At 39.2% G+C, this 72,089-nt stretch overlaps 1 protein-coding gene across 1 annotated transcript; it reads left to right on the top strand.

Annotated features, from left to right (window-relative positions):
- Positions 1-19,937: 19,937 nt before the first annotated feature.
- On the top strand, positions 19,938-57,261 carry LOC143027388 (integrator complex subunit 9-like). Its single transcript, XM_076188671.1, has 3 exons — positions 19,938-19,997; positions 22,329-22,484; positions 57,092-57,261. Exons 1-3 carry the CDS (start codon positions 19,938-19,940, stop codon positions 57,206-57,208), a joined length of 333 nt encoding a protein of 110 aa, XP_076044786.1. The 3' UTR covers positions 57,209-57,261.
- Positions 57,262-72,089: the final 14,828 nt, after the last annotated feature.

The raw sequence follows: 72,089 nt of genomic DNA, 5'->3' as shown, positions 1-72,089 counted from the left end.
CAACAACACTCAACAAGCTAATCCCTCTGAAACTACTACACTCACACTTGTCCCCTTTTCCCCTTTTCCCTTGTAGAGTGGGACTATTCAGGTACTCCTCCAGTCCTCCGGCACTCTACCCTCCCTTAAACAATCATTGAATAACCTCACCAGGCAGTCCATCATCTCTGTACTTTTTTTTTTTTTTTTTTTTTTTTTTTTTTTTTTTTTTTTTTTAGACTTTCTGGGTGCCTTACCTGCTCTCATCATCTTAACAACTGCTTTCACTTAATCCTTCCTTATTTTTCCTTCATTTTTCTCACTTATCAGTCATTTTCTAAGCACTTCCCACTGCAACTGTCTTTCCCTCCCTAACCTCCTTCACATTTACCAACTCCCTAAAATACTCTGCTCACCTTCCTCTCACTGCCTTCTCTTCCATTATCATGTCACCATCTGCACCTTTTACCTTTTCTTCTCTACTTGATTCACCTCCTCTTCCTCTTTTAATTTCTTTCCAAAACATTTTTTATTACTTTCAAAATTTTCTGTCATAATCTTACCCCTTTTCACACCTGATCTCCTTTTTGCCTCCTTTTCCTTGTGCTTTACTTCTCTTTACTTTGTACCTCTCATATGACTCCCTCATCCTATTTTGTAACCAAGCTGTGTAAGCTCGCCTCTTCTCTTCTATAACCTTCTTCATTTCCTCATCCCGCCACTCACTACCCTTCCTTCTATTTCCTCCCATCCTTCTTGTACCGAACTCCATCTTTTCACACTTTGTGACTCCCTCCTTGAACCATCCCCATTCCTCCTCCAGTCCTAGTTCTACTCTATCCTTCACTCCCTCCCACTCTTCTCTCAGCTTCTTCTTTTACTCCTTTTCATTCTCATTCAAAGAGTTCACTATAAGCACCTCCCTATCCTCCACTCTGAACTTACCTTCCACCAAAAAATGATCTGATATTCCCCCCACTCTCTCCCCTTAGAACATGTACATCCTTAACTCTTCCTATTATACTCCTATCTACCATTACATAGTCCATTAACACTCTATCTACCACTCTTCCATCCACCACCCTCTACCATGTGTACTTATGCTTGACTTTCTTCTGAAACACTGTATGTGCTATCATCAACTCTCTAGACACATCACCATCAACTCTCCAGTACGATTCTTTCCTGGAACTCCACATTTCTCAACCACTACGTCAGTTGGTTCATTTTCTACCCTAGTATTAAGGTCTCCCTATACTACTACATTGACGGTCCTCCCTAATCCCTCTATGCACTAATTTAAATCTATTCAAAAAGCCTCCCTTTCCTCTACACTCTTCTAACTACCGGGCCCATTTGCACTTACAAAAACCCACATCTCCTTTCCCAGTTACACCTTAATCCACATTAACCCTGAAGAAACCTCCTTCCACTCCACTACCTGTTTACCTATCTCTTCACTTACCAGTATAGCCACCCCTTCTCTCCCTCGCCCTCTCTTCACTCCTGAGAACCTCCTAACTGCACTCCCGAACTCACACTCGCCCTCCCCTCTCGACTTAGTTTCACTCAAATCCCACACATCCATCTTTCTTCTCACAAACATACTACTTTTCTCTTCCCTAGATAATTGGGTGTGAATGTGGCAGGAAAGGGAGAGGTGGAGGTGGAGGTAGAATGTAGATTGAGAGAAGTGAGAGGTTTTGTGGATATACAGGATAGGAAGAAAGCTTCTAGGAGCTGTCAAGAGTTTTTACGAGAGTAGTAGAGCATGTGTCAGGATTAGAAATGGAGAGAGTGAGTGGTTCGAGGTAAAGGTGGGACTTCGTCAGGGATGTGTTATGTCACCCTGGCTGTTCAACTTATACATGGATGGGATGGTGCGAGAGGTAAATGCAAGGGTGGTGGGTCAGGGATTGGAGATGGTTAAAGAAAATGGAGAAAAGTGGGAGGTGAGCCAGGTGTTGTTTGTGGACAACACTGCACTTGTAGCATGATCAAAGGAAAAAAGAGATTGGGTAAGAGACACAATAGACAAAAAAAAAAAAATGTATTGTAATCTATGGTAACAAAGAGAAACATGGACTAATAAGGTTCCAAAGGAAAAAAAGAGGAGAAGAATATTGTGATAGAAATACTAAAAGAAATACAGGAGAAGGAGCAAGGACTTGAAAAGGCAATAGAAGAAATCTACAGGATGGGCAAATATTCTGAAGAGAAGAATAGACCTCTCAAAGTAAAACTTAATTTGCAGAGGATAGCAGAAGAAATATTAACAAATGTAGGAAGACTAGCAAAAAGTAATAACTACAAAAAATTATGGATAAAAACGGAACTGAGTGATGAGGGGGAAAAAAAACACTTAAAGAGGAAGCTAAGGAAAAGAACGAGAAAACAGAAAACAAAAGGAAGGAGTTTTTTCAGAGAGTGATGGACTTGAGACTGAGGACATGGTACATAAGGGAAAAGGAAATGCCGGAGCAAGAAGAAAAGGAAAAAATATAATATATACCAACATAGATGGGTTGATATCAGGAATAGATAAATTGAATGACTATCTGGAACAAGAAAAACCAGATATAATGGGGATTGTGGAGACAAAATTGAAAGGATCATTACCACCAAATAATATAGGCCAAGTATTATATAATTGTTGGTTCAGAAATAGAGAAACAAAGCAGGGTGGAGGAGTGATGTTGCTAACCAAGAAAGGCCTAAATGCGACAAAAACCACAGAAGGAGAGAACAATGTGGAGTCGATTATGATAAGAGTTGAGGATAGGGATATGAAAAATAGAAAGTATGCAGTGATTTATGTCCCATCTAAAACTCATGCATGGAATGAAAGTGAACACTCCAAACTGCTGGAAGACACAAGAAAAACACTAAATGAAATACTAAAGAAAGAAGGAAATCTGGTAATTATGGGTGATTTTAACTAGAAAGAAATATGTTTGGAAGAAATGACTGTGAAAGGTGGAGAAAATCACTGGGGAACATATTACTGGAAATGACCATTGATTACACATTGATGCAATGGGGGAAGGAAAATACCAGACATAGAAATAACAATGAACCCTCAAGATTGGATTTGATATTCACATCAGAACCCGAAATTATGGATAAAATCGAATACAAGACACCAATTGGAAAAAGTGGTCACACACTACTAGAACTAGAATGAAATGAAGAAACAAATATAGAAATTAATGAAAACACAGAAAAGGAAGACTAATGTATAACAAAACAGATTTTGAGAAACTTAGAAAATTCTTTCAAGAAGCAAATTGGGAAAAATTTAATAATGAAGAAAAAAGGTGGAAGAGAAATGGACAATTTGGAAGGAAATCTTTAATCAAGGAGTGGATAAGTATGTACCTAGACAAAAACAGGAAAGGGTATATATAAAATCCTGGTATAATAAAAAGTGCAGTGAAGCAAAATACAGAAGAGATAAAACCTGGAAGAAATAAAAAAAACAACAACTGAGAAATGGAAAATATAACCAAACTAAGAAATACATACATACATATGCCAAAGCCTTTTTCTCCCTTGCACAGGGGGGTTAACCAAAAAGAAAAAGGCATAGAAACTACTCCCACCCATTCCATTCGCTATATATTCCACTCCCCTCCACCCTTCTCCCTCCTTATCTTGGCACCTCCTGGATGACGGGTCATCCCTGCATCCTGTCCACTGCCCTGGGTCAGAAGCAGTATCGCAAGACACAGCACATCCACAGCAAGGCCGCTTAATAAATTCGGTGACCCCCCTCTCCATCCCCTCATGCAGAAAAGGAGAAGACGGGGAGAAATCCCTTCGGGCTGCATCAATTTCTCTCTCTCTCATACATACTTCCTCACCCCCCATCCCCCACCCATTCCCCCTCATACATCACAGCATCATCCATACAAAACCCTTCTCCATTCACCCCTATCATCTGTCCTCTCTCATCCTTCCTCAATAGGAAGTATGTTTGTAATGCCCCTTTCACCCCATCCATCCATTTCATCCTAGGGCGCCCCCTCATATTCACTCCTTGCACCTCTGCCTTCCACACCTCTTTTACTAATCTTTCTTCACTCATTCTTTCCATGTGCCCAAATCATCCTAATACTCTTTCATCAATCCTATCTTCCATCTCCCTTTCTTCCCCTGTTCTCCTTATCACCTCATTTCTCACTTTATCCAGCCTTTTAACCCCTATCATACTTCTCAGACATTTAATCTCAAACACATTTATATAAAATGTTGATTCAACAAAAGATGTAGTGAGGCTAAAGCGAGGAAAGACAAAGCCTGGAAACAATGGAAAAGGACAGAAAAACATCTAAATGGCAAACATATATAAAACTTAGAAACGAATATGTAAACATATGTAGGAAAGAAAAAAGAGAATATGAAAGGGATATCATAGACAAATGTAAGGATCAACCGGAACTCTTTTACAGGGATATAAATAACAAACTAAAGGATAAGCATGGTATAATAACACTGCATGAAGGAGATAAAGAATACATAAATGACACAGAGATGGCAGAAGTTATGATCAGACATTTCATGTCTGTTTTTACAGTTGAGAGCTCACAACCCTGGGAGGATGGACAACTAGAAAGATCACCCATGATGAAGGAAATAGAAATAACACAAGGGGAAATAAGAGACCAAATAAAAAGCCTAGATGTCAGAAAGTGGCACGGACCAGATAGAATTGCAAATTGGATACTGAAAGAGTGTATAGATGAACTGACAGATAAACTACACAAGATAATAGACTTCTCACTAAAAGAGGGAAAGGTGCTGCAATATTGAAAAGATCCAAACATAGTACCAGTACATAAAGGAGGAGATAGGGAAGATCCTACAACCTTTAGATTGTTGTCCCTCACAAGCACAGTAGCAAAAATATGCAAAAAGATTATCAGGAGCAGATGGACCAAACACTTGGAAGAAAACAAAATAATAAACCCCAAACAATTTGGTTTTAGAAGTGGAAGATCGTGCACCACAAATCTAATCTGCTTTTACTCGAGACTAATTGAGATAATACAAGAAAGAGATGGATGGGCAGACTGCGCCTTCTTGGATTTGCAAAAAGCATTTGACAAGGTACCACACAAAAAATTAATAAGTAAAATTGAAAAAATAGGAGGAATTCAAGGCAAACTGTTGGAATGGGTGAAGGATTTCTTAACTGGGAGAAAAATGAGAGTGGTACTTAGAGACAAAAATTCAAAATGGGAAGATGTAAAAAGTGGGGTCCCACAAGGCTCTATTTTGGCTCCTTTAATGTTTGCCATATACATAAATGATATGGATGAAGGAGTAAATTGTTACATGAACTTTTTTGCTGACGATGCCAAATTACTCAAGAGAGTGAAAACAGAAGAAGATTGCAGATCACTACAAGATGACCTGGATAAAGTATGGAATGGAGCCGAAAATATGAAATGAACTTCAACATTACAAAATGTAGCTTAACCCCTTCCATACGGTGCCGCACACGTAGGCGTCATGGACTTAGATCTCGGTGGCAGCAGCCAATGCCAGCCGTACGACGTGTCGTAATGATACTCGCATCATAAAATATAGTCACCGCTTATATCGATCGTTCTCTCTTCACCCGTGAATTTTGATAACCATAGAAAATGCGATTACAAAGGAATTAGAAAGAATGTCATTATGGAGGGGCGACTACAATAAATATAATCAAGACGCCGATATGGCAGCCTCGCGAATACACTCGCTCCCCATGACACCTACGTGTGCGGCACCGTATGGAAGGGGTTAATGGAATTTGGAAGAGGCAAAAGTAGAGTTTTGGGAAAATATACAATTGGAAACAAAGTAGTCAAAAAAGTAAATTCAGAGAGGGACCTAGGAGTACTCATCTCAAGTGACTTGACACCTGACAAACAAGTAAATAAGTTATTTGGAGAGACCTACAACTTATTAAGATCAATGAAAGTGGCCTTCGACTACATGGATGAGGATATGGTTAAGAAAATAATTATTAAATTGATAAGACTGAAATTAGAATATGTTATATCAATGTGGGCACCTAACACAAAGAAAAATATAAGAAAATGAGAAAAAATCCAAAGAGCAACAAAAATGGCACCCACACTATCAAATTTGACATATGAACAAAAATTGGAAAAATTACAGTTGTCAACATTGGAGCAGAGAAAGGAAAGAGGCAATTTGTTGACCATTGTCAGATTTATGAAAGAGATGGAAGTTCTCGATAGAGATGACCTATTAAAATGGGACAAGAGGACACGTAAAGAAACTAAAGAAAGACAGTTACAGAAGAGACCTAAAAAAGAATAGTTTCCCACACACACAGTGATCAATGTCTGGAACAAATTGAACAGTGAAACAGTGAATGCCAGAACTATACACTATTTCAAGAATAAACTAGACGTGGAGAGATACAAAAAAGGGTCACAATGAGGATAGCTCCCATCCTGTAAAATACAACTAGGTAAATACATTCAAACTCCATCTCTCTCCCTCTCGGCCAATCACCCCTTCATATAACCTCCTGTTAGCATCCATTCCCAAATGTCTATTTCTCATTACACTTTTTGATTCACCAAGTCATTTACTTCTCTCAATCTACATTCTACCAAACTACATATACAAAGGCCTCTTCCCCCTTATAAGGGAGGTAGCCAAAAAGGGAAAGGCATAAAAATATTCCCACCCATTTCATCCCTGAATACACTCCACACCCCTCCCACCCTCCCTCTTATCTGAGCACCTCCTGGATGACGGGTCATCCCTGCACCTTGCCCACTGCCCTGGGTCAGAAGCAGTGTCGCAAGACACAGCACATCCACAGCAAGGCCGCTTCATTAAATTGGCGACCCCCTCTCTCCGTCCCCCCTTGCAAAAAAGGAGAGGACGGGGAGAAATCCCTTTGGGCTGTGTCAAATTTTGCTCACACATACTACCTCACCCCCCACCCCCCACCCATTCCACCTCATGCAATCACAACATCATCCATATACAACCATTCTCCATTCACTCCTGTCTTCTGTCCTCTCCCATCCTTCCTCAACAGACATTCCCCTCTTCCCCAAAGCCCCCTTCACCCCATCCATCCACCTCATCCTAGGACATCCCCTTATGTTCACTCCCTCCACATCTGCCTTCCATACCTCTTTTACTAGTCTTTCTTCACTCATTCTTTCCATGTGTCCAAACCATCCTAATATTCTTTCATCAACCCTATCTCCCAGCTCCTTTTCCACCCCTGTTCTCCTCCTCACCTCCTCATTTCTCACTCTATCTAGCCTAGTAACCCCCACCATACTTCTCAGACACCTCATCTCAAACACATTCAAACTCCTTCTCTCTTCTTCTCTTATGTTCCATGTTTCTGCCCCATACAGTGCTGTTGGCACAATCACTCCTTCATACAGTCTCCTCTTCGCATCCATTCCCAAATGTCTATTTCTCATTACACTCTTTAATCCACCAAGGCATGTACTCGCTTCTCTCAATCTACATTCTACCTCCACCTTCACTCCATTTCCTGCCACATTTTCACCCAAGTATCTAAAACTATCCACTTCCTCCAGTCGCTCTCCCTTAATGCTTACTTCCAGTCGACTGCCACTTTCACCCCTTGTACATCTCATCACCTTACTTTTACCCACATTTATCTTTAGCTTTTATCTATCACATACTCTCCCAAACTCTGCCACCAACTTCCTCAATCCCTCCTCCGATCCTGCCCCAAGTGCAGTGTCGTCCGCAAACAACAGCTGGCTCACTTCCCACTTTTCTCCATTTTCTTTAACCATCTCCAATCCCTTTCCCACTACCCTTGCATTTACCTCTCGCACCACCCCATCCATGTATAAGTTGAACAGCCAGGGCGACATAACGCATCCTTGACGCAGTCCCACCTTTACCTCGAACCACTCACTCTCTCCATTTCCAAGCCTGACACAAGCTCTACTACTCTCATAAAAACTCTTGACAGCTCCTAGAAGCTTTCCTCCTATCCCATATATCTGCATAACCTCCCACAGTGCCTTTCTGTCTACCCTATCATAAGCCTTTTCTAGATCCATAAAAGCCCAGAAAACATCCTTCCCCTTTCCTATAGCTTTCTCACATATCTGTCTTACCACAAAGATCTGATCTACACAACCTCTACCTGTCCTAAATCCACACTGTTCCTCACCAATCACTCCTTCTGTTCCTCTCCTAATCCTCTCAATCAAGATCCTCCCATAAACCTTCCCAACTACACTTAACAAGCTAATCCCTCTGAAACTACTACATTAACACTTGTCCCCTTTTCCCTTGTAAAGAGGAACTATACAGGCACTCCTTCAGTCCTCCATCACTCTACCCTCTCTCCAGCAAACATTAAATAACCTCACCAACCAGTTCACCACCACTGTACCTCCCTTTTTCAGACATTCTGCATGGCATCCATCCAGACCAGATGCCTTACCTGCTTTCATCATCTTAACAACTGCCTTCACTTCATCCTTCCTTATTTCTCCTCCATTCTCCTCACTCATCACTCTCATTTTCTTCGCATTTCCCACTGCAGCTATCTTTCCTTCCCTATCCTCCTTCTCATTTAGCAACTCCCTAAAATATTCTGCCCATCTTCCCCTTACTGCCTTCTCTTCCATTATCATCTCTCCATCTGCACCTTTTACCTTTTCTTCTCTACTTGATTCGCCTCCTCTTCCTCTCTTAATTTCTTTCCAAAACATCTTTTTATTACTTTCAAAATTTTCTGTCATACTCTTACCCCATTTCACATCTGCTCTCCTCTTTGCAACCTTTACCAAACTAAGAAATGAATATGTAAAAATACATAGAGAAGAAAAAAGAAATTATGAAAAGGACACAATAGACAAATGTAAAGACCAACCCAAATTATTTTATAGATATATAAACAGCAAGATAAAAAATAAACAGGAAATACTTAAATTACATTAAGGTAACAGAGAATACACATAATATATAGAAATAGCAGATTGTTGTGACCAGTAAAAAAAATTCCAGTTCTAGAAATTAGGTATAGTTCTGACAAAATGGAGAAAGATAAAGAAGAAAGAATAACAAATGAACCAAATAATAGAGGACTTGACATAAGGATAGAAAGCCCTAGAGGTGTCATCCTCAAACACTATTGTATAATAGATACTCTTAGAAAAAAACCAAGGTAGGAAAATAACGTCTTTTCAGGATTTCAAAGAAACCCAGATGAAGTTGCTAAAAGTTTAGATATAGACAGAGAAATTAGATATAGTAATGCACTAAGAAATTGTGAGGTAAATGGAAGAAATCATAGATTTGAAAGTGGATTACCAAGCTGTACATAGGGAATTGATTACATTGCGAAAGAGTAATGAGCAAATGATTAAAGAATTCAGTGACCTAAAGAATGAAATTGAAATTCATAAGAGAGAAAATGAGAGAATGAAAAATGAGGATAAAAATAAAAATGATGAACTGAAAAAGGTCAAAGAGCAGTTGCAAGTAGTGACCGGAAAAGTGGCAGAGGCAATCAAAGAAACAGACCTCATTGAAATAAAAAAAATTATGGAAACAAGATCAGGAAAATCAAGAAATATCTTTTAGAGAAATATTACAAAAGCAGATGGAGGAAAATACAAAAGAAACAGTTATGAAAATAATTAAAGAAAAGGAAAATTGGGTGAGAGATACAGTTGACAAAGGCAAGTGCATTGTGGTCCATGGTATCCAGGAAAAGCATGATATGTATAGATACCAGAGAGAAAAGGAGAAGGAATTAGCTAAAGAAATTCTGAAAGAAATACAGGATGAAGGTCAGAATCTTGATAAAGAAATCAATGAAATCCACAGGATAGGCAAATATTCAAAAGAAAAACATCATAGACCTCTGAAAATAAAACTAAGAACACAAATGATAGCAGAGGAGGTATTATTGAAAGCGGTCAAACTGGCAAACAGCGAGAAATTCAAACATATAAGGATACAAAAGGAAATGAGTGATGAGGAAAAAGAGAAAGACAAAGCACTCAGAATTGAAGCCAATGATCGTAATGACAAGAGAACAGAGATGGGAAAAAAATGAGTTTTTTGGAGAGTGCTGGACTTGAGACTGAAAAAATGGTACATCAAAAAAATGGAAACTTAAACCAAAAAAGAGAAGAAATATATAAATAAAAGTAACATACACAAATATTGATGATATGATCTCTGGAATCAACAAACTAAATGACTATCTAGAAACAGAAAAACTTGATATCATGGGCATAGTAGAGACAAAATTGAAAGGACAGCTATCAACAAGCATAGTGGGACATGGTCTCTACAACCACTGGGTGAAAAATAGAACAGACAAACAAGGAGGAGGTGTCATGATATTGACCAAAAAGGGTCTAAATGTGACAGATTATTAAAGGCCAAGGCAATGTAGAAGCAATTATGATTAAAATTGCAAACAAAAAGATGAAAAGCAGAAAATTTGTAGTACTGTATGTATCACCAAAAACCCATGCGTGGTTGGACAGTGAACATTCTAAATTATTGGTAGAAAAAGACATAATTTGGGAAGAAATGATAGTTAAAGGGGGAGATGAACTTTGGAGCAATATTCTACTGAATATGACCATTGAATACACCCTAACGCAATGGGTTAAGGAAAATACTAGATATAGAAACAACGAGGAACCATTGAAACTAGACTTAATGTTAACTTCTGAACCAGATATTATGAATAAAATGGTGTATAAAACACCAATTGGAAAGAGTGACCATACACTAAGAGAGTTTGAATTAAAAGAACAGAACAATGTAGATAGGAATGATAAACATAGAGAAGGAAGATTTATGTACAACAAAACTTATTTTGTAACTAAATAAAATTTTCCAAAACACAAATTAAGATAAATTCTCTAAAGAGGAAACAAAGATGGAAGACAAATGGAACATATTCAAAGAAAAGTACAAAGAAGGAACTAATAAATATGTACCAAAAAAGAAACAAAAAGAGATTTATATAAAATGTTGGTTTAACAAAAGGGTGAGGCTAGAGCCAGGAGAGACAAAGCCTGAAAAAAATGGAAAAAATATAGAAAAACATCCAAATGGCAAACGTATATAAAAATTAGGAACGGATGTGTGAATATATGCAGAAAAGAAAAAAGAGAATATGAAAGGGATATCATAGACAAATTTAAGGATCAACCTAAACTCTTTTACAGATATATAAATGACAAACTAAAGGATAAGCACGAAATAGTGAAACTGCGTGAAGGAGATAAAGAATACATAGATGACATAGAGATGGCAGAAGTTAGGATCAGACATTTCAGGTCTGTTTTTACAATTGAGAGCTCACAATCTTGGGGAGATGGACAACAAGAAAGATCACCCATGATGAAAGAAATAAAGTAGAATTGAAAAAAAAAGGAGGAATTCAAGGGAAACTGTTGGAATGGGTGAAGGATTTCTTAACTGGGAGAAAAATGAGAGTGGTACTTAGAGACAAAAATTCGAAATGGGAAGATGTAAAAAGTGGCATCCCACAAGGCTCTGTTTTGGCTCCTTTAACCTCTTCGCTCTAGGGCACATCGCACGCCTGGCAGCATTAGCTGCCAGGCGTGCGATGTCAATATATAAAGGGGAAATAAGGAAGACCCAACAAATTATAGACCGATGTCCCTAACGAGTACAATAGTTGAAATTTGTGAGAGAATCATCAAAGATAGATTAGCAAAATATCTTGAGGAGAATAATATACTGAACCTGAGGCAATTTGGATTCAGACAGGGAAGATCATTAGCTCTGAAGATGTTTGCTATATATGTAAATGACATGGACGAAGGTATTGAAAGTTACATGAACTGCTCTGTGGATGACGCAAAGTTATTAAAGAGGATAAACTCTGAAATAGACTGTAACTCATTACAGAGTGATCTGAACAAAATCTCAGAGTGGAGCAAGAGATGGTAGAATTTAACATCAAGAAGTGCAGTAGGCCTATAATTGAATTTGGAAAAAACAAGAAGAGGATATCAGGACAGTATAAAATGGATGGAAAAGAAGTAAAGAAAGTAAATTCTGAAAGGGACCTAGGAGTTATCATCACCAAAGGCGTGTCACCAGATAAACATATAAATAAAATAGTTGGAGAAACATACAATTTGTTGAGATCAATAAAGGTGGCCTATAGATACCTGGATAAGGAAATGATTGAGAAAATATTACAAACACTGATAAGGCCAAAACTGGAATATGCAGCACTGATATGGTCACCCAGTACAAAAAAAGAATATACATACATATACAAAGGCTTTTTTCCCCCTTACAAGGGAGGTAGCCTAAAAGGGAAAGGCATAGAAACATTCCCACCCATTTCATCCCTGAATACACTCCACACCCCTCCCACCCTCCCTCTTATCTGAGCACCTCCTAGATGATGGGTCATCCCTGCACCTTGCCCACTGTCCTGGGTCAGAAGCAGTGTCGCAAGACACAGCACATCCACAGCAAGGCCGCTTCATTAAATCGGCGACCCCCCTCTCCGTCCCCCTTTGCAAAAAAAGGAGAGGACGGGGAGAAATCCCTTCGGGCTGCATCAAATTTTGCTCTCACATACTACCTCACCCCCCCACCCATTCCACCTCATGCAATCACAACATCATCCATATACAACCATTCTCCATTCACTCCTGTCTTCTGTCCTCTCCCGTCCTTTCTCAACAGACATTCCCCTCTTCCCCAAAGCCCCCTTCACCCCATCCATCCACCTCATCCTAGGACATCCCCTCACATTCACTCCCTCCACATCTGCCTTCCATACCTCTTTTACTAGTCTTTCTTCACTCATTCTTTCCATGTGTCCAAACCATCCTAATATTTTTTCATCAACCCTATCTCCCAGCTCCTTTTCCACCCCTGTTCTCCTCCTCACCTCCTCATTTCTCACTCTATCTAGCCTAGTAACCCCCACCATACTTCTCAGACACCTCATCTCAAACACATTCAAACTCCTTCTCTCTTCTTCTCTTATGTTCCATGTTTCTGCCCCATACAGTGCTGTTGGCACAATCACTCCTTCATACAGTCTCCTCTTCGCATCCATTCCCAAATGTCTATTTCTCATTACACTCTTTAATCCACCAAGGCATTTACTCGCTTCTCTCAATCTACATTCTACCTCCACCTTCACTCCATTTCCTGCCACATTTGCACCCAAGTATCTAAAACTATCCACTTCCTCCAGTCGCTCTCCCTTAATGCTCACTTCCAGTCTACTGCCACTTTCATCCCTTGTACATCTCATCACCTTACTTTTACCCACATTTATCTTTAGCTTTCTTCTATCACATACTCTCCCAAACTCTGCCACCAACTTCCTCAATCCCTCCTCCGATCCTGCCCCAAGCGCAGTGTCATCCGCAAACAACAGCTGGCTCACCTCCCACTTTTCTCCATTTTCTTTAACCATCTCCAATCCCTTTCCCACTACCCTTGCATTTACCTCTCGCACCACCCCATCCATGTATAAGGAGTATGGAAAGAAGCTGAAGGAGGAGTGGGAGGGAGTAAAGGATAGAGTAGAGCTAGGTGTGGAGGATGAATGGGGATGGTTCAAGGAGGGAGTCATAAAGTGTGCAAGGATGGTTTGTGGAACAAGAAGGACAGGGGGAAATAGAAGAAAGGGTAGTGAATGGTGGAATGAGGAAACAAAGAAGGTTGTAGAAGAGAAGAAGCGAGCTTTTACAGATTGGTTACAAAATAGGACGAGGGAGTCATATGAGACGTACAAAGAAAAGAAAAGAGAAGTAAAGCAAAAGGTAAAGGTTGCAAAGAGGAGAGCAGATGCGAAATGGGGTAAGAGTATGACAGAAAATTTTGAAAGTAATAATAAGATGTTTTGGAAAGAAATTAAGAGAGGAAGAGGAGGCGAATCAAGTAGAGAAGAAAAGGTAAAAGGTGCAGATGGAGAGATGATAATGGAAGAAAAGGCAGTAAGGGGAAGATGGGCAGAATATTTTAGGGAGTTGCTAAATGTGAAGGAGGATAGGGAAGGAAAGATAGCTGCAGTGGGAAATGCGAAGAAAATGAGAGTGATGAGTGAGGAGAATGGAGGAGAAATAAGGAAGGATGAGGTGAAGGCAGTTGTTAAGATGATGAAAGCAGGTAAGGCACCTGGTCTGGATGGATGCCATGCAGAATGTCTGAAAAAGGGAGGTACAGTGATGGTGGACTGGTTGGTAAGGTTATTTATTTAATGTTTGCTGGAGAGAGGGTAAAGTGCCAGAGGACTGGAGGAGTGCCTGTATAGTTCCTCTTTACAAGGGAAAAGGGGACAAGTGTGAATGTAGTAGTTTCAGAGGGATTAGCTTGTTAAGTGTAGTTGGGAAGGTTTATGGGAGGATCTTGATTGAGAGGATTAGGAGAGGAACAGAAGGAGTGATTGGTGAGGAACAGTGTGGATTTAGGACAGGTAGAGGTTGTGTAGATCAGATCTTTGTGGTAAGACAGATATGTGAGAAAGCTATAGGAAAGGGGAAGGATGTTTTTTGGGCTTTTATGGATCTGGAAAAGGCTTATGATAGGGTAGACAGAAAGGCACTGTGGGAGGTTATGCAGATATACGGGATAGGAGGAAAGCTTCTAGGAGCTGTCAAGAGTTTTTATGAGAGTAGTAGAGCTTGTGTCAGGATTGGAAATGGAGAGAGTGAGTGGTTCGAGGTAAAGGTGGGACTGTGTCAAGGATGCGTTATGTCGCCCTGGCTGTTCAAAAAAGAATATAAGAAAATTAGAAAGAATACAAAGAGCAACGACAAAGATGGCCCCAACACTTTCAAACATGACATATGAACAAGACTGGCCAAACTGGAATTGCCAACCCTGAAACAAAGAGAACAAGGGGACCTACTAACCATCTACAGAATTATGAAAGGAAAAGAATGCCTTGATGGATTACAAAGGCGGAGCATGCCGACAGGAGACCTTTTGATCCATATCTAGGTCGGATGCAAAAAAAAAAAAAAAAAAAAAAAAAAAAATCATAATAATAAATTAAAACTATAATAATGTAAAAAGAACAAATAAAATACATAAATAAATGCATAGGTATAGTTGAATAACAAACAAAAAGGTAAATAGTAAATGGTTATAAATTGACATATAACTAATAATAAATGAAAATCAGACAGACAAATTATAACAAAACAAAAACAAATAATATAACATAAATTATAATCATTACAGCATCTTACTTAGGTATTTATCTAAATGATTCTTAAAGCTTCAAACTGAACTACATTGCACTACCTGTGCAGGAAGTTTATTCCATTCATTAACTACACGGTTGGCAAAGTTGTTTCTACCTACTTCCAAATTGAATCTATTTCCGGACAGTTTGAGACCATTGTTTCTTGTCTGATTCTCATTCAATGTGAAAATTTGGTCACTTTTGATGTTGTCAATTCCCTTTAAAATCTTAAAGATCTGTATCAAGTCACCTCTGAGTCTACGCTTTTTTAGGGAAAACAGATTCATGTGCTTAAGTCGATTTTCGTATGATTTATTTTTGATATTTGGAATCAGTTTTGTGGCTCGCCGTTGTACTTTTTCCAGTCTGTCAATGTCTTTAATGAGATTCGGTGACCATACAGAAACAGCATATTCCAAATGTGGACGAACTAACGATTTATATAGCTTGTTAATGAGTGATGGACTTTTGAAATCAAAAGATCGTGCAATCAATCCCAGAATCTTATTTGCTTTCTCAGAGGCTGAAATACACTGCTTGGATGATTTGAGGTCGTTACTGATAATTAGGCCGAGATCTTTTTCACTATCCACTTTTGTTAACGAATTTCCAAATAACTTGTAATCGTACTTACTGTTATTTTTACCTATGTGCATTACCTTGCATTTACTTGTGTTAAATTTCATTAGCCACTTTTCAGACCATTGCTGTAATTGATCTAAATCTTCTTGAATATCTAATTGGTTTGAGTGATCATTTGCCACTCCGCACAGTTTTGTATCATCAGTAAATTTGGAAACAGTAGATTTTAGTCCATTGTCTATATCATTTATATATACTATGAATAGAAGTGGCCCAAGAACGGAACCCTGAGGAACTCCACTTGCAACATTTTTCCATCCAGAAGTTTTTCCATTTAAAACAACTCTCTGTTTTCGACCTTTCAACCAATTACTAGTCCAACCTAATAGGCTACCACTTATTCCATGCAAAGCTAATTTAGTAAGTAGTCTTTCGTGTGGGACGGTATCAAAAGCTTTTGCAAAGTCTAGATATATAAAATCTATATTGTTTCTTTTGTCATAATTCGAGATAACTGTGTTGTAGAATTCGAGTAAGTCACGCAAGAACATGGAGAGGACTTATTAAAGTGGGACAGAGGAAAAACAAGAGGACATCCAATAAAACTCAAAAAGGATAACTACAGAAGAGACCTGAAAAAGAACAGCTTCCCACACAGGGTGATAGATATACAGTCAACTCCCTGTTAATACGAGGGTTACATTCCTGGAGATGTCCTATTAATGGAAATCATGTTAATGGAACATAATTTCTCCATAAGAAATAATGGTAATAAGGATTACAAAGGCAGAGCATGCCGACAGGAGACCTTTTGATCCATATCTAGGTCGGATGCAAAAAAAAAAAAAAAAAAATCATATTAATAATAAAATGATAAATAACAATTATAATAATGTAAATAACAAATAAAATACATAAATAAATGCATAGGTATAGTTGAAATGATAAACAAACAGGTAAATAGTAAATAATAAATTGACATATAACTAATGATAAATGAAAATCAGACAGACAAATGATAACAAAACAAAAATAATATAAGATAAATTATAATCATTACAGCATCTTACTTAGGTGTTTATCTAAATGATTCTTAAAGCTTCGAACTGAAGTACATTGGACTAAAAAAAAAATATTAATAATAAAATAATAAATAAAAATTATAATAATGTAAATAACAAATAAAATACATAAATAAATGCATAGGTATAGTTGAAATAATAAACAAACAGGTAAATAGTAAATAATAAATTGACATATAACTAATGATAAATGAAAATCAGACAGACAAATGATAACAAAACAAAAATAATATAAGATAAATTATAATCATTACAGCATCTTACTTAGGTGTTTATCTAAATGATTCTTAAAGCTTCGAACTGAACTACATTGGACTATCTGTGCAGGAAGTTTATTCCATTCATTAACTACATGTTTGGGAAAAGTTGTTTCTACCTACTTCCAAATTGAATCTATTTCCGGACAGTTTGAGACCATTGTTTCTTGTCTGATTCTCATTCAATGTGAAAATTTGGTCACTTTTGATGTTGTCAATTCCCTTTAGAATAGTAGGGGTTATGTTCTTGGACAACGGGAAAGTCCATTTATTTTGGGTTTTATTACTAAAAATCCTAAACAAACACACTATTAATAAATTTGAAGGTTACAGAAACAATAAAAGCACACATTCTTACTATATTGGTATTTATTGAGTGGTAAAATAATTTTTTTTATGCATATAAACATTATGATGCATCACTACCATCACTGTTGCTTGCCGTGCTCCTGTCCCCAACCTCACTCCCCTCTCCTTCCTCACCCTGCTCTGCCTCCTCACTCTGCTCTCCTTCCTCACCTCACCCTGCCTCCTCTTCCTTGGCTGTCTTTATTGGAAAGAAATGGTGGAGTTTCATCTGTGTCATCTTTTTCTTCTTTTGATCTAACATCACTTTGTAACAGTTCAGCTCCGACATAACTTTTCTGGCCACTGTTGCACTTCTGTTAATATTCGGATCTTTGGCTTCCAAGATATCCAGTCCTTCTTGTATAAAGGAGAGTGCTTTTTGGAGATCACTTTTGATCAAGACTCTCAGGCTCTGGGGCAGAGATGCAGCTGCCTCCAACTCTGCATTCTGTATCGTCTCCATCTCTAACAGTTCTTCATTAGTCAGCTCTAATGTGCAATTCTAGCAGTTCATTAATGTCCCTCTGCTCAAGCTGGTCAAACCCGGCTTCCCTGGCCTTGTCAAGACTTTCCTTGTTAGCTTTAGAGACATTTTCTTGGATGTCAAAGCCGACAAAATCGTACACCAACTGAGGACACAGATGTTTCCAAACCCTGTTTAGGCATTTCCTTGGCACTTTCTCCCAAGATTCTTTAATGAAGCGGAGAGCATCTTTGATGGTAAACGCTTCCAATATTCCTTCACAGTCATCTTGTCTTTTTGTGTCCTCTCAACCATGTCAGTCAGGGTCAAACATAGATAATACGACTTGAAGGTTTTAATAATTCCTTGGTCACATGGCTGCAGAATGGAAGTGGTGTTTGGCGACAAGAAAGCGAGCTGGATGTTGTTGGAGAGATTTTCTATTGACGGGGGATGGCTGGGAGCATTATCCAAAATCAGGAGAATCTTGAATGGAATCTCTTCCTTCTTGCAGTAAAGTTCTAACTCTCTCTCCAATTTCCCAAAGTAGTCCTTGAATGCTCCCCGTCATCCATCCTTTTTTGTTGGAATACCAATAGCAGGGTAGGAAGGTCTTGACATAGCCCTGTGAAGACACAAGAACAAGCAAAATTAGTTTAGTGTGCCGTAAATTGTGAGTTGGTGACAATATCTTTTTTGTTTTGGTGCACAAAAATTAGCGTTTACAATCTCGGTAAAATTTTTCAAAGCTTTCATGATAAATAATCAACATCCATACATACACACCTTCAATGCTCATGGATTTTCCGAGTGGTAGACAAGGGCAGGTTTCAGCTTGCAGTCTCCCTCTGCATTGGCACCGAACAAGAGTGTAAGACGATCCTTGGAGGCCTTAAATCCAGGTACAGTCGTCTCCTCAACCAAGATATAGGTCCGGTTAGGCAGTTTTTCCAATATAGACGTGTCTCATCCATATTAAAAATCTGCTTGGATGTGTAGCCACCTTCCACGATGATGGTCTTGAGAGCCAGATACGTTTTGGCTGCTTCCACATTGGCAGATGCAGCTTCCCCAGTCATTTTGAGATTGTGGAAGCCATATCATTTCTTGAACCTGGAGAACCACCCAGAACTGGCATTGAAGGTCTTGGCTTTGTCTTTGTCTTTCTCATTCTCGTCTTCCACATCCTGGTAGAGATTTAAAGCTTTAGCTTGTATGATGGCCATGCTGATAAGGACATTATGCTTGTTATGGTTTTGGATCCATTGTGCCAATAACTTCTCCATCCTCTCCATCTCCATGGATCTTGCCCAGAAACATTGTGAAGAGGAGGCTGATGTACCAGCAATGAAACTGGCTCTCATCTGATGGTCCGCAAAGTGCTCTCATTCAGTCCGGTAGCATGAACAATAACAGAAGTTCTTTCACCCCAATCATAATGATCCAACACTTCTAACTTCTTTTCTATGGTCACAGTTTTCTTGACCTCTTTGCTGCCCTCTCCTTTGGGGTACCAGGACACTTGGGTGTCATAGCACACAAATTTATGTAACACAAAAGTTTGATAAAATTGTTTATGAGTTCCACATGTTGTGAGGGCTGGCTTCACACTGAGGACAAAAGGCAGAGAGCGGGAGCGCGGGAGTCAGAGCGTCTCTCCCATGCTCTGGTGGCGAGATATTCAACTACACATAATCGTACACATATCCCACACCAAGCCCTCTACACTCCCTCCTCTCCTGATATCACCTTTTGCTCCCCCTGCCTAACCCCAACAACGTCATGGAGAGTGGTCGGAACCCTTGGTTCTGACCGCCTTCCAATCATCATCACCACCAAAACAAGATGCACCCCAGTTGGCCACAGACACACATACACCAATTACAAGAGAGCTAACTGGGAAGCTTTTACTAAAGAGACAGAACAACATTTTGAAACACTTAACAGTACACCAATCACAAACATAAACAATGCTGTGCACACTTTTGATACAATCATACAAAGCGCAGACAACCGACGCACTATTTGACGTAAGAAAGACTTTCCCACAGACTCAGACTATACCCCCTTCATAGACAGTCAGACAAAACACATAATATATAATCTCAAGCACTCATCTGCCTGTGGCCCTGATAACATAAGTAACATCCACCTAAAACACATTGGACCACAAGATATACATGCACTCACAAACATTGCAAACTACAGCTATTCACACAACACTATATCCGACATCTGGAAGCATGGTAAAATAATCACCATTCCAAAACCAAACAAAGACCCAACAATCCCAACATCGCACCGCCCAATCACACTTCTCTGCACCCCCTCTAAAGTCATTGAACGCCTAATACTCCAACTTGTCACACCACATATTCCCCTTGCTAACTCACAACACAGTTTTAGGCCACTACACTCCCCAAACACTCTTCTGATAAACCTAACACAAAGAAATTTAGATGGCATCAATTCAGATAGGCCCCACCACAGAACACTTCTTATAGCATTAGACATTAGTAGAGCTTTTGATGCTACCCCCCGCCACAATCTAACAAATGAAATATATAACATAGACATGCACAATAACATCAAAAGATGGCTGGCCAATTATCTGGCAGGTAGGAATGCTTATGTGTCATATGATGGCCAATCATTGCACATCAGAAACATTAAGAATGGAGTACCACAGGGCTCTGTTCTATCCCCCATGCTCTTTAATCTATACATGCATGACATACCCACACCAGACACCTCAGAAATACAAATCTCTTCCTACACAGATGACATAACAATCACATGCACACATCGTAACACAGACAAAGCTGCAGAAATACTCCAGCCATACCTAGATACACTCAACACATGGTTCATCACGAACAGACTCAAAATAGCTCCAACCAAATCTACAGCAACACTTCTCACCAACTGGACAAAAGAACACAAATACATACCTCATCTCTACATCAACAACACTCCAATACCACACACAAACACACGGAAAATTCTTGGTGTAACATACGATACATCCATGTCTTTCAAACAACACATCACAAACATAAAAAACAAATACACACCTAGACTTAACGCACTTAAGTCAATCACTGGATCAACATTTGGACAAAACAAAGAAACTCATACAACAATATACAAACAATGCATACGCTCAGTGATGAATTATGCGAGTCCTGCATGGGCTCCTAATCTCAGTGAGACACACCACAACACCCTTCAAATCATACAAAACAAAGCCCTAAAAACAATTACAGGCTGCACAAATACAACACCTACAGACCATTTACACCATGAAACAAAAGTCCTCAAAGTGAAGGACCACTTCGACATGAGAGGCACACAAACACTTAACACAGCCACCACAAACACATCAAGCCCGCTACACTACATAGCAGAACACCCACACACACCAAGAAACACTAGAACAACACCCAAAGACCTGTATCACACACAGATACTCTCTTCTCTTCCTCCACAACCACCAAACACCAGCCTCTGGAAACATATTCATAATCATATCACTCACTGGTCCATTAACACACTGAAAGACAACACATTGCTGCATGCCAGACCCCCTGATATCCACCCTTCTGAATCCTCTCTCCCATGAAAGGACAGAGTCCACTTGGCCAGACTGCGGTGCGGCCACCACCCAGCACTTCTAAGCTACCAGAAGAGGCTGGATGACCGCATTGTGAACAGCTGCCCAGGATGTAACACTTCACCCCATACCATACAACACATAATGGAAGACTGCATTATACACAATCATGCACACAAACAACACAACATACACTATAAAGGATTTGTGGGAAAACCCAGTTTCGAATGTGGCATTCCTTGGGGAGACGGGACTGCTCGGATAGACAGTCAAGGGTACGACAACAGCAACAACAACAACTACAGTAGGCAGGAAATTCAGCTCGGGTAACATCGGACAATTCATGTTATCAGAATATATATTAATAAATTTTAAATCATGTAAGATCGAAATCATGTTAACAGAACTCGTGTTAACGGGGAGTTGACTGAATGGAACAAATTGGATGAATAAATAGTGTGTGCAAACACAATACAAGAATTTAAGAACAAACTTGATCTTGCAAGATAAAAAAACGGGTCACCACGAGCATAGCTCCCCTTCCCGTACAATACAAGTAGGTAAATACATGTGCTAATGGTTGCCCATCCCTTGGCTAGGGACAACGGACTGATTAATTGATTGATTATTCTCAATGTTTTATTTTTTTTGTAAATTGTATGTTTCTTTCCAGATTATTGGAAATCATGCTGTGAAAGCATGAAGAAAGCTATAACAAGTAGTATTAATTTGATTTCCCATTTTATAGCCCTTAGAAGATGAGGATGAAGTGTTAGCCAAACACCTACCAAAGTGTTACCCATATGGAAGTCTCCTGGTAGACGACTTGGTGCAAAGGTTGGCTCAAACGGGTCTTACTGATGCCAAGGTGGAAGAGGACCAGTCAGGGTATATAGTTACACTAGTGAGTGCAATTTCCTTTTTTTTTACACCTACAGTTTTGAATGTGATTTCCTGATACTTGGCGCCATGTTATGGTATCCAGTCTATAATTACTATTTATGAGTAATAGATATATCATGGTACTATCAACACCAACTCATCATTTCTTTCTGGAGCCAGTGACATTTATTTGTATGTGGCATTCCAACAAGATGGACATCAGAGAGAATAATCATGTTGCCCATTATCCATCAAAACTCATCAACACACTCATCTTCCACTATTTCACAAAAGGAGAGTTGACAACTAGTCGTTGCTCTCTTCTAACTACTAATGTAAATCTGTGACATAGAAGCAGTCCCATGCTAGTGCCACACAGACACAATCCAATCATTCTTCTCAGAGAGATCTATTGGAGGGCCATTGTGGTGCTGGAGGTCTTAGTCACTGAAACTCAAGGTAACAATGATTATATCAATATGTAATTTTTCAAAGTGAATTGATCATGGCTTTCTTTGGATTTGGAGAAGGTATATGACAGTAGACAGACATTGAGGTATTCTGATTGTATGGGATAGGTGGAATTCAGTTAAGTGTAGTAAAAAAAAATGATAATAATGTGAGGGGAAGTCATACAGTCTGGCAAAACATACTCACTCCTGAGGAAAAAATACTGCCCATATGATGACATGTTCCTCACAACACTGTCATTTTGATTTGGTGCCTGCTCTCTTCTTGTGGATACCAGATAAGATTTTATTTTTATTTACTTGTTTATTTATTTATTATTATTATTATTATTTTTTTTTTTTTTTTTTTTTTTTTTTTCTGCATGACATCCATCCAGATCAGGTACCTTACCTGCACTCATCATCTTAACCCCTTCCATACAGTGCTGCATACGTAGGCGGCATGAGGAGCAAGTGGATACGCGAGGCTGCCATATCGGCGTCTTGATTATATTTATTGTAGTTGCCCCTCCATAATGACATACTCTCTAAACTGTCTGTAATCACATTTTCTATGATTATCAAAATTCATGGGTGAAAGAGAGAACGATTGATATAAGCGGTGACTATATTTTATGATGCGAGTATTATTACGACACGTCGTACGGCTGGCATCGGCTGCTGCCTGCGAGATTTAAGGCCCGTACTGAAGAGGTTAACAACTGCCTTCACTTCATCCTTCCTTATTTCTCCATTTTCCTCACTCATGTATGTACGTATGTTATTTTTTAAGGTTTGATGTACTTTTTCAGTTATTAATATAGTGTCCAGTGATTCTGAATGTCATGATTCATATGGTATACATTTGAAAAGTGAGAATAGCCATATAAATATGGTTCTGAGAAACAATGGCCAAACAAATGAAAATTGCTCCATGAGGTGTGAAGGGAGAAATGTTTGTTGTTGGGGGACATGCATATGAAGGTGACCCATACAGGTGAATTATGGATGTGTGTGTGTGTGTGTGTTTTTTTTTTTTTTTTTTTTTTTTTTTTTTTTTTTTTTTTTTTTTTTTTTTAATAAGTGCAAAACTATACAAAAAGTGTTTATTTGTTGATATAATGATGAAATAACATACCACATGAAAAATGGTGCCCAAGAATTTTTTTTTAGATAATGATGAAATGACATACTACATGGAAAATGGTGCCAAGAATAAATAAAACTTTTTTCTCTTCAGATGTATGTTAAGTTTAATGAAATTACATTTTAGATGCAAGATGAGGTGTTGATTAAATTGTACATGTCACACAGCACCCAGTATATGGAGGTGGCCCGTACAAATAAAAATAATTTCAAATCCCCAAAAACATACTTGACTAAATTGTTGAAGTTGATTTTGCGTGCATTGTGATTTCTCTCACCTTAAGAAATGGATTTTAAGAAATATTTTTCCACTAATTGTACAAGTTGCATAGATGGAGTGGTGCAAGGGTGCTGCATCAGGGATTGGAGATGGTAAAAGAAAGTGGAGAAAAGTGGGAGATAAGCCAGCTGTTGTTTGCAGACAACACTGTTTGTAGCAGGATCAGAGGAGGAATTGAGAAAGTTAGTGACAGAATTTGGTAAAGTGTGTGAAAGAAGGAAGTTGAAGATAAATGTGGGTAAAAGTAAGGTGGAATATATGGGAAATGAATGGGTGGGAGTGATTTCTATGCCTTTTTCTTTTTGGCTACCCCCTGTGTAAGGGTGAAAAAGCCTTTGGTATATGTATGTAAAAGTAAGGTGATGAGATGTACAAGGGGTGAAAGTGGCAGCAGACTGGAAGTGAGTATTAAGGGAGAAAGACTGGAGGATGTGGCTAGTTTTAGATATTTGGGTGCAAATGTGGCAGGAAAGGGAGGAGTGGAAGTGGAGGTAAAATGTAGATTGAGAGAAGCGATTAAATGCCTTGGTGGATTAAAAAGTGTAATGAGAAATAGACATTTGGGATTGGATGCTAAGAGGAGATTGTATTTACCTAGTTGTATTTTATGGGATGAGAGCTATACTTGTGGTGACCTGTTTTCGTATCTCTCCGCATCCATTATATTCTTAAAATCTTGTATAGTTTTGGCACTCACTGTTTCTCCATTTAGTTTGTTCCAGACATCAATCACTCTATGTGGGAAGCTATTCTTTTTCAAATCTCTTCTGTAACTGTCCTTTAGCTTCTTTTCATGTCCTCTTGTTTCTCTCCTGTCCCATTTTAATAAGTCGTCTCTATCAAGAATTTCCATCCCTTTCATAATCCTGTAAATGGTCAACAAATCACCTTCTCTTCTCTGTTCCAGTGTTGAAAGATGTAATTTCTCCAATCTTTGTTCTTATATCAAATTTGATAATGTAGGTGCCATTTTTGTCACTGTTCTTTGATTTTTTTTTTTTTTTTTTTTTTTTTTTTCCCACCTAGGTGCCCATAGTGTGGCAGCATACTCTAGTTTAGGTCTTATTAGTGTAACCACTATTTTCTTTACCATTTCTTCATCCATGTAGTCGAAGGCCACTTTCATTTGTCTTAATAAGTTAAAGGTTTCTCCAAATAATTGACATGTTTATCAGGTGTCAAGTCATTTGAGCTTAACACTCCCAGGTTCCTTTCTGAATCAACTTTTTTGACTTCCTTGTTTCCAATTTTATATTGACCCAATATTCTTTTTTTTTTTTTTTTTTTTTTCAAAATTCCATTTTACTACATTTCTTAATGTTAAAGTTCATTTCACAACTCTGACTCCATACCCATATTTTGTCCAGGTCTTCTTGTAGTGGTGGAGGGAAGGGTGGTAGATAGAGCGCTAATGGATTATGTAGTGGTAAAAAGGATTATGATAGGAAGAGTTAAGGATGTACATGTGCTAAGGGGAGAGGGTGGGGGAATATCAGATCATTTTTTGGTGGAAGGTAAGTTGAGAGTGGAGGATAGATTGGAGAAAGAGGAAAGGGACAAAAGGTAGGGAGGTTCTTAGAGTGAACTCTTTGAATGAAAAGGAAAAAGAGGAGTACGGAATGAAGCTGAAGGAGGAGTGGGAGTAAAGGATAGAGTAGAGCTGGGTGTGGAGGAGGAATGGGGATGGTTCAAGGAGGGAGTCATAAAGTGTGCAAGGATGGTGTGTGGAACAAGAAGGACAGGGGGAAATAGAAGGGTAGTGAATGGTGGGATGAGGAAACAAAGAAGGTTGTAGAAGAGAAGAAGTGAGCGTTCACAGATTGGTTACAAAATAGGGTGAGGGAGTCATATGAGAGGTACAAAGAAAAGAAAAGAGAAGTAAAGCAAAAGGTAAAGGTTGCAAAGAGGAGAGCAGATGTGAAATGGGGTAAGAGTATGACAGAAAATTTTGAAAGTAATAAAAAGATGTTTTGGAAAGAAATTAAGAGAGGAAGAGGAGGCGAATCAAGTAGAGAAGAAAAGGTAAAAGGTGCAGATGGAGAAATGATAATGGAAGAGAAGGCAGTAAGGGGAAGATGGGCAGAATATTTTAGGGAGTTGCTAAATGTGAAGGAGGATAGGGAGGGAAAGATAGCTGCAGTGGGAAATGCAAAGAAAATGAGAGATGAGTGAGGAGAATGGAGGAGAAATAAGGAAGGATGAGGTGAAGGCAGTTGTTAAGATGATGAAAGCAGGTAAGGCACCTGGTCTAGATGGATGCCATGCAGAATGTCTGAAAAAGGGAGGTACAGTGATGGTGGAATGGTTGGTGAGGTTATTTAATGTTTGCTGGAGAGAGGGTAGAGTGATGGAGGACTGGAGGAGTGCCTGTATAGTTCCTCTTTACAAGGGAAAAGGGGACAAGTGTGAATGTAGTAGTTTCAGAGGGATTAGCTTGTTAAGTGTAGTTGGGAAGGCTTATGGGAGGATCTTGATTGAGAGGATTAGGAGAGGAACAGAAGGAGTAATTGGTGAGGAACAGTGTGGATTTAGGACAGGTAGAGGTTGTGTAGATCAGATCTTTGTGGTAAGACAAATATGTGAGAAAGCTATAGGAAAGGGGAAGGATGTTTTTTGGGCTTTTATGGATCTGGAAAAGGCTTATGATAGGGTAGACAGAAAGGCACTGTGGGAGGTTATACAGATATACGGGATAGGAGGAAAGCTTCTAGGAGCTGTCAAGAGTTTTTATGAGAGTAGTAGAGCTTGTGTCTGGGTTGGAAATGGAGAGAGTGAGTGGTTCGAGGTAAAGGTGGGACTTCGTCAAGGATGCGTTATGTCGCCCTGGCTGTTCAACTTATACATAGATGAGGTGGTGCGAGAGGTAAATGCAAGGGTAGTGGGCAAGGGATTGGAGATGGTTAAAGAAAATGGAAAAAAGTGGGAGGTGAGCCAGCTGTTGTTTGCGCTTGTGGCAGGATCGGAGGAGGGATTGAGGAAGTTGGTGGCAGATTTTGGGAGAGTATGTGATAGAAGAAAGCTGAAGATGAATGTGGGTAAAAGTAAGGTGATGAGATGTACAAGGGGTGAAAGTGGCGGTAGACTGGAAGTGAGCATTAAGGGAGAGCGACTGGAGGAAGTGGATAGTTTTAGATACTTGGGTGCAAATGTGGCAGGAAAAGGTGGAGGTAGAATGTAGATTGAGAGAAGCGAGTAAATGCCTTGGTGGATTAAAGAGTGTAATGAGTAATAGACATTTGGGAATGGATGCTAAGAGGAGACTGTATGAAGGAGTGATTGTGCCAACAGCACTGTATGGGGCAGAAACATGGAACATAAGAGAAGAAGAGAGAAGGAGTTTGAATGTGTTTGAGATAAGGTGTCTGAGAAGTATGATGGGGGTTACTAGGCTAGATAGAGTGAGAAATGAGGAGGTGAGGAGGAGAACAGGGGTGGAAAAGGAGCTGGGAGATAGGGTTGATGAAAGAATATTAGAATGGTATGGACACATGGAAAGAATGAGTGAAGAAAGACTAGTAAAAGAGGTGTGGAAGGCAGATGTGGAGGGAGTGAACGTGAGGGGACGTCCTAGGATGAGGTGGATGGATGGGGTGAAGGGGGCTTTGGGGAAGAGGGGAATGTCTGTTGAGGAAGGACGGGAGAGGACAGAAGATATGGGTGAATGGAGAATGGTTGTATATGGATGATGTTGTGATTGCATGAGGTGGAATGGGCAGGGGGGGGAGTAGGGGGTGAGGTAGTAAGTGTGAGGAAAACTTGACGCAGCCCGAAGGAATTTCTCCTCGTCCTTTCCTTTTATGCAATGGGGGGATGGAGAGGGGCGGTCGCCAATTTAATGAGGCGGCCTTGCTGTGGATGTGCTGTGTCTTGCAACACTGCTTCAGACCCAGGGCAGTGGACAAGGTGTAGGGATGACCCGTCATCCAGGAGGTGCTCAGATAAGAGGGAGGGTGGAGGGGTGTGGAGTGTATTCAGAGATGGAATGGGTGGAAATGATTTTATGCCTTTCCCTTTTTGGCTACCTCCCTTGTTAGGGGGAAAAAGCCTTGGTATATGTATGTATGTATGTATGCTTACTCTATTGAGTAATTTGGCATCATCAGCAAAGCAGTTCATGTAACAATTCACTCCCTCATTCATATTGTTTATATATATATATATATATATATATATATGTGGCAAACATTAAAAAAGATACAGAGCCTTGCGGGATGCCACTCTTCACATCTTCCCAGTTCGAATTTTTGTCTCTAAGTACCACTCTCATTTTTCTGTCATTTAAGGAATCCTTCATCAATTTCAGTAGCTTACCTTGTATTCCTCCTATTATTTCAATTTTTCTTATTAACTTTTTGTGTGGTACTTTGTCAAAAGCCTGGAAGTCCAAGAAGGTGCAATCTGCCCAGCCATCTTTCTTGTATTATCTCAATTAATCTTGAGTAAAAGCATATTAAGTTTGTGGTACATGATCTTCCACTTCTAAGGCCAAACTGTTCCGGGTTTAATATTCTATTCTCTTCCAAATGTTTGATCCATTTGTTTCTGATAACTTTTTTGCATATTTTTGCTACTGTGCTTGTCAGGGATACTGGTTTGAAGTTTGTAGGATCTTATTTGTTTCCTCCTTTATATATTGGTATGATGCTTGTATCTTTTCAATCTTGTGGTACCTTTCCTTCTTTGAGTGAAAAGTCTATTATCTTGTATAATTTGTCCGTCAGTTTGTCTATACACTCATACCTCGATTTAACGGACCTCACTTTAACGGATTTCGGATGCAACGGACAAAATCTGTAGCTTCCGGATTGTCCGGAGCGACTGGACGCGGTCCGATGTTTCCGCAGTTGATCGCCAGATGACCTATGGTCGCTTTGTTTACAACTGTGCCGGAACACGTGGAGCTGTTTGGTCCGTGTTTTTCGACCTTTTTGGCCATGTTTTGTGTGTTGTTTGTGAAATAATTCAACAGTTTTTTTAACCATGGCACCTGTACATCCTGTAGAAAAGAGGAAAAGAGTCAATTTAACAGTATCACAGAAGCTTGAGTTGATTAAAAAGTTGGAGAGTGGAGTGTCGGTGAAGCAGGTGTGTGATGAATAACCACTTCACTTCGGGCCAAAATCTCACGGGCAGCATTAGCTGCCAGACATACGATGTTGCGTCATGATACTCGCATCATAAAAAATAGTCACTGTTTATATCGATCATTCTCTCTTTCACCCGTGAATTTTGATAACCATAGAAAATGTGATGAAGACAGTTTAGAGAGTATGCCATTATGCAGGGGCAACTACAATGAATATAATCAAGATGCCGATATGGCACCCTCACATATCCACTTGCTCCTTATGCCGCCTACGTAGGCGGTACCGTATGGAAGAGGATATGGAGTAAAGAGACAAACTGTGTCTGATATTCGTAAACAAAAGGAACAACTTACCCAATATTTGCTGAAGTATTCGGTTGATGAAAATTTTGGAATTGGTACTCTTGGGGTGAAAATTTTGGGACAGATCCCAGGTATTTACACTAACAGATTGAATAGTGTGCTTAAGTAAAAGTACCGTACTGTATTCATTCCTCATTTTTTGTAACGTAATCGTTGAAATACAGTAGTATCGGAATCTTCGGACAATTGGGTATATCGGACCGGTGTTCCCCTTTTAGTCCGTTAAATCGAGGCATGAGTGTACACTCTTTCAGTATCTAATTTGCAATTCCATCTGGTTCATGCGATTTCCCAACATCTAGGTTTTTTATTTGATCTCTATTTCTTTCTGTGTTACCTTTATTTCATTTTAGGGGGTCTTTCTTGTTGTCCATCTTTCCAAACTTGTGAGCTCTCAATTGTAAAAACAGACCTGAAATGTCTGATCATAACTTCTGCCATTTCTGTGTTGTCCATATATTCTTTATCTCCATGCAGTTTTACAATTTTGTGTTTATCCTTTAATTTGTCATTTACATATCTGTAAAAGAGTTTGGGTTGATCCTTACATTTGTCTATAATATCTTTTTCATATTTTTTTTTTCTTTCCTGCATATATTCACATATGTTTGCTATTTTTTTTTTTTTTTTTCCTCCCTCTTTTCCATCTTTTCCAGGCTTTTTCTCTTCTGTCTTTAGCCGCACTGCACCTTTTGTTATACCAACACTTTATATAAATCTCTTTTTGCTTCTTTGGTTCATATTTATCAGTTCTTCCCTTGTACTTCTTCTTCTCAAAGGCGGAGTATGCCGACAGGAGACCTTTTGATCCATATCTAGGTCGGATGAAAAAAAAAAAAAAAAAAAAAAAAAAAATCATATTAATAATAAATTAAAACTATAATAATGTAAAAATAAATAAAATACATAAATAAATGCATAGGTATAGTTGAATAACAAACAAAAAGGTAAATAGTAAATTATTATAAATTGACATATAACTAATGATAAATGAAAATCAGACAGACAAATTATAACAAAACAAAAACAAATAATATAACATAAATTATAATCATTACAGCATCTTACTTAGGTATTTATCTAAATGATTCTTAAAGCTTCGAACTGAACTACATTGCACTACCTGTGCAGGAAGTTTATTCCATTCATTAACTACACGGTTGGCAAAGTTGTTTCTACCTACTTCCAAATTGAATCTATTTCCCGACAGTTTGAGACCATTGTTTCTTGTCTGATTCTCATTCAATGTGAAAATTTGGTCACTTTTGATGTTGTCAATTCCCTTTAAAATCTTAAAGACCTGTATCAAGTCACCTCTGAGTCTACGCTTTTTTAGGGAAAACAGATTCATGTGCTTAAGTCGATTTTCGTATGATTTATTTTTGATATTTGGAATCAGTTTTGTGGCTCGCCGTTGTACTTTTTCCAGTCTGTCAATGTCTTTAATGAGATTCGGTGACCATACAGAAACAGCATATTCCAAATGTGGACGAACTAACGATTTATATAGCTTGTTAATGAGTGATGGACTTTTGAAATCAAAAGATCGCGCAATCAATCCCAGAATCTTATTTGCTTTCTCAGAGGCTGAAATACACTGCTTGGATGATTTGAGGTCGTTACTGATAATTAGGCCGAGATTTTTTTCACTATCCACTTTTGTTAACGAATTTCCAAATAACTTGTAATCGTACTTACTGTTATTTTTACCTATGTGCATTACCTTGCATTTACTTGTGTTAAATTTCATTAGCCACTTTTCAGACCATTGCTGTAATTGATCTAAATCTTCTTGAATATCTAATTGGTTTGAGTGATCATTTGCCACTCCGCACAGTTTTGTATCATCAGCAAATTTGGAAACAGTAGATTTTAGTCCATGGTCTATATCATTTATATATACTATGAATAGAAGTGGCCCAAGAACGGAACCCTGAGGAACTCCACTTGCAACACTTTTCCATCCAGAAGTTTTTCCATTTAAAACAACTCTCTGTTTTCGACCTTTCAACCAATTACTAGTCCAACCTAATAGGCTACCACTTATTCCATGCAAAGCTAATTTAGTAAGTAGTCTTTCGTGTGGGACGGTATCAAAAGCTTTTGCAAAGTCTAGATATATTAAATCTATATTGTTTCTTTTGTCATAATTGGAGATAACTGTGTTGTAGAATTCGAGTAAGTTAGTCACGCAAGAACGTTTCCGTCTGAAACCATGCTGGCTATCATTTATCAAACGGTTACTTTCTAAATGATATTCGATATCATCTCTGATGATAGTTTCCATTATTTTTCCTACGATCGAAGTCAAACTTATAGGCCTATAGTTATTTGGTTTCTTTTTGTCACCTTTTTTGAATATGGGAGTAACGTTAGCTAGCTTCCATTCTCTTGGGACATCTCCGGATATGATGGATTTCTTGAAAATAATTTCTAATGGAACAACAATCTCATTTTTCATTTCCTTTAAGATTCTTGGATGCCAACCGTCAGGCCCTGGTGTTTTATTAACTTTGAGTTTGTCTATACACCTTTTAATTTTTTCTTTTGTTATATTTACCGTAGTGAGTAAGTTTACCCCAGACTTTTCACAGGTTTCAGTTTGGAATTCACTTTGAGGTGTTTCGTTTACGAATACCGAGCTAAAATAATTGTTTAAGATATTACACATTCCTTCATTTGAATATTCAAGTTGACCGTCAGCAGATAATAGTGGACCAATGTGATTCCTAACAACCTTTTTATCTCTAATGTAACTATAGAATTCTTTGGGATTCTCTTTGGATTTCTCAGCGATGTTCATTTCGTATTGTCGTTTTCTTTTTCTTATTGTCTTTTTTAAATCTCTCTGTATTGATACATAACTTTCATAGTCATTAGATGCACCCGAGCACTTATATTTCTTATAAGCCTGTCTCTTTTTAGCAATACTTTTTTCAGTTTCTTTGTCGAGCCACTTTGAATATGTTCCATTTGTCTTCCATCTTTGTTTCCTCTTTGGAGAATTTATTCGAGTTTGTGTTTTGGAAAATTTTTCTTAGTTTTACAAAATCCATTTTGTTGTACCGTATTTTCCAACTTAAAATGCGCATCGGGTTATAATGCGCACCCATGCACTTCGTTATATCAGTACACACATAGCGCGCACTGACATATAACGTGCATGCCCGATCGCATTTGTCTATAACGCAGTTTTACCTCGGTATTTATATCACGTGAACGAGGTTACATGGAGAAGTATTTTTCATTGGCTAGAGCCACCGCTGGGAAATCTGTTGGTTTGTCACTAAATTAAGTGTCGGTTTAGGCATCAATCACGACACAACTAAGAAAAAGTCGGAACTACATGTACCTGTATATGACTCATGTTGTGCGTTGGTCCCTTATTACTCTGTAGCTTAAATAGTTTGTGGAAAATATGATATAAAAAAAGTTTATTGAAAGTAATATATAAAGAAAAGTTTCGGGATTTTTACAGAAAATGTTCATTTTATATGTTGAAATAATTCGTCTTTACAATTTTCTATTTAATACTGAAACTACAGACTGTTTCATTTTAGCTTTGAACCTGCAATGACAGTGGTGAAATAGGACAGTCTCTCATCGAGGTGACATTTAGTTAATGTAACTCCCGAAAGAGGGTGTTGTAGTCAGGTGTTTGACACGAGTTTATGAACGACCACAACGGAATTTGTACCATACCTAAAGTGAAGCAACAAAGCCAACATAAAAATTCAAACTAGGATGCTGTGAACATGGGCAAATATCATGAATATTGATCATGTTTCATGGTGTTTAGGCCTAGGTAGGTATCTATCGAATCTTATTTTTCATGTTTAAAACATGAGAAATAAGATTCGATAGATACCTACCTTTACCAAATATTTATATACGGTAGCCCATGCTGGCATAATCTTTCATGTCACCATGGCTGTTCTTCTTGTTCTCACGGAACTTCACGGAGAAGTGTGCCTCCCGACTTTGTGACGGCCAACATCGTCACATTGTTGTGAAAAAAATTACACACACAGCCGCAGAATTTTTATCGTAGGCCGTAGATAATGCGCACCACCAGAAAATGCACAACCCCCCATTTTTATGCCCTTCCAACAGAAAAAAGTCGCACACTATACGCCGGAAAATACAGTACATTAATCTTCCTTCTCTATATTTGTCATTCCTTCCTACATTGTTTTGTTCTTTTAATTCAAACTCTATTAGTATATGGTCACTTTTTCCAATTGGTGTTCTATACTCCATTTTGTTCATGATATCTGGTGCAGAAGTTAATATTAGGTCTAGTTTCGATGGTTCCTCATTGTTTCTATATCTAGTATTTTCCTTAACCCATTGTGTTAAGGTGTATTCAATGGTCATATCCAGTAGAATGTCGCTCCAAAGTTCATCTCCCCCTTTTACTATCAGTTCTTCCCAGATTTTATCCTTTGCATTAAAATCACCCATAATTACTGTTACCACCCTCTTTCAATAACTCATTTAGCGCATTCATTGTGTCTTCCAGTAATTTAGAATGATCACTATCAGACCAAGCCTATATTTTTGGTGGTACATACACTGCAACAAATTTTCTGCTTTTCATATTTTTTATTACAATTTTAATGATAATCAATTCCACATTATCTTTGGTTTCATTTATCTTTGTCACATTTAAACCCTTTTTGGTCAATATTATGACACCTCCTCCCTGCTTATTTGTTCTATTTATCACCCAGTGGTTGTATAGACCTTGTCCCACTATACTAGTTGATAGAGGTCCTTTTAGTTTTGTCTCCACAATTCCCATAATGTCAGGTTTCTCAATTTCTAGATAGTCATTTAGTTTATTAATTCCAGTGATATCATCGATATTTGTGTATACCACTTTTAGTTTCGTCTTTTCTTTTTTGGTTTAAGTTTCCATTTTTCTGATGTACCATTTTTTCGGTCTCAAGTCCAGTACTCTCCAAAAAAATATTTATTCTGTCTCTGTTCTTTTCTCATTTCTATCATTTGCTTAAATTCTGAGAGCCTTGCCTTTCTCTTTTTCCTCATCACTCATTTCCTTTTTTATCCATACGTGTTTGAATTTCTCGCCGTTTGCTAACTTGACCGCTTTTGATAATACCTCCTTGGCTATCATTTGAGTTCTTAGTTTTATTTTCAGAGGTCTTATGTTTTTCTTTTGAATATTTGCCTATCCCGTGAATTTCACCAATTTCTTTGTCAAAATTTTGCCCTTTGTCCTGTAATGGTGCCCTGGACAATGGCAGTCCTGTGGACAGTGTGTGGGCCAAGGAATAGGCACAACCAACTTGCCACAGCTGCATAAGTTAAAAAAAATATATATATATATATATATATATGGTTTACTTAACCCCTTCCATACGGTGCTGCACACGTAGGCGTCATGGGGAGCGAGTGTATTCGCGAGGCTGCCATATCGGCGTCTTGATTATATTTATTGTAGTCGCCCCTCCATAATGACATTCTTTCTAATTCTTTTGTAATCGCATTTTCTATGGTTATCAAAATTCACGGGTGAAGAGAGAACGATCGATATAAGCGGTGACTATATTTTATGATGCGAGTATTATTACGACACGTCGTACGGCTGGCATTGGCTGCTGCCACCGAGATCTAAGTCCATGACGCCTACGTGTGCGGCACCGTATGGAAGGGGTTAACATAACAGTGTGTGGAGAAAAGGAAACAATTGGCCGACCATGTAGCTTTCCAAAAATCGGAAAAATCCTGAACTTGCACATGGCCCAGGTCCCAACAATGCTGACTTTGGGAACACCTGTATATGCAAAATAACCACAGAAGGGAAACTTGTAGACAGTAAGTACATACATTTTTATACCAAGGGTTTTTCCCCCTTACAAGGGAGGTAGCCAAAAAACAAAGGCATAAAAAAAACTCCCACCCCTTCCATCCCTAACATACTTCACTCCCCTCCACCCTCTTCCCTCCCTTCCACCCTCTTCCCTCCGTTCCACCCTCTTCCCTCCCTTCCACCCTCTTCCCTCCCTCCCATCTTAGCACCACCCAGATGACGGGCCATCCCCACATCTTGTCCATTGCCCTGGGTCAGAAGCAGTGTCACAGGCCACACCACATCTACAGCAAAGCATCTTCATTAATTTGGTGACCCTCCCTTTCCATCCCCTCATGCAGAAAAGGAGAAGATGGGAGAAATCCCTTTGGGCTGTGTCAATTTATTTCTCACACATACTCCCTCACCCACTCCCCCTGATGCACCACAGCATCATCCATACACAACCATTCTCCATTCACCCCTATCTTTTGTCCTCTCCCATCCTCCCTCAACAGACAAACACCTCTTTCCCAGTGCAGAGAGGAGACCTGACCTCCATCAACCTGACTAACACAAAATGGTTCCATCTGGTAAGAACATCTTCATCACCATTTGGGTTACCAATTTATCACATTTAAAAGGAGAACAAGAAGAAGCTGAGAGAGGAGTAGGAGGGAGTGAAGGATAGAGTAGAGCTAGGAGTGGAGGAGGAATAGGGATGGTTCAAGGAGGGAGTCAAAGTGTGCAAAGATGATGTGTGGAACAAGGACAGGAGAAAATAGAAGGAAGGGTAGTGAATGGTGGGATGAGGAAACAAGGAAGGTTGTAGAAGAGAAGAAGTGAGCTTTCACATATTGGTTACAAAATAGGACGAGGGAGTCATGTGAGAGGTACAAAGAAAAGAAAAGAAAAAAGAAGTAAAGCACAAGGTAAAGGAGGCAAAGAGGAGAGCAGATGTGAAATGGGGTAAGATTATGACAGAAAATTTTGAAAGTAATAAAAAAATGTTTTGGAAAGAAATTAAGAGAGGAAGAGGAGGCAAATCAAGTAGAAAAGAAAAGGTAAAAGTTGCAGATGGAGAGATGATAATGGAAGAGAAGGCAGTAAGGGGAAGATGGGCAGAGTATTTTAGGGAGTTCCTAAATATGAAGGAGGATAGGGAGGGAAAGATATTGGCAATGTAAAGTGCTAAGAAAATGACCGTGATGAGTGAGGAAAATGGAGGAGAAATAAGGAAGGATGAAGTGAAGGTAGTTGTTAACCTCTTCAGTACGGGCTAAAATCTTGTGGGCAGCATTAGCTGCCAGACGTATGATGTGTCATAATAATACTCACATCATAAAATATAGTCACCGCATATATCGATCGTTCTCTCTTTCACCCGTGAATTTTGATAACCATAGAAAATGTGATGAAGACGGTTTAGAGAGTATGTCATTATGCAGGGGCAACTACAATAAATATAATCAAGACGCTGATATGGCAGCCTCGCGTGTCCACTTGCTCCTCATGCCGCCTACATATGCGGCACCATATGGAAGGGGTTAAGATGATGAAAGCAGGTAAGGCACCTGGTCTGGATGGATGCCATGCAGAATGTCTGAAAATAGGAGGTACAGTGATGGTGGACTGGCTGGTGAGGTTATTTAATGTTTGCTGGAGAGAGGGTAGAGTGCTGGAGGACTGGAGGAGTGCCTGTATAGTTCCACTTTACAAAGGAAAAGGGGACAAGTGTGAGTGTCATAGTTTCAGATAGTTTCAGAGGGATTAGCTAGTCAAGTGTAGTTGGGAAGGCTTATGGGAGGATCTTGTTTGAGAGGATTAGGAGAGGAACAGAGGGAGTAATTGGTGAGGAACAGTGTGGATTTAAGACAGGTAGAGGCTGTGTAGATCAGATTTTTGTGGTAAGACAGATATGTGAGAAAGCTATAGGAAAGGGGAAGGATGTTTTTTGGGCTTTTATGGATCTGGAAAAGGCTTACGACAGGGTAGACAGGAAGGCACTGTGGGAGGTTTTGCGGATATACGGGATAGGAGGAAAGCCTCTGGGAGCTGTCAAGAGTTTTTGCAAGAGTAGTAGAGCATGTGTCAGGATCAGAAATGGAGAGAGTGAGTGGTTCGAGGTATAGGTGGGACTTTGTCAGGGATGCATTATGTCGCCCTGGCTGTTCAACTTGTACATGGATGGGGCGGTGCAAGAGGTAAATGCAAGGGTGGTGGGTCAGGGATTGGAGGTGGTTAAAGAAAATGGAGAAAAGTGGGAGGTGAGCCAGCTGTTGTTTGTGGACGACACTGTGCTTGTGTGGTGCCGTCGATTGATTAGTGTTTAACCAAGAGCACCTCCAATGGGAGTGATCAGAGATACCCACATAAGGACGATTTGGGAAATAAGAAATCAAGGTATACGCTACCACCACCCAATCATCTATATGGATATATCTGAACATACATGGAAACTGCTCCTTGTTATTCACGTCTGACTCCGTCCCCTTTCCTCAGGTCGTTCGGGGTTGGTTCTGGGTAGCGAAAAGACCTATGCCCAAGTGGGGTAGTAAAAGAATATAAGTGAAGGTTTTCTATGTGTTAATTATTACACTGAAGCAAAAATATAGTAAGAAAATACAAAAGTAGTTATTTATGCTCCAACCTTCTGGTCACTGTATAAGTCTACTTACAATATTGTGTCTACCTTCAACCCCGTATTCTTATTAGAGAACGATCACAGACAGAATTGTACTCTAAGGATTACACTCTCATAGCTAATGTATATATGCATGATACCGTCTAACTCCTTCCACGCAAAGTGTTTGTGGAGTACACTCCCTTAAACCCTTTTTTTCCTGTTATCGGGATAGTTTTTGGCATCAAACTCAAAACTTAATAATAATAATAACTATCTACCTACTATATCTGCACTATATCATTTAACTCACATATTGACATTTATTTTCATTAATCTTACAAAGTGTACACATACCTGTTATCGGGATAGTTTTTGGCATCAAACTAAAATTTTAGCTGCGCACAAAAAAAAAACAAGACGGCTATGTGTTTGTATCTATGGGTAAACTACTAACCTCCCCTGTTGTACTATTTCATAAAACTTCATTTCGCTTCTCAACACAGCCCCTAGCTGCTACAATCTCTCCCTAAACTATTTCTCTAGTGGAATCCTGAACTGAAAGTTGGGAATTTTTCCTATTACTCTTCAAATTAATGGTCCTAGTTTACGCCTCTGTCTGAACTTGTCAGTGACGTCACGGGTGGGCGGAGCTACGGTGCGCCCGCTATGTTGGAGAACATTCTAATGTCGTCTCCAAGATTAGTTGAACCAAAATCAGTTGAAATATATTTGTAGCTATCTCCTATTGTATGTTTTTCTTCAATGATTATAGTAAGGCTCTTTGCCAACACATCTTGATGGGTAGACACAGAACAAAATAAATCCATGATCCTGCGGCACTGCTTCTGGCCCGGGGCGGTGGACAGGGTGCAGGGATGGCCCATCATCTAGGAGGTGCTGAGATGGGAGGGAGGGTGGAGGGGTGTGGAGTGTTTTCGGGGATGAAATGGGTGGGAATGTTTTTGTGCCTTGTCCTTTTTGGCTACCCCCCTGGTAAGGGGGAAAAAGGCCTTGGTATATGTATGTATGTATTAAGGCTCTATTTTCTACTTTGCTTCTTGGTTGAATAACAGCGTCACGACGTCCATACTACCCAGTCTCTCAAGTCAACACTCAAATAAATAAATAGATCAATAAAACGAAATTCCAAAAATAATATCCCTTCAAAATTCCTGTCCTTACACTTGTGGCAGGACTGGAGGAGGGATTGAGGAAGTTGGTGACAGAGTTTGGGAGTGTGTGAAAGAAGAAAGCTGAAGATAAATGTGGGTAAAAGTAAGGTGATGAGATGTACAAGGGGTGAAAGTGGTAGTAGACTGGAAGTGAGCATTATGGAGAGCAACTGGAGGAAGTGGATAGTTTTAGATACTAGGGTGCAAATGTGGCAGGAAAAGGTGGAGTGGAGGTGGAGGTAAAATGTAGATTGAGAGAAGCGAGTAAATGCCTTGGTGGATTAAAGAGTGTAATGAGGAATAGACATTTGCTCAATTAGGACTGTGTAATGAATGTTTGAATCTTGGACATGGCTCTTTGGACTGCCCTGGTTTAAAGGCCGCTCTGCCTTATAAATGTTTTGTGTGTAACAAATCCGAGCACCATGGAGCCATGTGTCCTATGGCTAACAAGTTGCCTCTTTCTGAAAGGAAATTTTTTAATTTCCATGGTTTGTCCAATTCATTTGTTAATTTGGTTTCCTTTCCAGTTAGTAGAGGCAAGATAACTGCCCAATGTCTCTTCCTATTAGACACTGGAGCCCAGTTTTCCATTATTAATGAGGAATTGGTGGAAGACAGAGTAAGACCTTGTTTAAGTCCTCCTATGGACAAGTTGGTTTCTTCATTTGGTTTACCTCTAATGAATAAAAGAGGTTTTAATTACGCTGTGAATCTTAAGCTCTCCGCCGAGATGAAACTGTTTAGTTTGTTTTTCACAATAGAGGGATTCAACTTGTCCATATAAATTCCTTCCTTATCCTCAGTACTCCAAAGTATGAACAATCATGAATTTTTTGTTTCCCCAAGTTTTCCCAAGGTGAGGGGAGGTCAACTGAAGGTTTTGGGATCATTGGAAACGACATTCTGCAAAACTTTAAGCAGTTTTCTATTGAGAGAGCCTCCTTATATGGTAGCCTGTCTTCTAAGGTTATTAAACTTGCTGATAGTTTCATTCCATACGGGTCTGGGGTTCAATGTATCCTTCCTAATGAGAAACCTTTCCATATAAGAAGGATGATAAAAGGGGTTTCTGAAATGTCCTCTACTGAAGAACAAAATTCTGATGGAAACCTTTGAGGATAAATCCCAAATCTGACCTTGGAATCAATTCTTTAAATTGTATTGAGGAATACACTGATGATTCTCTTATTTTCTACAGTTCTTCTTTGAAAGCCAATTGAATTTCTCTAAAAAACCCTGAGAAGGGAACTTCCTGTACTCAGTCTAAAAAGACTGTTAAATTTTTTCCTCCCAAAAAGTTAGGCAAGGAAAAGTTACTTGTCAATTTCTGCTTAGAACCAGTAAATTTACAATTAGATCCTCTGGAGGAAGTTTTTGTTAACTCTAATGTAGAGTACGGTCTTGATAATTTTTATTCTTTAGAATCCATATGCATCAAAGAAGAAGAACAAGGCGCTGACATTGATGCTTTGGAGGTTGATAAATTTAAATAGTCCATTTCCTTCGAGGATGGTCACTATTATGTAAAGGTCCCATGGAAAATGGATTTGGTGGACCTTGTTCCCTCAAATCTAAAGATACCCTTGGCAGTGGCACAAAGGATTTATAAACGAGTCCCTGGCCAAATTTTTATACCCCATAGACATGTGCTCAAGAATGATGATCTTGCCACCTCTAAAATAAGACCTATTTTTAACCCCTTCCATACGGTGCCGCACACGTAGGCGTCATGGGGAGCGAGTGTATTCGCGAGGCTGCCATATCGGCGTCTTGATTATATTTATTGTAGTCGCCCCTCCATAATGACATTCTTTCTAATTCGTTTGTAATCGCATTTTCTATGGTTATCAAAATTCACGGGTGAAGAGAGAACGATCGATATGAGCGGTGAATATATTTTATGATGCGAGTATTATTACGACACGTCGTACGGCTGGCATTGGCTGCTGCCACCGAGATCTAAGTCCATGACGCCTACGTGTGCGGCACCGTATGGAAGGGGTTAACTGCTCTCTCAAAATAGGAAAGGTCCCTTCTTTAAACAAGGCTGCATTTCTGGGAGTTGATTTGATGAACAACCTCCTCTCTCTCTTTTTGTACTTCAGAACTAACAATTTTGTCATTTTAGCAGATATTATGAAAGCCTTCTTGCAGATCCGTTTGAAGGATGAGGGTGATCGTAATAGGTTCTGTTTCTTTAGCAGGATTAACAACCAATATATTCCTTACAGGTATAATACTATTATTTTTGGTTTCATCTGCTCTCCCTTTATACTGAACTTCATCATCCAACATCATCTTTCCATGCAGGCTGACTCTCAAACTGCCTCCTTAATTAAAGATAAATTCTATGTAGACACTGATCTACACCTCCAATGAATTTCGTTCGCTCCCTGCTATGGTCGAGAGGATTAATAAGATCATGCTTAATGGAGGTTTACCTCTCAGGGAGTGGACATGCGGCTATAGTTCTGTTCTTTCCTCTCTTGAACAAGAAGTCATTTGCAATAAGGAAGAGATAAAGGTGTTGGGATGTATTTATAATAAGAATTATGATACCTTGAAAATCAAGGATGTTTCTGTATTTGATCCATTAGGTATTTTTTCCTAGGTTATTGCAAGGAAAGATTCTTATAAAAGAGATGTGCCAAAAAATGATAGATTGGGATTTGAAATTGGATGGCGAGTTGGTTCCAAGGTTGGAAGAATTTATGTGAAAACTTTTGGGAGGTTAATGACTTGTCCTTTAAAAGGAAAACCTTCTGTTCAGAATCTCCCCTTAAGTTATTTGTTTTTGCTGATGCTTCTAAGGAAGCTTATGGGTGTGCCATCTATCTAGTGCAAGAAAGAAGAGAGATAAAGGAGTCTAATGGCTCTCTTCTATTTGCCAAGTCAAGGTGGCTCCTATTAAACAAAGAACATTGCCTTCTCAGGAGCTTATGGCAGCTTTACTATCTTTAAAATGGCTCAAAACTATTTTTGAGGAAGGACCCCTCTGGTTGATTCTGTTGTACTCTTTGCTGATAGTCAAGTTACTCTTTCTTGGATTCTGATTGAAAGAAATTTCCAATCTTTTGGACAGTCAAGTTACTCTTTCTTGGATTCTGATTGCAAGAAATTTCCAATCTTTTGGAAAATTTCAAAACCAAATATACTCCTATTTCCTTTACTTATGTTCCTTCTGAACATAATATGGCTGATTTTGTTACCAAACCTTGCAGTGCTAGGGTGTTTAAGGAAAGATTCAATTGGTGGGTTTATGGACCAGAATGGTTGCTGTTGCCATCTCATGCTTGGCGAAAGGGCCACTTGGGATGTATTCTCTCCAGCATCAAGGGAGACATTGTCAATGTAGCTGTTGTGCAAGTTGACACTCCTCCTCTAGTTGATGCCTTGAAGTTTTCTTCTTACAGCAAACTTTTACATCATACTTCCTTAATCTTTAAAGCTGTCTTTTTGTCTAAGAAGTCTAATACTTACCCAGTTAAGGCTGCTTCTAATTATATGATGGGTATAATGCAAAGGGATGCCTTCCCCGCTGGATTGGCAAATTTAGAGAACCCCAATACTAATGACATACCTCCTTTGGTAAGTCAAATGAACTTGTTCTTGGACAAGAATGGTTTGATAAGGTCCAAGGGAAGAATCAACAAGAACATTGGCCTCAGATATGAGGTTGCGAACCCCCTTTTTTTTTTTTCCAAATTCCATCACATGACAAGATTCTTGATATCTTATACTCATTGCCAAGTAATGCACATGGGACTGCAAGCTACTCTTAATTTCCTTTGCATGCATGGATTCTGGATTTTTAAGGCAAGACAAGCAGTTTTAAACATTTTGAAGGATTGTATAGTTTGTAAGAAATATAATACCTGTGCTGTTAACTATCCTTCTCCTTCCTCATTACCTGCCTCTAGAATAAATTAAAGTGTGTCTTTTGCCCATACTGGTGTGGATTACATGGGGCATTTATGGGTTAGAGACAGGAATGGAATCAAGGCTTACATTAATCTAGAGACCAAGTAAGGTCTCTAGCTTCTAAAGGGTTGTTGTAAATTTTCTTTGAAAGTGTTATATTTATTAAACATTTTGTTGTCGGGGAGGTTGTGGTACAGTCGAACCTCGAAAGCCCGGACTAATTGGGGAAAGGGTGGTCCGGTCATGCAAAAAGTCCGGTCATTGAAAATATCGCCCTAACACCCATAGATTTTCGTAGCGGTATACGTATAGGTAATGTATATGGCATAGGAACATAAGAATAATACTCTAACACTGTAATAATAACAATACTGTAGTAATAATATTATAATACTAATAATTCTGTAATAATAACTTTAATACAGGCATGTAAATGTACTGTATATACAGTGTACTGTACAGGTAAACGTCGACTTACGATGGCCGCGACTTACGATTGTTCGACTTTACGATGACGACGACGACGATGACGATATGATAATTTAACACCTTCCATACGGTGCCGCACACGTAGGCGTCATGAGGAGCAAGTGGATTCGCGACGCTGCCATATCGGCGTCTTGATTATATTTATTGTAGTCGCCCCTGTGTTTTTACATTCTCTCAAATGTGCCCTAAATCCCATTCTCTGTGGTTTTCAAAATTCGCGGGTGAAAGAGAGAACGATCGATATAAGCGGTGACTATATTTTATGATGCGAGTATTATTACGTCACGTCGTACGGCTGGCATTGGCTGCTGCCCGCGAGATTTAAGTCCCGTACTGAAAATATATATTATAGTGTTTGAATATGGTAAAAAGGATAAAAATAATTAAATAAACTACTGTACATGTTTAATAGGCTATATTCAGTATCTCTGGTGGTTAATATACAGGTAGGCTAGGTACAGTGACTACGGAACAGAGTGGGGATCGACTTACGATGAGATCGTCTTACGATGGCTCTATCGAAACCTAATGCCATCGTAAGTCGACGTTTACCTGTACTGTATTTTTTATTACGTATGCCGTAAATATCGGAAGGTATGCACGCGGGACAGTGGTGGCAGCCAGGGTTGCCACATTTTCTACACTGCCGTGTAGAATGGGAGTGTTGACATACCGGGGCATACATTTTTCTCTGGCGTGTGCAGACTTTCATAGCAAGATATACTTGTCAAACTTTGACAAAATGTTGGTTCTAGTTTTTTTTTTATTCTTGAATGGATATAAGGCCCCCATGCCCTAACATATTCAGTAAGATATAAGAAATATATATATTTTTTTTATATTAATATTGCTAAAAGAAAGCTGAAACTCTAGTGTAGAATTTTTTCTACACGGTAAAAACGTATCTTTTGGCATATAATATTTTATAAAAGTCATATTTTGATGTACCATTTCTTATTTGATAATTACTTCTATGATTTTTAAACAAAAGTTTGAGTTTTTGAATGTTTTTAACAGCCCCCTGATATGTAGAAAAAATTTCTTCATGACCTTGTGCGGTTGCCACATGCCGCTATTTTACTATGTTTTGGTACAAAATTCTACAAAACGGCAGCCCTGGTGGCAGCTTGACTGGGCCGGGTTTGAGTACACGTGTACAGCCATCGCTGCCACCTACCGGACAAATAGGGAACTTTGTTTGAAAAGTCTGCCCTTTGTTCATTTCGACCGGTCATACGAGGGTCCGGGCTTTCCAGGTTTGACCGATTGTTACCTATTTAAATAGGCGTCTTCCTTGTTATTGGGAATCTTTATTAGTTTCTACCTTTTCATTCGGTAAACTTTCCCTCAAGTTGTTGTTGTTTACACCTTTCGAATCAGGAGCATTTCCTGAAGCTTCGAACTGCACCTATCGTAACTTTAGATAAGATACAATTTAACTCCCCTCCTATTTTATTTACTTGTTAAATCTCCTTTTATGTAATAAATATTGGTTTAATAAATTGGGGATTGAACTTTTGAGAATTTACTTAAAAAGTCAGTATTAACCCATGGCCCTTCGAGCATTTTGAACTCATAAGAGACACACCGAATAAACAGTCCCCACTAACAGTCATCAAAGAGATAACCCAGAGCTCTGGTACCTAATGGACGTCTTGACTAGAAACGTCAAGGCAAGGGACCTACGTCTTCAAAAGTTCAAGACTCAAGGCCTTAATCTTCTAATTTCAAACACCACTGTTTGAGAACCCAACCAGGTTGAAAACTGTGACTGGTAAGTTCTCGAACATTAATCAATGAATTTGTTAAATCATAATTTTTATAGTTGTTGTGTTGTAGTTCCCTAATGAAATTGTTGTAGGAGCTGATTATGTTAAGATTGGGGAGTTCAAAAGCTTTGTTTACATCAGTATATATATATATATATGAATATCTGGGGAGCAGATTCTCTAGTATGCATGCATTGTTAAAATCGACAGCGTTAGTGAGGTTGTTGATCTTCTTGTGAGTATTCTCCAGTTTTCTAACCAATATTCTGCCATTTAGAGGGTGGGCATATACCAAGTTGCCAAAATGATTCATTTATTTCAACGTTTCGTCTAACAAAGAGACATCTTCAGGAAATTCTGTAACATAGATAATAATGACGTACAGAAATATAGAAAACAACATGTAAATCTAACCAATTATACAAATATAGAAGCAAATATCAATAAATGCGCAAATTCACATAAAATAAACACTATACATGGGCTGATGGGGACCGTTACTTACAATAGTTAAAGGTCTGATGAAATGACGAAGAAAACCCTTCCCTTGGTGACATATATATGCACCTAGCCGGCTTGGGTGGTGGTGGAGGGCGGGAGAGGGGGCGGGGGTGGTATCTCATTAATACGAGAAGAAGAGGGTTGGGGGAGGGGTTGGGGGGGTTAGGGGGTTGCGGGGTCGGTTGGGGGGAGGATGGAAGGAGTGGGTAGGAGGAGGTGGAGGGGGGGGGTTTCGGAGAGAGGTCATGCTAGGTAGTAGCTTGGTGCTGCTATACAAAGCGATGACAGAAGTCATGTTGCATTGGATATTAATGATAGGACTACATTCTCTGATAAACATAGCTTCTAGAAGCTTAAGTTTATGTACATCCCTATTACCGGTACTTGCTATAATCCTAGTGTTTGAAACTAGGTATTCTCGGGTGGCTGTTAGGTTATGGTATTTCTTTAAGTGATGTTTTATAGCCCCATTTTGTAAATGCATAGTAATTCTCCTACTGAGACTACATCTAGTAAAACCAATATATGCTGTATGACGGTTTTACTAGATGTAGTCTCAGTAGGAGAATTACTATGCATTTACAAAATGGGGCTATAAAACATCACTTAAAGAAATACCATAACCTAACAGCCACCCGAGAATACCTAGTTTCAAACACTAGGATTATAGCAAGTAATAGGGATGTACATAAACTTAAGCTTCTAGAAGCTATGTTTATCAGAGAATGTAGTCCTATCATTAATATCCAATGCAACATGACTTCTGTCATCACTTTGTATAGCAGCACCAAGCTACTACTTAGCATGACCTCTCTCCGAAACCCCCCCCCTCCACCTCCTCCTACCCACTCCTTCCATCCTCCCCCCAACCGACCCCGCAAACCCCTAACCCCCCAACCCCTCCCCCAACCCTCTTCTTCTCGTATTAATGAGATACCACCCCCGCCCCCTCTCCCGCCCTCCACCACCACCCAAGCCGGCTAGGTGCATATATATGTCACCAAGGGAAGGGTTTTCTTCGTCATTTCATCAGACCTTTAACTATTGTAAGTAACGGTCCCCATCAGCCCATGTATAGTGTTTATTTTATGTGAATTTGCGCATTTATTGATATTTGCTTTTATATTTGTATAATTGGTTAGATTTACATGTTGTTTTCTATATTTCTGTACGTCATTATTATCTATGTTACAGAATTTCCTGAAGATGTCTCTTTGTTAGACGAAACGTTGAAATAAATGAATCATTTTGGCAACTTGGTATATGCCCACCCTCTAAATGGCAGAATATTGGTTAGAAAACTGGAGAATACTCACAAGAAGATCAACAACCTCACTAACGCTGTCGATTTTAACAATGCATGCATATATATATATAAATATATATATATATATATATGATGTATATATATACATATTTTTTAAGCCTTCTAGAACTTCTGTGACATTTGTGAGCAAAGTGCTAGTAAAGTGGCCTTTATAGAAACCATATTGATTGGGGGAGATTGATATTTTTCTTTTCATTCTTGCTGCAACCAAATTTTCGGGTCCTCACATGGTTTGTTTGGTATCATGATTGGTATTATGTGGGTTCTTTTCCAGATGTTTAGGATGTTGTTTAGCCAGGAGTAGTTGAAATTATGAGTTAAGGTTCATATGGCATTTTGGAGGTTTTAGTTTCTTTATTGCTTCTTCTGTGTCTTTTCTGTGTGTAGCTTCTTTGTCAGGTTTGATTTTATGCATTTCTTTGATTATTTTCCTTTTTTCTGGTGTAGTGGGCTTGAAACTGTTTTGGAGAAATAATTGTTTATGATGTCACATTGCTATTTAGGTGATGGTGTTTTGTATTCAGCTACTCCAGATGCTTCTTTATTGCTCAGTCTACATCAGTGTTGATAAATGGAGAGATTGCATATGTGTCTGGTTTTATTTCTCACATTTCTTGTATTATTTTCCTACTTTCCGGAATTTTGAGTTAGAAACCTGTGTTGGAGAAGTGTTTATTGATGATGTTTCACTGCTGTTTTGGTAATGGTATGTTCCCTTAGCTGCTCCAACTACTTCACAGGTGAGGGGTGATGGGATTTAGTTTCGATTTTTTAATGGTTTTTACTGTTCTCCACAATTTGTTACCTGTTTTCCCATCTATTGTATTTGTTTTTACTGTTTTCTTTCTACCTATTGTGTATTATGATGGTGATGCTTTTATTCAACTGTTGTAGTTGTTCTTTTTCTTGTTTTTTAGGTTGTTTTTGCTTTATAGTTTATTTCTCTTTGTTTGAGGGTGACTGTCTTGTATGTAGCCTCTAGGAATATGTGTTTTGCTTGCCTTTTGGATGGTCACTGCAATTTTATCCACTCAATCAAACCAGATAAGCATATGAATAAAATATTTGGAGAAACCTACAACTTATTTAGGTCAATCAAATTGGCATTTGCTTATATGGATGAAGAAATGATAAAGAAAATACTAACTACACTAATAAGACCAAAACTTGAGTACACAGCATCACTTTGGACACCCAGTACCAAAAAGAATATTAAGAAACTAGAAAGAATACAAAGAGCGACAACCAAACTAGCACCGACTCTTGCCGAACTAATATATGAGCAAAGACTGTCCAAATTGAATCTACCAACTCTGGAACAAAGAAGAAAAAGAGGAGATTTGCTGACTATCTACAGAATAATGAAAGGAATGGAAGTTTTAGACAGGAATGACTTGTTAGTGTGGGACAACGGTAAAACGAGAGGACACGGAAAAAAACTGAAAAAGGACAGTTATAGAAAAAACTTGAAAAGGAACAGTTTCCCACACAGAGCGATAAATACATGGAACAAATTAGACAACAAAACAGTATGTGCAAACACTATACAAGATTTTAAGATAAAAGTTGATGCAGAGAGATACAAAGATGGGTCACCACAAGCATAGCTTGCCTCCCGTATCTTACAACTAGGTAAATCTAGGGAAATGAACTGGTCCGTATCATAGGTCCTCAATTTTCGCTGTATCTCCTGTCTGATCTTGACAGTTTGCTTTTTTTTTGTGTAGTTTATGAATGGTCTCATATATATAAGTTGTATTTCCTCTTTCAATCCTGTGGTAATCTTGTACTGTATTTGTAAGGAGGGTGAGCACTTTGTTATGTCAGGGGATGTTGCTTATTGGTTGTGTTAAAGGTTTGCCTAGTGGAGTTGTTAGTAGTTAATTATCATTTACCATTGTCTTGGATCATGTGTTGGACTCATGATTGACAGCTATTTCCCTCCTGGAAGAGAGCTCAGAGCTCGTATATGACCAATCTCTGGGTAATGCTGTGACCTTACAACACACACCCCCAACTCCCCGCCCATGAGAGTTGGAGTAATGAATTGCAGTGCAGGAATACTGAAATTATTTCAGCCCTGGGCGGGATTTGAACCTGGACTGCCATAGTGGTGGCTGGGAACTCTACCACTGCACCATCAAGTTGTGTTTAGGTTGAGGAGGTTATATACTAATTTGTGTCCTCTTTGGTCTGCAGTTTGTGTGTTAAGCCAGATTGGGTGATGTACTTGCTGGTCACTTGCCAGTATATTATTGAGTTATAGTGGTGAATAGGTATCTATGAATGAACACAAAGAGAAGACTGTTTGAAGGAGTGATTGTGCTCATTTTAAGTCACAATCCTCTTACTGGCCAGCCTAATCTGGCTGAAAGTAAATGTCAGCAAAAGTAAGTTGATAAGATTTACAAAGGGAGAGGGTGAGAGTCAGTTGGAGGTAAGTCTTAAAGGAGAGAAGCTAGAAGAAGTGAAGAGTTGAACTATTCATAGTCACATGCAGCAGGGAAAGGAGGAGTAGGGTGGAGGTAAATTATAGAATAACAGAAGCAGGTAAATGTCTTAAGGGGAATAAAAAGTGTCTTGATAAATAGGTATCTATGGATTAACACAAAGAGAAGATTATGAAGAAGAGATTGTGCCCATGACATTGTTTGAGGAAGAGATTTAGGATTTAAAGGAGGCAGAAAAAAGGAACTTGTATGTGTTTTGAGATTGAGTGTTTAAGAAGTATGGTGGGTGTTATAGGACAGAGTGAAAAATGAGGAGGTTAGGCTGAGAGCAGGAGTAGAGAAAGAGTTGGCAGATAGGGTTGACCAAAGAATACTGAAATAGTTTGGGTATATGTAAAGAATATGTGAAGAAACTAAAAAAGAGTGTGAAAGGCAAAGGTAAATGGAGTGAACTTGAGGGGAAGACTGAGAATGGAATGGATGGATGAGGTGAAGGGGCCCTTGGGTACAAAAGTTGAGCAAGGAAGGGAGAGGGTAAAAGAGGTGTGACTAGAGGAGTTGTGAATGGATAATACATTGATACAGCCCTAAGGGATTCCTTTTGTATGCTCTGTAAATTCTTGAGTGGATGAGGTGGGGAGGGTTACCATGTAATGAAGCAATGGGGGTGAATCAGCTTTGGCCATCAGGTCCTGCTGTGGAGGTGCTGTGTTTTGCAGCATTGCTTCTGACCCAAGCGGTGGGCAGGGAACAGGGATGAACCATCATCCACAAAGAGTTGAGATAAAAGGGACAATAAATGGGTGTTAGATAGTTGTGAGATAGATGAAGGATGTGTATATGCCTTGGCTGGGCCATTTCCCCTATAGGCCAGTCAATAGAGGAGTAAAAAAAGGCGAATAAGGAAAAAAAATTAGGGAAAGCTGCAATAAGCTTTAATGTGTTTATAATACCTTACTTAATAACATATTAATTTTGCACCCCTCTACCCCCCCGGATTTGGCCGCCATCTTGAAAAAATGGCGACCAAAAACAGTTTTTTCCAAATATCTCACTAGAAACTAATTTTAACGAAAAATGTATCAAAACAAAATTAATTCTACATAAAATTTTCTACAAAAGTTATTTTATTCAATTTTGTGATATACCTCACTGTTTTTGCGCTAAATGTGCGAAAAGATTGTGTTTATCTTTATTTGATACCTACAGTGCACAAAGATCATATAATAATTTCCTTTGTATGCTATACTGAATAAAATATCTAAGTTCCTAACTTGATTATAGTCTTTCTTTTGTTTCAGAACTATTAAAATAGATAGTTAAAGCTTCAGTGAAACCCCAGGCAGTTGTTGGTGCAAAATGTCTTCATTGGGGAAATGTTTAATATGCGATGGATAGCTTTCTGTGGGTGAGACTAGAGAAGTTAAAGAGAAAGGAATATAGACACTGATTGATTATAGCATTAAGTGGAAAGACGGAAAACATTCTCTGTTAGAAGGACTAAAAAGTGTGAAAGTGCATGAAAAATGTAGAAAAGTGTATACAAAAGAACGGAGAGCTGAAACTTTCCAAGCAAGGCAGAAAACCTCGCAAGTGCCGACAACGTCACTGAGAAGTCAAGAATTACAGTTTGATTTTCTTCATGATTGTCTCTTTTGTGGAAAAGATGCATCAAGTGACTTTTTGAAAAAAGAAAGCAAAAAATATTTAGGTGATCGTGAATCTGTGCACTGTATAGAGATGCTGCATGTTAAGGATACTATTTTGAAAGCTGGTGAAATGAGAAAAGATGAATGGGGCAAAGAAGTATGTACTCTTATATGTAACGTAGTGGATTTAGTTGCTGCTGAGGCAAGGTACCATTCAGCCTGCATGAAAAAATTCTACCAAACATCTTCTGGTATGAAACGTGGTCGTCCCAAAAGCTCTACGGTTTCTGAGGCAATGAGTCATGCTTTTAACTACTTGGAGGAAAATCAAGAGGAATGCCAGTTTACTTTCAGTGAGATTTTTTCAGAATATGAGGGTGAGCTACCAACTGATAAAACCATAAAATCTGAATTGATAGAGAGATATGGACATGATATTATTGTTTCTGTGAACAAAAATAGAAAACCAGTGATCTGTTTCCGTGACACAGGAAACAAAATTTTGACTGACGCTTGGTACGAAAATCATAGAAGTCATGACGAGAAGGAAGAACGGCTTCAGATTGTAAAGACTGCCACCAGAATAATTGCTGAAGATATAAGATCGCTGATGTACGAAGCAGATCAGTATCCACCACCAGAAAATTTCCTAGAAGAATTGGATTCACTTATTCCAGAAACTCTCCAGTGCCTTGTTAAGACAATAGTCTTAAAAAACAAGAAAGGAAATCAAAGAAAATGGAATAGGAAATGTACAGCAATTTCACATGCTATCCTTACAGCAGCTAGACCAAATTCTTTCATATCTCCTCTACAAATAGGACTTGCTGTTCACTTAAGTCAGAAGTATGGCTCTAAGCATCTACTGAACGTGCTCTCTGCGTTGGGATTATGTGCGTCCTATGCTGAGGCAGCACTCTTTCAAGTATCTGCTTTGCAACATCCAGCCAAGGAACCTCCGAATGGTTCATTTGCACAGTTTGTATTCGACAATGCAGATGTGAACATTTCTACTATTGATGGATTTAACACATTCCACAGTATGGGAGGAATTCAGTGTGTTACTCCTCAGAATAATATTACTTCAGATCAGCCAATCACTAGATTAACGAAGATCCCTAGTGCATCGTTTGTTGGGCAGTTTGGTCATAATCCTATTAAAACCTTTGAAAGTAAAAGTGTAAAAGGACTCTTGAATATAAAAGTCAGGGATTTGGCAAGTATCAATCCAGTGTCCACTACTGTATCAATAACAACAACAGAGCTTTTATGGCTACTTGGAAAATGGCAAAAAAATGCAGAGTGCCCAGGTTGGAATGGTTACATGGAGAAATGTACAGCACACTTCCCATATGATGTGTCCCAGATCTCATATCTTCCCTTTACAAATGCTCCACCTACCAATTATGACACCATATACACAGTACTTAACCAAGCTGTAGAGAAATGCAACAAACTGAAGCAACAAAGTTGCTTTGTTACCTTTGATCAACCTTTGTACATCAAGGCCCGAGACATTGTGGAAATATGTGGTCAAGACTCACACCTCAATAATGTTATTGTACGTCTTGGTGGTTTCCACTTATTGATGTCTTTTATGGGTGCAATTGGTTTCATCATGAATGGTAGTGGAATAAAAGAACTTTTTAGTACTGTTTATGCAAGTACATCTGTTGAAAAAATGTTAACTGGGCATGCTTATGCAAGAGCACTCAGGGCCCATACACTAGCACATGCTGCACTGTCTATGTTAATTTTTAATGAAATTGATCTTTCCCCTGAAGAACAGTCAACAACAGAAGCAGTTTTACGAGAGACTGATTATTCAGACATTGACAGTGAGGTTATAAAAAATGTACTGATTAAGTTCAATGATACCTTGGGTACGATGAAGAGTAAAGGTGCCACTGCAAAACTCTGGGTACAGTACTTTGAAATGGTAACATTGGTGAAACAATTCATTGAAGGAGAACGCTCGGGTAACTGGAAACTGCACCTGGACACGATCCAAAAAATGCTACCTTACTTTCATGCCAGTGGTCATTTTTTATATGCAAAATCAGCACACTTGTATTTACAAGACATGTATAACTTGAAGGGATGCCTGACCCCAAAGGAATTTCACAGCTCTAGCACAAAAACGGTGCAACCTATGGAAAACATGACAGGGACAAATATTATAGGAAATTTTATGTAGATTATTTTTTGTTCGACTACTTTCTCTGTAAAATGCATTTCAAGCGAGATATTTGGAAAAAAACGTTTTTTTCTGCCATTTTTTCAAAATGGCGGCTAAATCTGGGAAGGTAGAGGGGTGCAAAATTAATACATTATTAAGAACCACATTAGGAAGAAAATAAAGCATATTGCAGCTTTCCTTAATTTTTTTCCTTATTCAACCCCCTATTGACTGGCCTACTATATAAGGGGGTGGGGGTGGGAAGGGCCATTTGTTGTATGTGTATGTGTCCAATGGAACAAGTTTTCCATTCAATTTTACTATTGTATTTTTCTTTGAAGCATGGTTATCTAGGGTGAGCGAAGTCACATGATTTATGAGGAGAGATTCCATTTTATTTTGTCTCAGCCACTGTTCTAGTCTATATTTAGGTGTTTATAGTAGCTGTTCTGTAGTTGCTGTGCTGGGCTATTATCATTAGATCATTAAATAGTTTTTGACTGTAAGGATGAAGAGTTGATGAAAAAAGAAATCATAGAAAACTTAATCCATCCAAAAAAGGAATATAGATAGTTGGTTTGGTTTCCTCACTGAGTGAAACTCAAGGCAACAATTAACCAGTTAACCACAAAACAAACAACAATTAACCACAAAACGAACAACAACAACCCCCAGACTGACCAATAAACTCTCATGGATAGCAGCCTATGACAAGCAAATACCACTCTAGCATTATTGTATTCAGGCCACCACCCAATTTTAAAACAATATGAACACAGGATAGGGTTGGCCTCAAAAGCAAATTACCCTAGATACAATCACCTCATAGAAGACACCAAACATGTCATCTTACACTCTAGCCTTACCCAGACAAAAACAATATCTCTTCCTTAACCTCTTCAACACGAGTCAAATATTCACTCACACATTAACTGCATGATGTTCGATGATGCATCACATTAAGCACATTATAAAATATAAAGTTACGGCTGTTATACTCATTCCCTTTCACCCAGAATGTTTGTAAACACACAAAATACAATCAAGACTGTTCACAGAATATGGGGAGCACTCAGCTACAACTACAAAATAAATATAATCAGGAAGCTGACACTGGTATACTCATATACTGACTTGCACATGAAATTCGTGAATACCACAGGAATTAGGAGGAAATGGGAAATCTTTCTTGACATTTGCAACCTAGAAGTGAACAAACATGTGCCAAAGACTAGAGAAAGGAAAAAGCAAAAACAGGATTGGTTTAACAAAAAAAATGTGAGATTGCAAAAAAAGGGCAGGGATGTAGCTTGGGGAAAATGGAGAGAGAAAAGAAGCAATAAAACAAAAGAAGCTTACAACAAGCTAGGAATCACTATACCAAAATTTGCAGGGAGAAAGAAATTAATTTTGAAAGAGGTGTAGCAAAAAATGCAAAGATGAACCAAAACTGTTTTACAGATTCATAGATGGTAAATTGTGACATAGAGAAGAAATCACCAAGTTAATAGTAGATGGTGAGGTCTTTGAAGATGCCTCAGCTTAGGCAGGAATAATGAATGAAGCTTTACAATCAGTCTTCACAAAAGAGTACAGTTTTATTGAGAAGAGGAAGGGGAGCAAAAAATCAGGTTTAGCAGATATAAACATAGAAGTGAGAGAAGTGCTCAATCTCCTGCAATCAATGGATGTGACAAAAGCCTTAGGCCATGACAGAATCTCAAACTGGATACTTAAAGAATGTAGGTAACAACTAGTGGACAAGATTCACAGTCTTATTACATGTTCATTGAAGGAAGGCATTATGCCACTTTATTGGAAAGGGGCACACATGACACCAATTCACAAAGGTGGAAACAAGGAAACACCACTAAATTATAGGCCAGTATCACTAACCAGCACAATAGTGAAATTATGTGAAAGGATTGTGAAAGATTGATGGACCAAATATCTTGAAAAGATGAACATTCTGACAGACAGTTTGGCTTCAGATCTGGAAGGTCATGTGTGTTGAACCTTTTAAGCTTTTACTTGAGAGTGATTGATGTGCTGCAAGAGAGAGAGGGGTGGGTGGACTGCATGTACCTGGACCTAGAGAAGGCATTTGATAAAGTACCTCACAGTTGACTTATGTGGAAATTGGAGCATGTTGGAGGACTGAGAGGCAAACTATTAGAATGGATTAAAGACTTTTTGAAGGAAAGATACATGAGGACAGTAGTAAAGGACAAGATGTCAAGCTGGAGAGCAGTAATGAGCAGAGTACCACAAGGTTCAGTGCTTGCACCAATAATGTTTCTTGTCTATGTTAATGACATGTTTGCAGGTGATCCAAAAACCATGAGAAGAGTGAAAAATGAGGAAGACGGTAGAATATTGCAAACGGATCTAGATACTATGTTTGCATGAAGCCAAGAATGGGAAATGAAGTTCAGTACCAAAAAAGCAAAGTACTAGAAATGGACAATAGCAGCAAAAGACCATCCTTAAACTATTTATTGGGAAGCAAACACATTACACAAGCAGAAGAAGAGAAAGACTTGGGAGTGTTGATAAAAGACAACTTGTCACCTGACAGACATATCAGCAGGATTGTGGGAGAGACATATGGACTAATGTAGAAGATTAAAGTAGGATTCCATTATATGGATGAAAAGATGATAAAAAAAAGAATTATTGAAACCCTGATATGTCCAAGACTGGAATATGCATCAGTAGTATGGTCCCAACACAGAGTGAAGGATATAAGCAAGATTGAAAGAATACAAAGGGGCAGCAACCAAACTGGTCCCCGGCCTGGCAGATAAACCATATGAGGAAAGACTAAAGGTACTGGGTCTGCCAACCTTGAAAGATTGAAGAGAAAGAGGTAACATGATTACAGTGTTCAGGTCACTAAAAAGAGATAAATTACATTGATAGAAGAAATCTCCTGATTAAAGGTGGGTTTTAAGAGGTCATGGAAATAAAGAAAGACCACATGTTGAAAAGGATGTGAAGAAATATAGTTTTCCATATAGATGTATAAAAATGTGGAATAGCTCAAACACTACACGAGTTCAAATCATGCATTTCAGTCTAGGTATGTTAGAAAATTAGAGAGTAGGAGATGGGACCCAACAAGCATTACTCCTTTCCTATATACTACAACTAGGTAAATATCTCATGACACCTACATAAGCTTCATCTTATTCAAGGGGTTAAGTGACTTCTCAGCCAGTGTGTTTGCTGTTGCCAGTTACCTAGAAAATATGGGTCTTCTGCAGCAAAGATCTGGGGCAACAGATTGATTTATTTATTTGATTTTTAGTTATTTGCTTATATAATGTATGAATCATCTGTTGTTATATAATGATTGTTAGGATAGGATTGACTTCTAAATACATTTCCTTTTTATATTACAGGCAAATGAAGACATGGTGATCCAAGTAAAGGACACATCAACTCATATAATTTCTAATAATAGCAAGTTACGGGAAAAGCTCAGAGATATTCTTCTGGATTGCTTGAATAGTTTCTAAGTTTTACATTGTGTGAAAAATGAGAATGGAATGATCAATTAAGAAAGTTGGAAAGAGAAAAAATTGTGTGTTTCAATCTCCTCTATGTATTAATTAATGCTAAATGTAAATGTACAGACTTTAATTTAGCAGTCAAGATTTCTCCAATGTTTTAATTTAAAACCAGAAGGAAGAGGAAGGAATTTCACTGGAAGGAAATCACATTATAATTTTTGAAGTTCTAAAATGAATATTGAGGGTTAAAAAAATCATACATACATATACCAAGGGCATTTTTCTCCTTACAAGGGAGGTAGCCAAAGTCAAAGGCATAAATCCACTCCCACCCATTTCATCCCCACATACTCCACTCCCATTCATCACCCCTCCCTCCCTCTTTTCTTGGCTCCTGGATGACGGGTCATCCCTGCATCTCACCCAATGCCCTGGGTCAGAAGTAACACAGTAAGACACAGTACATCCACAGCAAGGCTGCTTCATTTAATCGGCAATCCCCGTCTGTTCCCATACTCCCTCACCCCCCATCCCCCACCCCAACCCTTCCATGCATTACAACATCCTTACACAACCATTCTCCACTTACCCCTATCTTCTGTCTTCTCCCTTCCTTCCTCAATAGACATTCCCCTCTTCCCCAGTACCCCTTTTACCCCATCCATCCATTTCATCCTTGGTTGCACTCTCATGTTCACTCCCTCCCCCTCTGCCTTCCACACCTCTTTTACTAATCTTTCTTCACACATTCTTTCCATGTGTCCAAACTTTCCCAATACTCTTTCATCAACCCTATCTCCCTACTCCCTTTCCACCCCTACTCTCCTCTTCACTTCCTCATTTCTCACAGTATCCAACATAGTAACCCCTATCATACTTCTCAGGCATTTCATTTCAAACACATTTAAACTCTTCCTTTCTTATGTTCCACATTTCTGCCCCATACAGTGCTGTCGACACAATCACTCCTTCATACAATCTCCTCTTTGCATCCATTCCCAAATGTCCATTTCTCATTACACTTTTTAATCCCCCAAGGCATTTACTTGCTCCTCTCAATCTACATTCTACTTCCACCTCCACTCGTCCCTTTCCTGCCACATTCACAGCCAAGTATCTAAAGCTATCCACTTCCTCCAGTCTCTCTCCTTTCATACTTCCAGTTTGCTGCCTCACCCCTTGTACATCTCATCACCTTTTATCCATATTTATCTTCAACTTCCTTCTTTCTCACACTTTCCCAAACTCTGTCACTAATTTTGTTAATCCATCCTCTGATTCTGCTACAAGCACAGTGCTGTCAGCAAACAACAACTGGCTTATCTCCCGTTTTTCTACATTTTCTTTAACCATCTCCAATCCCCAACCCATTACCTTTGCATTTACCTTTCACACCACCCCATCCATGTATAAATTGAAGAGACATGGTGACAAGACACATCCCAGCCAAAGTCCCACCTTTACCTCAAAGCATTCACTCTCTCCTTTTCTAATTCTAACACAGGCTCTACTTGTAAAAACTCTTGACTGTTCTTATCAACCTTCCTCCTATCCCATATATCTGCAATACCTCCCACAGTGCCTTCCTGTCTACCCTGTCATAAGCCTTTTCCAAATCCATAAAAGCCCATAAAATATCCTTACCTTTTCCTACAACTTTCTCACATATCTGTCATACCTCAAAATTCACGCAATCCCTCCCTGTCCTAAACCTACACTGTTCCTCACCAATTACTCCCTCTATTCCTCTCCTAATCCGCTCAATCAAGACCCTCCCATAAGCTTTCCCAACTACACTTAACAAAATGATCCCTCTGAAACTACTACACTCACACTTGTCCCCTTTTTCCTTGTAAAGCAAAAATATACAGGCACTCCTCCAGTCCTCCTGTACTCTACCCTCTTTTAGACAGACATTAAACAACCTCACCAACTAGTCCACCATCACTTTACCTCCCTTTTTAGACACTCCACATGACACCCATCTAATCCAGGTGCTTTACCTGCTCTCATCATTTTAATAACTGCTTTCACCTCATCTTTTCTTATTTCTCCTTCATTTCCCTCATTCATCAGTTCTTTTCTTCAGAAGAATATGGGGAAATGTTGATATAATAATGAATTTTAAGGATTTATATAATGATTTTTAAGGATTACAACAATCCTGTAAGAGGCAGCACCACCTTTTGGGAAAGAACAGAGAACCACTGGAGGAAGCAACCCCAAACAAGGACATAGATGTCACCTTGACACAAGATGTTGACACACCCTCACCTCCATAATTAGGTGTGATTCCAAGAGACCACCAGTACCAGGTCTCCAGATCAGGACTAGAAACTATTTTTCTTTCTCTTTGTACCAACCTATCTTGTCTTTAATTTTTGTTTTTCCACATGAGGAGGTCAGTATTCCAGCACCTACCCCTTACACTTACTACTAGCCAGAAACATTAAAATCTGACCTAGGCCTGTATACATGCCCTATTTATAGAATGCACATAGATTTTGACATAAATCAATCCAGTGTAACACATGCTACACAAATGTCCATCACCTCACATACACCACACCAATAGGAAACCAATACACAAAAAAGGTTGGAGCAGCAGTTATCATAGTTACACTCCCAAAAACATTCCTGCATAAAAAAATCTAAACATTCTACAAACATCAACACCAGAAACACACAGAACTGTTTCAATCTCTGCATAAATAAAGCATATACATAGCAGTTCTGTAATGCCCATGTTTTCATATTAATTTATATTATTCAAAATTACTGTATAGGATGCCTGGGGGAAATTTCAACACATACACATGACAAAAAAAAATATATATATCCCACACAAATACAAGGATGCCCCTTGTTCTCTTTTCATGTGACCAGTCACCCACTCCTTTCGTCATTCGTACTAACCCCCTTCCCCAAACCCCCACCCACCCACCCCAGTCCTCTCTTTCTCAATGCTGAATGGTACCCCAATACCCTCTTACAGCTAAAAATAGGTTGGAGACACTGCTTTGACTTAAATTCTTTAGTCTTTATCCAAAAATTCCACATTTCTCATGATGCTTAAGAACCTGTAGTTTGGAGCCCTCTCGCCCTCCTAATTGTCCAACCTAGGTTATAAATTCATATCATCTAGACAGAAAAAATATGAATAGGAAATCACGGTTATCAATTAGTAGTCTAAGAATGCCAGGGCAAACCCTGGCATTCTTAGACTACGAATTGATAACCGTGATTTCCTATTCATATTTTTTCTGTCTAGATGATATGAATTTATAACCTAGGTTGGACAATTAGGAGGGTGAGAGGGCTCCAAACTACAGGTTCTTAAGCATCATGAGAAATGTGGAATTTTTGGATAAAGACTAAAGAATTTAAGTCAAAGCAGGCTTTGAAGACTAAAGAATTTAAGTCAAAGCAGGCTTTGAAGGATCGCTTGAAGGTGTCACTTTAAGCCAGACCCTCCACTCCAACAGGTTACCCCCTTGTATCTCGTTCCCCCAAATACTACCCCCTTTGGAAATATATAATGACATACTTTTAACAGCCAAGATTGATATTTATAAACTAAAGGCCTGTCTACACGAGCGGGCCTGATCGGCGGGCTTGCCCGTTAACGGGCATATTTGACGGGCAAACGATCAAATTGCCCGAAAGGCCGCCGAGCGAAATCACTGAGCTGGTGCCCGGTAGCTGGAGTTTCTACCCTGCCAGACGCAAGATAATATCGTGAACCATATCCTTTTCTTCTTGAGACACACAGCTATTATCATAGAGCACAAAATCTTTTTCTTGACAATGCTAGGCACCATGGTTCTCGTACAGCACTCCACCCGCTACTGGCAACATCGTCGGGCAGGCCCAGCTGTTCATCACTTCGGTCGTGTGGACAACATTCACGGGCAGGCCCGCGAGAATTTGCCCGTTAACGGGCAAACCCGCCGATCAGGCCCGCTCGTGTAGACAGGCCTTAAGGGGGTGGGGGAGCTTGAGCACTTCCAATAATGAGCCAAGCACCCCCCACCCCCGGCCATCCCAAACTTTTTTTTTTTTTTTTTTTTTTTTTTTTTTTTTTTTTTTTTTTTTTTTTGTGTAGTGGGTTTCCTTCAAATTTGGCAACCATACTGACATGGCAGTGGTGTGACATGAAGTAACATGCAATGGATAAAAGAAAGATTGAAAAACCATGGTCAGGGTCTGTTCTTTGTTAATAAACATTGTTCTCAGTTTATGGCTGATTACATCTTTGGCGAGTGGTTATGATAATTTCATTAAATATCAAATAACTATAGAGCATGACATCAGCCATAATTGGTGATCTCAATGACTTATTTTCATCTGATTCACTCTTCAACTCAAATTATACTCAGATTAACGTTTGATTCTATTTGTATTTTTATTTGAATTTTGATGTTGGATTGAATTATGGGTTTGATTTTCGATGTTGGATTGAATTTTGATTTTGATGTTGGACTGCTGCCATGTTCTGGTATGAAGGACAATCAAGGAAGGAAATCAATGCAGTTATCTCTATCTCTTTAATCACCGAATCAGGTAAGAATATGGCGAGCCTTATATCTGGAGCTGGACGTCTTCAATTGATGTTAGGAGGGAGAAGGTCGTGGAGTTGGAGGCGAGTTGTTGCTGCGGTGATTGGTGAGGCTGTTCTGATTTCGGTTGGTAAGAGGCCATCCTCTTAAACCCCATAGTGGGATCATAGATGGGTCCTGTTAAAATATCTAGCCTTCTGATTGGCTGCCTTTCCTTTGGGTGTGGTTCGCGTGAGCGAGTTGTGAACCTTAATTGGATACACCTCTGCTCGCGTTGGTGATTTTGTGACATAATTAGTCTGAGTTGGACCGGCTAGGGAAACAGATATCTCTGGTGACAATGTCGCCACACTGCTTTTGGATTAGCATTATCAATTGATTTTTTTTTCTATATATACTTTTAACTTTAAAAAACAGGTATTACTTTACAAAACCTCAACAATGAATGGTATTACTTTGCAAAACCTCAACATTGAATTTCCCCCCAAAATATTGAAACGAACACCCTGGGCTCCTTCGAACAGCTCCGGACAGTGTCTATCAAATATAACTTCTAAGATTCGCCAAGCCCAGTAGCAACGACAAAGATGGTATAAGTGAACAAAAACACACGATCTTCCTTGGTCACTTATATTTATGCAGGGCAAACAAATTGGGTATTCCTCTACACAATGGAAATATACACATTCACGTAATCATAAATAGCACAGTTCAACTCTTCCAGTTCGTATGCAGGTAATGTAACAAGATTATCAATAGTGGGCAAAGGGGGCGCAAGAATTCACCGGCTTGAGGCAATGTCTTCAACAGTCTAACGACACAGTTCAGTTAAGCTACAAGCACGATCTGACTGTCCCACTGTATTTTGGATTTTTGGTTACGACATCGCCTCTTCTCCACCTCCTCCTCCTCCTTGCCTGCCTGCCTAACTACCTCTGCTAATCGTAAACTTCCCGAACGAGGTAGTTAACCGAGAGGCACTTTAACGTGTTCATAACAATATTCTCGACTACATTGCGAATATTGGGAAATGTGGGGGAAGTGGGGTTTGTGGCGAGGGAGAACATTTTAACTGATATTTATAATACTTCGAATTTTAAATGAACAAGGAGCTCTTTATGATGTGAGAGACCGAAAATGTGAGTTTATCCACAGTTATGATAAAAAGTTTTGTGAGACATAAAAATCCACAGCCAAGAACTCTCATTAAATTTGCAATAAAACTCCCAAAATGTATACTAATAACCCTCACATTGCATCAAGCCTAACAAGGCCTAGTGCAGTGATCATCAATGACAACAAGTTTATGGTATATGCTGCTTCCATTGAATAAGTAATATTATATTCATTGATTTAACGTAATCATTTCAATGATATTTAATTAAGATTTAATATTTATATTTTTTTCATCTGTTGCAGGTGAATTAAGAAAAGAAAAAAACATGTTTTTCGATTTGGCCTTAACTGATTCCAACTTTGGAGCCTTATAAATATCATGTTCAATTCAAATGTTCTCCCTCACCAAAAATCACTTATTTCCCACCTTTCCCGATACTTGCAATATATATATATATATATATATATATATATATATATATATATATATATATATATATATTGAGAAAATGTCAGGAGAGACACTATTTATTTTCATAAGCTTACAAAACTTTGTCTCCTTCAAAATAATTGCCTCTCACATCTACACACTTCTGTATGCGTCTCTCCCAATCCTGGAAGACCTCCTCAAAGTCCTTTTTCAGTAGTCCCTTTAAGTAACTTTCTGATGCCTCTTTCAGCTACTCTGTTGACTGGAATCTGGTTCCCCTGAGGCTGTCTTTCATGCATGGGAACAGGAAGAAGTCGCAAGGGGCTAGGTTAGGGCTGTAGGGTGGGTGTTGTACCACTTTCATTCCCCTGTCGGCCATCCAGGTGGTCACCAGCGATGACTTGTTGCATGGGGCATTGTCCTGGTGGAACCACCACTGCTGAGGCCTATTCTTCCTCATCTTCTCCCTGAACTTTTTCAGAACAGTAAGGTAATAATAAGGAGGTACAGTAATGGTGGACTGGCTGGTGAGGTTATTTAATGTTTGCTGGAGAGAGGGTAGAGTGCTGGAGGAGTGCCTGTATAGTTCCACTTTACAAGGGAAAAGGGAATAAGTGTGAGTGTAGTAGTTTCAGAGGGATCAGCTTGTTAAGTGTAGTTGGGAAGGCTTATGGGAGGATCTTGACTGAGAGGATTAGGAGAGGAACAGAGGGAATAATTGGTGAGGAACAGTGTGGATTTAGGACAGGTAGAGGTTGTGTAGATCAGATCTTTGTGGTAAGACAGATATGTGAGAAAGCTATAGGAAAGGGGAAGGATGTTTTTTGGGCTTCTATGGATCTGGAAAAGGCTTATGACAGGGTAGACAGGAAGGCACTATGGGAGGTTTTGCGGATATATAGGATAGGAGGAAAGCTGCTAGGAGCTGTCAAGAGTTTTTACGAGAGTAGTAGAGCATGTGTCAGGATTACAAATGGAGAGAGTGAGTGGTTTGAGGTAAAGGTGGGACTTCGTCAAGGATGCGTTATGTCTCCCTGGCTGTTCAACTTATACATTGGTGGGGTGGTGCGAGAGGTAAATGCAAGGGTAGTGGGCAAGGGATTGGAGATGATTAAAGTAAATGGAGAAAAGTGGGAGGTGAGCCAGCTGTTGTTTGAGGATGACACTGCGCTTGTAGCAGGATCGGAGGAGGGATTGAGGAAGTTGGTGGCAGAGTTTGGGGGAGTGTGTGAAAGAAGAAAGCTGAAGATAAATGTGGGTAAAAGTAAGGTGATGAGATGTACAAGGGGTGAAAGTGGCAGCACTGGAAGTGAGCATTAAGGGAGAGCAACTGGAGGAAGTGGATAGTTTTAGATACTTGGATGCAAATGTGGCAAGAAAGGGTGGAGTGGAGGTGGAGGTAGAATGTAGATTAAGAGAAGTGAGTAAATGCCTTGGTGGATTAAGAAGTGTAATGAGGAATAGACATTTGGGAATGGATGCTAAGAGGAGACTGTATGAAGGAGTGATTGTGCCAACAGCACTGTATGGGGCAGAAACATGGAACATAAGAGAAGAGAGAAGGAGTTTGAATGTGTTTGAGATGAGGTGTCTAAGAAGTATGATAGGGGTTACTAGGCTAGATAGAGTGAGAAATGAGGAGGTGAGGAGGAGAAGAGGGGTGGAAAGGGAGTTGGGAGATAGGGTTGATGAAAGAGTATTAGGATGGTTTGGACACATGGAAAGAATGAATGAAGAAAGACTAGTAAAAGAGTTATGGAAGGCAGATGTGGAGAGAGTGAAGATGAGGGGACGTCCTAGGATGAGATGGATGGATGGGGTGAAGGGGGCTTTGGGGAAGAGGGGAATGTCTGTTGAGGAAGGACGGTAGAGGACAGAAGACAGGGGTAAATAGAGAATGTTTGTATATGGATGATGCTGTGATGCATGAGGTGGAATGGGTAGGGGGATGAGGGGTAAGGTAGTATGTGTGAGCAAAATTTGATGCAGCCCGAAGGGATTTCGCCCCATCTTCCCCTTTTCTCCATGGGGGGATGGAGAGGGGGGGGGTCCCCGATTCAATGAAGCAGACTTGCTTTGGATATCCTGTGCCTTGCGACACTGCCTCTGACCCAGGGCAGTGGACAGTGGGCAGGGTGCAGGGATGACCCATCATCCAGGAGGTGCTAAGATAAGAGGAAGGGGAGTGGAGTGTATTTAAGGATGGAATGAGTGGGAATGATTTTATGCCTTTTTCTTTTAGGCTACCTCCCTTGTAAAGGGGAGAAAGCCTTGGTATATATATGTAAGGTAATATTCCTTACTGACGGTTTGACTTTGAGGAACCCATTCAATGTGAATGAGCCCCTGAGAGTCAAAGAAAGGAATGACCATGGCCTTCTCTTATGACCTGCTCATCTTCGCCTTTTTGGGTCGGGGGGAGGTCACGTGCTTCCACTGAACACTCTGACGTTTGCTTTCAGGGTCGTAGGTGAACACCCAACTCTCGTTGCAAGTCATTACCTTATTCAGGAAACCTGAATCAGCCTTTATCATTTCGAGAATGTCAGTGCAACATTCCATGTGAAACTGCCTCTGGTCGTCGGGGAGGATCTTTGGCACGAACTTGGCACAGACTTTGTGGAGCTTTAGATCTTCGGGCAGAACTGTCTCTACTGTGCCAATACTAATACCAACAGTTTCAGATATCCTCACAGATATTCGACGGTCTTGCATCACTAACCTTTGCACTTCCTCAATGTTTTCCTCCTTCCATGCACTTTTCGGTGCTCCAGATATGAGTTCATCCTGAACCTGTTCATTTCCTTCAGAAAATCTGTTAAACCACTGATAGAAATTTGCTTGGCTCATCTGTTCATCCCCATAAGCCTCCTTTAACATTCCATAAGCTTCTTGTTTGGTTTTCTTAAGTTTAACATAAAATTTGATGGTGTAACGTACCCCCTTGTTTCCCTGCATCTTGACAAGTGTTCACAGATCAGAAACCAAATCAGACTGGTTCCATCACGTTCACTGCTGCACTCAGACCTACAAATATGGAAAGTTGCCAGTTAGTCATTTTATAGAATATATGTAGGTGAGCGGAGCCGTTGTTAGGAGTGAGTAATGGGATGCCAATTGGGAAGAGGTTGGCGCCACTCAAGGAATATGTGAACTCTGGTTCTTCCTTTTTTTCTCCTCATTCATTAAAATGAGATATGTGTATATTGCAATACTGATCATATGGTAGTCCTTAGTAATTTTGGTGTGGACATTTTAATTTTATTAGTGTTTACAAGTTTATTCACGTAATTCTAAATTGTGAACTCCGGTGTGACAGGATGATTGGCCAGTAAGTATGCCAGGTGTCCCCAACATAATATACACGATATATAGAGAAAATAAGTAGATGTAGTATCAGTACAGCATGGCCTCCGTTGCTCACTGTATGATAGGAGTTTAAGATATGAAGGACTATTTATTATATATATATACATACATATACCAAAGGCTTTCTCCCCCTACACGGTGGGGTAGCCAAAAAGAAAAAATCATAGAAACCACTCCCATCCATTCCATTTCCTATATATTCCACTCCCTTCCACCTTCCTCCCTCCCTCTTATCTTGGCACCTCCTGGATGATGGGTCATCCCTGCATCCTGTCCACTGCCCTGGGTCAGAAGCAGTGTTGCAAGACACAGCATGTCCACAGCAAGGCCGCTTCATAAATTTGGCAACCCCCTTCACTCTCCGTCACCCCATACAGAAAAGGAGAAGATGGGGAGAAATCCCTTCAGGCTGCGTCAAATTTTTTCTCATACATACTTCCTCACCCCCCATCCCCCACCCACTTACCCTCATCCATCACAGCATCATCTATATACAACCCCTTTCCATTCACCCCTATCTTCTGTCCTCTCCCATCCTTCCTCCACAGGTATTCCTCTCTTTTGTAATGCCCCTTTCACCCCATCCATCCATCTCATCCTAGGATGCCCCCTCATATTCACCCCTTCCACCTCTGCCTACCACACCTCTTTTACTAATCTTTCTTCATTCATTCTTTCCATGTGTCCAAACCATCCTAATACTCTTTCATCAACCCTATCTCCCAGTTTCCTTTCCACCCTTGTTCTCCTCCTCACCTCATTTCTCACTCTATCTAGCCTAGTAACCCCTAACATACTTCTCAGACATTTCATCTCAAACACATTCAAACTCCTTCTCTCTTCCTCTCTCATGTTCCATGTTTCTGCCCCATACAGTGCTGTTGGTACAATCACTCCTTCATATGACCTCCTCTTAGCATCCATTCCCAGATGTCTATTTCTCATTACACTTCTTAATCCACCAAGGCATTTACTCGCTTCTCTCAATCTACATTCTACCTCCACCCCTACTCCTCCCTTTCTTGCCACATTCGCACCCAGGTATCTAAAACTATCCACTTCCTCCAGTCTTTCACCCTTAATACTCACTTCCAGCCTACTGTCACTCTCTCCCCTTGTACATCTCATCACCTTACTTTTGCCCACATTTATCTTCAGCTTCCTTCTTTCACACACCTTCTCAAACTCTGTCACTAACTTCCTCAATCCCTCCTCTGATCCTGCTACAAGCACATTGTCGCCCACAAACAACAACTGGCTCACTTCCCACTTTTCTCCATTTTCTTTAATCATCTCCAGCCCCTGACCCACTACCCTTGCATTCACCTCTCGCACCACCCCATCCATGTAAAGATTGAACAGCCAGGGCGACATAACACATCCCTGACGAAGTCCCACCTTTACCTCAAACCATTCACTCTCTCCATTTCTAATCCTAACAAAAGCTCTACTACTCTCGTAAAAACTCTTGACTGCTCTTACCAGCTTTCCTCCTATCCTATGTATCTGCAGAACCTCCCACAGTGCCTTCCTGTCTACCCTGTCATAAGCCTTTTCCAAATCCATAAAAGCCCCAAAAACATCCTTACCTTTTCCCATAGCTTTCTCACATATCTGTCTTACCACAAAAATCTAATCTACACAACCCTTACCTGTCTTAAACCCACACTGTTCCTCACCAATTACTCCCTCTGTTCCTCTCCTAATCCTCTCAATCAAGACCCTCCCATAAGCCTTCCCAACTACACTCAACAAGGTAATCCCTCTGAAACTACTACACTCACACTTGTCCCCCTTTCCCTTGCAAAGTGGAACTATACAGGCACTCCTTCAGTCCTCCGGCACTCTACCCTCTCTTAAACAATCATTGGATAACCTCACCAGCCAGTCCACCATAACTGTACCTCCTTTCTTCAGACATTCTGCATGACATCCATCCAACCCAGATGCTTTACCTGCTCACATCATCTTAACAGCTGCTTTCACTTCATCCTTCCCTATTTCTCCTCCATTTTCCTCACTCATCACTCTCATTTTCTTAGCACTTCCCACTGGATCTACCTTTCCGTCTCTATCCTCCTTCACATTTAGCAACTCCCTAAAATACTCTGCCCACCTTCCTCTTACTGCTTTCTCTTCCATTATCATCTCTCCATCTGCACCTTTTACCTTTTCTTCTCGACTTGATTCGCTTCCTCTTTCTCTTTTAATTTCCTTCCAAAACATCTTTTTATTACTTTCAAATTTTTCTGTCATACTCTTACCCCATTTCAGATCTGCTCTCCTCTTTGCTTCCTTTATATTATGCTTAACTTCCCTTCTCTTTACTTTGTACCTCTCATACGATTCCCTTGTCCTAATTTGTAGCCAATCTATGGATGCCTGCTTCTTCTCTTCTACACCTTTCTTTGCTTCCTCATCCCACCACTCACAACCCTTCCTTCTATTTCATCCTGCCCTCCTTGTTCCACACACTATCTTTGCACACCTTATGACTCCCTCCTTGAACCATCCCCATTCCTCCTCCACTCCTAGTTCTACTCTATCCTTTACTCCCACTCCTCTTTCAGCTTCTTCTTGACTCATTCTCCCTTTTTTTCTCATTTAAGCAGTTTACTCTAAGTACCTCCCTACCTTTTGTCCTTTTCCTCTTTCTCCACCTTTTCTCCACTCTCAATTTATCTTCCACCAGAAAATGATCTGAGATTCCCCCACTCTCTGCCCTTAGAACATGTATATCCTTAACTCTTCCTACCATACTCCTGGTCACCACTGTATAGTCCATTAATACTCTATCCGCCACCCTTCCATCCACCACCCTCTCCCATGTGTACTTACTTTTCTCTTCACTTACTATTATAGCCACCCATTCTCTCCCTTGTCCCCTCTTCACTCCTGAGTACCTCCCAGCTACACTCCCAAACTCACAGTTGCCCTTTCCTTTCATTTCAGTTTCACTTAAAGCCAGCACATCCATCTTTCTTACCAGATTTGTATATATATATATATATATATATATATATATTTTTATATATATATATATATATATATATATATATATATATATATATATATTAATCACGAAGAACCCACAGTCGGAATAAAAGGAAACTTTAGAAGAATGTGTAACTTCTATATTTCGGCTAATAGCTCTCATCAGGAAAGTACAGATTACAAGAATTTGCAGAGACATAAGTACAATGAGATGTGAGTAGAAGGGGAACACGCAGAGTTAAAACAGGACAACCCGTCACGCAGGGCGGAGTCAAAAGTGAGGGGATGTGTGGGTGGAGATGTGAGGTCATGAGTGAAACGGGCGGGAAGGGTCAGGAGGGTGATAATTCTTAACCAAGCGGCTCACAGCTAGCCGTGAGATTATGTCCGGGGACCATTGACCTTTGGAGATATTCAAGTTCGGACATTCTTCGATTAAGGCTGATTCAACAATTTTTCTTCTAAAACTACAGTTGGACTTGAGCAAGGCAAAAAATTTGTTCAAGTCCAACTGTAGTATATATATATAAATATGTATATATATGTGATATATATATTTATATATATATATATATATATATATATATATATATATATATAATATGAGACCATTCATAAACTACAAAAAAAAAAAAAAAAAAAAAAAAAACTGTCAAGATTAGACAGGAGATTGGAGAAAATTGAAGACCCATGATACGGACCAGTTCATTTTCCTAGATTGAGAGGATAAAATTACAGTGACCTTTCCAAAAGACAAGCACAACACATATTCCTAGAGGCTACATACAAGACAGTCACCCTCGAACAAAGAGAAATAAACTATAAAGCAAAAACAACCTAAATGAACAAGAAAAAGAACAACCACAACAGTTAAATAAAAGCATCACCATCATAATGAACAATAGGCAGAAAGAAAATAGTAAAAACAAACAAATTCAATAGATGGGGAAACAGGTAACAAACTGTGGAGAGCAGTAAAAAACATTGAAATATCAAAACTAAATCCTGTCACCCCTCACCTGTGAAGTAGTTGGAGCAGCTAAGGGAATACCATTACCAAAACAGGAGTGAAACATCATCAATAAACAATTCTCCAATACAGGTTTCTAACCCAAAATTCCAGAAAGTAGGAAAATAATACTCGTAGTATTAGGAACAAATTTCAAGAAATACAGGCGTATGTCACAAGCGAAAATATGATAGGAATAACCGAGACATGGTTAAATGGTACAGAGTTTGATACTGAATTTAATATTGCGGGATTTAAACACTTTCATCAGGATAGAAACCACAAGAAAGGTGGGGGTGTTCTATTGTACGTTAAAAACAATGTTCATGCTTGTGTTTTAGACAAAGTGAAACAGGATGCATATGATAGTTAGTGGGTTAACCCAAACAAATTGACAAAAAAAAATTAATGTAGATGTAATATATAGGCCAAAGACATTATCATTAGCAGACGACAAACTGTTATTTCAAGAACTGTCTAGTTTCTGCAACCGGGATTTATTGATAATGGGTGATTTCAATCCAATTTTACTGAGATTGATTGGATGACCCTTGAACATGGCCTTATATGTAGTCGCTTGATTGAATTTCTTAGTGACAATTACTTAATTCAGCGTGTAAAAGAGCCCACAAGATATGGAAACTTACTCGATCTATTGATCACTAGCAGCGAAAGCATGCTAACTGATGTAGAAGTCGGTGAAACTGTTGCAAATAGCGATCACAACTTAGATTCAAACTCCTAAAAAAAATTAGAATAGATACTTGTGTTTCTAAAATACCCGATTTCAGTACAGCTCAGTTCATAGGACTACATCAGGAGCTTCAGCTTACAGTTTGGGAGGCAAAATTAAGCGAAAGACCTGTAGATCAGATGTGGGACATATTTCGAAATACGCTCACTAAGATGAATCATACTTACATTCCTTTTAAGGACAGACGTCCCCCAAATCAGGCTCGCCCAAAGTGGCTCGACAAAGAAACTGAAAAAAGTATTGCTAAAAAGAGACAGGCTTATAAGAAATGTAAGTGCTCGGGTGCATCTAATGACTATTAAAATTATGTATCAATACAGAGAGATTTAAAAAAGACAATAAAAAAGAAAACGACAATACGAAATGAACATCGCTGAGAAATCCAAAGAGAATCCCAAAGAATTCTATAGTTACATTAGAGATAAAAAGGTTGTTAGGAATCACATTGGTCCACTATTATCTGCTGACGGTCAACTTGAATATTCAAATGAAGGAATGTGTAATATTTCAAACAATTATTTTAGCTCGGTATTCGTAAACGAAACACCTCAAAGTGAACTCCAAACTGAAACCTGTGAAGTCTAGAATAAACTTACTACGGTAAATATAACAAAAGAAAAAATTAAAATGTGTATAAATAAACTCAAAGTTAATAA

Source organism: Oratosquilla oratoria, chromosome 8, assembly GCF_046742065.1.
Source record: "Oratosquilla oratoria isolate Oo_2021 chromosome 8, ASM4674206v1, whole genome shotgun sequence".
Lineage (NCBI taxonomy): Eukaryota > Metazoa > Arthropoda > Malacostraca > Stomatopoda > Squillidae > Oratosquilla > Oratosquilla oratoria.
This window is presented reverse-complemented; position numbering and strand designations above follow the sequence as displayed.

Excerpts from the sequence above, each read along its gene's own strand:
- LOC143027388 (XM_076188671.1), top strand. The coding sequence starts at position 19,938 with ATGCTGTGCACACTTTTGATACAATCATACAAAGCGCAGACAACCGAC. Across the intron at positions 19,998-22,328 it reads CAACCGACGCACTATTTGAC|CCCTTAGAAGATGAGGATGA; the intron begins GTAAGAAAGACT and ends CCCATTTTATAG. Across the intron at positions 22,485-57,091 it reads CAGGGTATATAGTTACACTA|GCAAATGAAGACATGGTGAT; the intron begins GTGAGTGCAATT and ends TTTATATTACAG.